Genomic DNA, 72089 nt, shown 5'->3' on the forward strand with positions numbered 1-72089 from the left:
CATACAAACGTGGAATACTCCCTTTAATTTTTGGTTCTGGGATTTTCAGACATTACAGAGACATTGCCCATGTGTTTCAATAGTTCTGCCAGAACTAGGCTCTGTTTTTTGGCTGCACCACTGTGGCGGCCGGCTTCACGTACCAGCAACGGGAGCACTCCATTCAACCGTCGTATAGTTCCGTATCTTTATGCTTACTTTCTTCATTAATATCAACACAGACAAAATACTTATCATTTCTTAATCAAATAGCACATGCGTTTGCACGGCGTTGCTTCCATTTTTAACGATAGCATCAGCGCAGGCCTACCACTAGTCTTAAATTCCAGCGATCAGCACCAACACGTGTATCGTGCAGGGATCTGTCAACGTTTGCAATTTCAGGCAGGCATTGCATTAGCTATCTGCACCCATTTCCGAAGGTTTGTGATGAACTAACAAGTGCCTTTGTCCCCACCTTGTTCTCACTTCCAGTCTGCTGCTATTTTGCCGCCAGCTTAGGCCAGTGACGCCGCTAATACAAAACAAGCATTGTTGAACACCCAAATCTCCGGAATCACGAGAACGCCACTTTACTGCCAGGCGTCACTCGCAGGAGCGGGAGGATCCACAATATAACAAAGGAAACTAGAATACCTGCACAGGTGTGACCGTCGCAGCCATCCCAGTGAGGAGCGAGCGAACAGATCCGAAATAAACAAGTGAAGTCGCTCACTACGTCTGATCCATGTCATGCATGCTTTCAGTAGTAAAGTACCACGAGTGCGACTGGCATGGTTACTAACGCTTATTGTAATTGTAAACCGGAACTCTACCAGTCATAAATCCGATGGACTCACCCTAGAGGCTGTAAATCGAGCGTGCAGTCACCAAGCCATCACGTCTGCATTTAGGCGCCGAGGGAACCGCAGCCGTCAACCTCTGCTGGAACGCCGCAAGAGCCGACAGACGTTGGCACGGGACACCGGAAAAGAGGATGCCATCACCACCGGCGCAGCGGAGGGCGGTCGGATCCTGGTCGAATTAGCCCATTCCGTTCATGGCTTGGTTATAGGCAGCGAACGGGCCAGGTTGTTTCCACGAGTCCCTCCTCCCTCCTTCCTTACGTTTACAGGTGACGGACAAAGGCCCACCAGACCGCGGGTGGCAGTACTGGAGAGCGGTACCGAATGGGCGTTTCTCCACTGCATCGTACACCGGTGCCCCGAAATGTGGCTGGCTCAAATAACGTTGGTCAGAATCGTTTACTTAAAAAGTATGTTAGGTTTGGCTCCAGATAACAACCACGTTAACAGGCAAATGAAGAACTACCCACTAAGCCAAGCCATTTGGATGCGTTCGTTGCCTATTTCTGAGCACATCGATGTGTAGTTTGGATGTGTTTTAGACATACACACGCACACACACACACACACACACACACACACACACACATACACATACACACACACACACACACACACACACATACACACACACACACACACACACACACACACACACACACACACACACACACACACACACACACACACACACACACACACACACACACACACACACACACACACACACACACACACACACACACACACACACCTTCGTTCCGAAGGTCATGCATGTGGTAAGATTAATGTGCTCGGAGGTGCAGCATACTATTACCAATTAACATGAATTGGGCTGGGGAGGAGGGAGTTTTCCCCGATCAGGCAAGTACTACTTGTGTTTCTTGTCGCGTGCATCATCAGTGTTTTTCTTGCTGCATCTTCCATGTGTACAATTGGGTAAATACATCGTTGGTATGTGCAAGAGCGGTCTTGCGCGCCGACACCATCAAGGGTAGTCCCTTGATACGGTAACCCAGGCAAAGTAATACAAAACTATTCGAAGCCTATTATTTTGGAGGATTACTGCGACGTAATAAGATTACAAAGCGCGCGTATTAGTCCTTCCCAGTTAGCTCAGTTGGAAGAGCACTGAATGTACAATCAGAAGACCTCGGTTCACATGCCAGTAATTCCAAGGAGGAAATTCGGGCTGTGACGCCTACATGGATTGAAATTCAAAGACGATCCATTTCTTCACAGGGCTAAACAACATCTGACCGGACAGTTAACTGGCTGAGACCTTGCGTGCATACTTATACAAAAGACAAGGCCGATAGTCCCAAAAACTAATCCACCTGTCTTCAGTTTCGACTCATCATCAGAGATGGTTAAATTAGACTCGGTACTAAAACACCTAAAAGATGTCATCATCCATAACTTCTTGCCTTCCATGGGAAGTTGCCGATTGGCTCTCAATCCATGTTGAGCAGGGCACGATGACGTAATCAAACCATGAGGCATTGAGGGGCATATTTACCAAACAGAGAATTGTGCTGTCCAGAACGGTCTTTTGTGCTTAAAATGCATGCCGGTAGTTATAAGTGGGCTGGTTTTATCATATCTGATGCTTGCTCCAATATCGCCAAATGTGAAACATTTCCTCCAATGCGTTGAGTGCAAGTTTTGAACGCGGATCACGTTTTATGCCGCATATAAGAATTTGGGCATTGAGACTGGCCATGACGGAAAAAACATTGGGAATGAAATAAGTTAAGATCAGTGCCGCAACCGGCTGTGTGAATGCAAATAAACAGTTCAAAATCACTGACAAATATGCATGAAGACCACGAGGAAGGACCAAACACGCGCACACAACGACATCCCAGTTCTGCAAACACACACCAATTAACGCGCCACCTCGCGGCCAGGTGAAGTGCTACAAGTCTGTCAGCCAGTCCGTTACGGTGGCAATGCCGCATGGCCAGTCTGGCAGCGACTTTGACATACAAACGTTTTATGGCGTAATGCAGGGATGACGTATTGAGGATCATAGTTACAAAATAGCAACATTTTGTTGTCTACAGTAGTTTCTGCACTTGAAAGTATACAAACTGCCACAAATGAGCGTATTTCATCATATTTGGTGCTTGCCTCAATGTCTTCAAATGTGGAGCATTCCCTTTAAATGGAGTGCTCCGCATTTGAAGACATAAAGCAAGCATAAGATATGGCGCAAAAAGCTCACTTAAAACAAGTGGTAAACTTTTAAGTGAAAAACTGTTCTAGATAAAAACTTCCCTTCTTGGTAAATCTGCTCCTCAATGCGCCATTGCTTGATTGAGGGATGGAGCGTTTTCATGACAGCACTTACTCGCAGCGCTTAAATCTCCCGATAGGTGGCCGCAGCGGTGCTGAATGTGGCCGCACCAAACATTGTTACGCGCCTGTGTTTTGGCCATTTATCGTGGTGTCCGTGGCTAATGTGATTATTAGTACGCACATACTAAATCATAGCGCTAGTCTTAAGCTATTCGATTACAAGTCCTATTTCCGTTATAACTAGAGGAATGCATTCTTTTCGTATTAAGTAGCAGAAAACGTAATTCGTGTTAGAATTTTGCATAGATTGCGCAACATTAGTTGAGAGCTTAATGGACAGTTGTCATATCTGGAATTCGTGCCCACGAACGCCAGATATGAATAACTCGACAAGTGTATTTTTATTGGAATTGAACGCCGCATAGCCAGTGAAATCATAGGATTTGAATGGCGTTACACCTGGGTAACCTTGGAAAGGTCCGCACGAAATAGTCTAAACATCTTCGCCGTCGTGTAGCTCAGAAACTGTGTAGCTCAGAGAGTTTTGGGTCTTAAGAAGGACAGGAATTTGAGCTGCACCGAATGATCTCCAAGATGGTTATTTCAGTTTTAAAACCTCCTACGAAGGCAGAACGCTCCCTTGAATCATCGCCCTGGTTCGCCGTTTTTAATATGATGCGGACTGCCAGGCACGGACTGTGGAATTGTTGGTCGCCATCTGCTGCCGCGCAGGCCGTCGATTGTCATGCAGAGCTCCCCCCCCCCCCTAAAAAAACGTCGCGTCTCCGAAACCAGAAGAAGTAAGGACACATCTTCTTGTGCCTAAACATGCGTAACAGATGCCCTGAAGACTAGAGCGCGATTGCAGGACATGCTTGGGAGATGTCCTTAAAACAACGTTTGGAGAGGCAAGGGGTGGGGTTGGGGGTATTGAACCCCATCCAATCAGGGTTTCAGATTTGCAATAAGAGTTTCGTATTCGTAGAAACCAAATATGAGCATTGTTGGACAGGTTAATCAATCACTTTGAAAGAGGAATGCCGACGTGAATTCATCACCTTCGAAGGCCACTCTGGTCCATGCGTCGAGTCCGCTGATCCACCAAACTATGTTTTACCTAGGTCTCAACCGGTTCCTGTGCATTGGAGGCACCATTTCAAATACAGGTCGCCGTTAATGTAATGCACCGCGCACCAATCACCATCACGAGAGTAAGCGGAACCGGGGCGGCAGTGGAAGCCCTGGCCGCAAACTCGTCTGATCCAATATTGCGCAAGGCAAGGACATAATCAAGTTAAGCGCAGCCTGTGCCTCGCTTCATAAACTCGGGATGGAGTGTGTTCTCAGACGTAATTTTGGCGGAATAATGGATCACAAGTGTATCTCCCTGCTGACTAGATCAAAACCAACTGAATATAATGTCAGCCACTACATCACCCTAATTGGCAACAAGGCTATGTGCATAACGCCCCGGCTGGAAAGTCATAATAGTTGTGTGGTCCGTGCAGAGCGAATGTCACTCAGAAACAAAGTCAATTATGCGGATCATACACTGAGTACTCAGGCAGTCACTGGACTTCCCAAGTTCGTTTTAGTCTGTTGTGTTTTGATTTGTGAATGCTATAGTTTTGGTGCACCAAAGAGCCGTAAATGCGTTCATTTGGAGAAAGCATATGCTTCATACTACACTCCATGCGTATGTACAGCCAACTCCCGAGGATTTTCCTCTTCCACTCCATGAACTGCCTCCGCTCCACACTTTCACCTAATGTTTTCCGCGATATCATAACGTTGTTGATGTATGCATATTGTTATTTCACGTAACATTCCACCGCTCGGACAGAGTTATTTCACTACAGATCACACTGCAGTTAAAAACAGTTTCCCATCTTTTGGGGGTATTCCAAAACATTTCCGTGGAAACCTCGGGACAGCTACGTCTAATAATAACAATGTGTCATGCCCCTGCAACAACATCAATGTATAATGAAGAGGTTCGTTTTAACGATTTTAGAGTCCAGATTACGCTGCCAACGTTTTGTGGCAGCGATAAACGTTTTTGAAGTCCTAGAGTGTAGGTCCAGTCGACGACAGCTTACGACAACAGAGTAGGCTGACGGCCATCTTAAGCTGCTGTGGACTCGAGGCATCACTTTAAGGCTGTTTTGATCCGTGCATTACCGGCCTGCAGAAGTAAAAGTGGCACCTCTACCGGCATGAATGACGTCAGCACAAACGAGCGTCTGTGATTGGCACAGTAGGCAGCAAAGCCCACTGAACGAGAACGCATTGGTTGAAACTCGAACCAGAGCGTCACTTTGATCACACTCTCACACTCAAGTCTTTTCCAAGGAACGAAAGTGCGTGTTCAAAAATGTCATCGTGCATTTACACGCTGCATCGCCATACGGAAAACTCAAAGTCATAGCGTGACGTTGCGTAGAATCTGCGTGATAAGGAACTTAAATTTGTATATCTTTTCGCTAAACAGTGCTTTCAGCTTTCGCAGTATTTATTGTACAAGTATTTTCACCAATTAGGGGATTAAAAACATCACAAACAGTCTCGCTCAAACAAAGATCCAAGCAAAGGAAAACAATATTTTCATGGTGATGAGCAAGTAGGTCAACGAGACTTACCCCGCAGGGGCGCTACTTGAAATCTAAATTATGAGCTATTCAAAAACATTTGCCGAAATCTGCTATTTCCGATCAAATCAGACACGTCTGATCCAACAAAAAGTGAAAAGTACAGAAACGTCCTTTGCAGACAAGCATAAAAGACAGTGAACTCATTTGGTGCCAAATCTGAAATGTTCAAAAATAGCACAAACTGAAGCAGCGTGTAGCGTGTATAACGTGTAGTCAGAACTATCAAAACTACAGTGTCCTTTCATTGCAGTCCTTTTTTTTTGCTCCGACACCGTCATGCACCTATTTGTCATTTCAAGTTTGCGGTGCTGCATGATGTAGTTTGATCGGACCAAATGCGCAAATGTAAAAGAATCTAGTATACATGATAATGATGGCAGTATATATACGTGGTAACGAAGCCAAAATACTTCCGGAGTACAGTTTAATGGCTTTTTCAATCGGCCTGAAAAAAGCGATGAGATTTGCCCTCTGATTATATTATCTGCAGCCTGTCTCAGGATTAGGTGCCTGTGAAATGCGGCGGAACCGAGTTATGTACCAGTCTAAAAAACACCGACGTGAAAGGGATAAAAAATGGCGCACTCCCCTAGAAGACGAATGCATCCGAATCTTAGCATATCATTCACTGAAACGTCTTTCCACAAATGAGCCTGAAGTGGGAATGAATATGCCTTTCCCCGGCAGGCCTGGAGTATGACCTTGATACCGAATGTATGAGAATGAGTCATTGTACACCCCCCCCCCCCGCTTATATCAGAACCAGGCCGTTGGATCGGACAAATTAAGACAGTAGATGCTGGCCGTGCGCAAAATCACCCAGATAGGGCTTAGCTGAAATATGTTGTTTGACTGATGACCTTACAGGTTGTCAAAAATGCAGCTCAAAATCAATTGAAATGCACTTTGGTGAAAAATGTCTGGTAACGATTTTGCTATTCTGTTGCAATTAAGCGGCAAAACCCCTACCAGTGTCAAAGGACGTTTTGTTCGGAATGAAAAACTTTGTCTCCTACGAAAACGATGAATGCCAATTACAACCACCTATCGCAGCTTCGAAGAGGCCAATTTTGTTACACTGAATTCGGTTATGTAGTGCTGCTTGGGGAGGTCGACTATCATTACGTGTGGCACAAAAACAACATCAAATTTTCAACAACAAAAATCGAACACAGAGAATGCACGTCACCGAAGGACTTTTGAAGTCATGACGCAATATGTCTCACGTACCGGTATCACGACTGCTCGGCCAGCACATTTCATGCATTTAGCAGGATTATTTTGGTACGCGATGTGGGTGCGTGCCATCAGGGACCTGGAAGGTCTCGTGGTTGACTGTAGCGTGGTCTTACCTGAGGCTCCAGCCTGGCGTAAGAGTAATATGCTCAACTGTGTAGCTGTGCTTCACCTCTCGACGCGCTCGAATACTTAAGAGACCGCTTCCTTGCGCGAATGACTTTGAACAAGTTTCGAAATCCCTAATTATTTTGTACCCCGTAAACACAAAGAATTTGCTCTCGTCTTCTGCGATGATATCACCGATACAAAAGGACGATGGCGTTCACCGCTCCCTGTCTGCCCCGCCCACTTTCCAACCATTTCTTCTTATCAAAACAACCCTTTGATATTGCGTCTCGCCAAAACTACCCACATCATTTAGTCTTGCTGTTTGTAGCGACGGTCAGCATTCCTTTCATCGCTTGCATGTTGCCCCGGTTTTGTGTACCGGCTTTTTTAATCAGCTTATAGCACAACAAATTATTCCAGAATGTCATGTTGTCAACGGGAAGCTGCCGAACAAAAGTCGCCTTTTTTGGCATGCAAAGCAGTGGCACATGTTGCCGCATCGCCTGTCTGCCACGTGTTTTGCTCCAGCATTAGAACGTTGCGCCAGAGCGTAGTGCCCAGTCCACGGATAAGGTTGTACTCCCCAGAACTTTGACAGTCTCCACCCACCACCGGCTTATACTTTAACGGCTTATCAGCCCTTGAAAATCGTTTACTTCTTGGTCTACCATGAAATCGTAGAATACCGCGTTTGGCTACGAACATCTTAATAGCTCAAAGCCACGTGAAGTCATTTGTACCAAATTTTTAATTCCCCGATAATGACCTACGTGTCAAAATAAAGCCAAGTAAGGTCGGAATTCAAATCGATGTTCGATGCGCTCTCAAGCAATCCCATGCAACCGCCGGTCAGAGGCCAATGGCCTTATTTGACCCTTAAATGGTCAAGTTTACCAAAACCTTCGGAATTGTTTTGCAGATTTCAGTTTGAAATAAGCATCAGGAACGATACGAAGAGGCGTCTTCCGGGCAGAAAAGGTTTGATCGGGGTCATTTGAAGTCAGGGACCCTGACCTTAATGAAAGCCAAAATAAGATGTCTGGCGGCGTCTCTGAGGCAGCGAATTCGACATGGGCGTCGCAACTATCTATGAGTCAAATCTTTAGTAATACAACGGTTTAGTTTTGATATTGATCGTACCTTCCCGCACAACGGGCTGAAGCGAAACGAGACGTGGGCGTCAGTGATGAGAGTGAACACATGGAAAAAACGTTGCCATTCTTCAGTCAAAGTTGCAGATGGAACCACCATACCCAGTCAGTCCTAGCAAGATCATGGTAAAACGGAAGCACGTCAAGACGATGCAGAACACGGTCAAGAACGGTGACAGGCGGCAGCCGATACCTGGCGATGGATACAGAAATGGACGCACGTACAAACCGACGCAAACTGAAAATACAAAGCCGGGTGCCACTGCGCTAGACTAGACTGGAATCGTTTCTAACCTAGAACAGATCCTGATGAATATGTTCTGGAGATGATGTGCAACAGAAACGAAAAATCCGATAAAATTCAGAGAGTACTTACGGCAATCACAGTGCGGCTCCTTAAGGTCACGGTTAATATCGGCGCTTATCACAACCTTAGCACTGGATGGTCAGGGAGCAGATGCTAGCGTTGGTAACGTCACAGTCAACATCGGCGTTTATCACAACATCATCACTGGATGGTCGGGGAGCAGATGCTAGTGTTGGTAACGTCACAGTCAACGTCGGCACATAACACAGCCTCCTCCGAATCAAAGACCTTCGCCTCAAGGTCAGCCACCGCGCACCTTTGAGGCGGGCACACGGAGCTAAACATGGTTCGCCGCTTACCGTAGGGCGGTGTCGAAACAAAACAAGCGGCCAAAGCCAAAATAAGTGTTTAAAGCGATTGCAGGCTGCTGCCAAGAGAGGGCGCTGTAATTGTTGTGATGCGCGCCGGACTGCTCCCGTCCCGAGTGAGAACAGCGACACCTCTTACCCTCGGCCGTCCAGCCGTTCAGTTGTTCACCCATGAAGGGATCACTCACTATTTTAGGTTGCAAGTATTTTTTGCAATGAGCACAGCTTGTGCATATTTGGGAACAAAGGCACATGCGCCCTTCTGCGCGCCATTTTACACCCGTCTGTGCAGCCTCGATAACCTCAATGGACGATAATGGCACAAAGCTGGCATGCATTACCACTGCACGCTGCAAAGCACTGATGCATTTCGCCTGAGTCGTTTCGCAACGCGCGACGTCAGATTTCGGGGAGACAGCGGCGGCGGCATCCCATCGCGTTGTTTGAAATGTACGCCAAACATGCATGGTATACATGTATGGTGGTATATGAATGGTTTGAAATGTACACCATACACGCGTACATGCACACGCACCATGCATGTACACAATAGTGTAATGTTTTGCTCCTTTGTTTTGTTTTGTCAAATCACCTTTTCCATGTTATCTTTGAATCCCTCACTTCATCATCATCGAAGAGTTGCCTTTACTTTATGAGATGTGTACTTAATAAATGGTCAGAAGTCTGGGGATCACTTCGAGTTAAGGCATGCACGCTGCGAAAGGATGTGCGGCTTACTTCTACCTACCTTTGAGTTAAGGTTGGCGAAACTCAGGCCGCACCATGTTCGGGTCTGCCTTCAGGTGTTTCAAAATTATGAACACATCACCCTTTAGCAGATGGCCCGTGTCAGCCTTGCAGAATCCATGCAGAGGGATATTTGTTCTTGACAACGCCACCTGACGCCGCTTTCAAGAAGAAATATTTAAGAAGGAACCTAGCCGCCGCCCACCTTTCAAACAACGCGATGGGCTGCCGCCGCCACTGCCTCCCCCCCCCCCCCAGAATCTGACGTTACGCGTTGCGAAGCGCCTCACGCGAATTTGGCGTGTAATGAAAAGGCACTTAAGATTTAAGGGTTTTTTCGCAAAACAAGATAATGGATGACTGCAGCGTTTCTCCCAGGCACGAGGCAACAATTCATCAATATGTGACTCCAGCTCAAAGACCTTTCAGTTTCATTACAGCTTAGAGATTTCAAGCAGGTAAACATAGCTATTTGAGACCAATTGCTATAATATGCTGTTTAGAAACATTCATAATTGAACTGAGTTTGACCACTATATAATTATAATAATTGCAGCTATTGGAGCAGAACGCAAAAGAGTGGACGGGACTTCCAATGGGATCCGGGCGCAGGTTATGAAAACACGGCTCGAATGACTGCGCCGCGGTAGGGACACTGGGCTGGTGCTGCACTTCAGTTCTGACCAAGCTTCTAGTTTATTGCGGGACATTTTAGCTATCGAATCGTCAGAATGTAACACCTGCGTTTTACGTACTTCCGAATTATGTGTGAAGAGAGCAACATGAATTCCAGTGTCATGCTCGAAGAGGGACAGTTTTTGTTTTTGCTTTGCCACATGCTGTTTACTTGCTACCTTGTCTGCATGGTTGTTTGCTCTGGATCAGAGGCGGCATTTTTGAGCCCACAGACCTGCAACGCGCGGGCTTAAAAGGCTTGGAGAGGTGTTCGCAAATATTGTAAGCTACATGGCGGATACTGGCGGGCATACTACATCTAGGATTATCCCACTTGCATTTTCTATGCTCGATCGTTTTTGTTTGGCTCATATGGGACCAGCAGGCTACCTTAAATTTATGGTAGGTTTCATATCCCGGACATACATGATTTCTGTGATTTTTCGCTCAAAATGACCATAATTATTGTGTGTTTGATGAATCGAATTACTTGTTGCTCGTCGTCCGACGAAGGATTGTCATCCAAAATAGGGTGATATCATTTTGGCCAAGTTACTATTATTTACTCTCATATGATCCTGTACTTACGGTGTTTTGCACATGATCATCGTTCCCTTGCGTGAGAAAACAACGCGCTCCGATAAAATAACCGCCTAACATCATAACTCACAGCACCTATCGCTCCACACCAGCAGCCTGTCTGTCGAGGGACCCCCAGCTCCCAGCGGGGACGTCCGGAGTCGGACCACCAGGCGCTCGCGGTGGCACCAGCCCCACCGGCGGCCCGCAGTGCCGTGCAACCGGACGCGCCACCAGCCATTCCGACCCGGCACGTCACTGGGTCGGGCGGGCGCGACGGCTGCCGGACGGCGCGGCGTCACGGAACGTCGTGGGCGACGCGCCGCCGCCGACGCGGCCGGTATTTAACGGCGGCGGGCGGCGGACGGCGGCCAGCGGCGACGCCGACCCCGCGCAGCGCACCGTCGACATGGGAGCCCAGGTGAGCGAGCCGTCCGCGGCGGAGTCAGCGCCCGACGGAAACGGAGCGCGTCACATCGGCGGCGCCGTCTGTGACGTCACGGGCCATATGGTCCGGCGAGGAATTCAGTTGGCGGAGTCGTGGACGCGTAGTTCAATCGCACAACGCACACACGCTTGGACTCCATCTGTGCTCGAGGTATGACATCTGTACCAAACACCGCGTTGTATCACTCCTTCTGAAACATTGTGATGGTACCGGCCAGTTGCTCGTGGTGCGGATCACGCAGCCGGGTTTTAAGTCCCACGGCACTGATAATCGGCCGGCGGTGAAGTGCAAGATCCCGGGACATGGTACCCGCCACACCAATCCCCTGCCGATGAACACCATGAGCGTGGGAAGGTAATGGAGCCGTGTGGCCATCGATCGTGTCAATAATACAGGTACCGCCACTGGTGGGCACTGTCTTGGGTAGCCCGCCACTTATGTCTACCAAATCGCCGTCCGTGAAGAGGTGATCAGAAGTACTGCAGGATCCATTCTCTTCTACACCAGGACCATACTAAGCACTCACATCATTCCTGCGTGCCCTCGCCCCCTGTGTAACTGCTCTTCTACGCACATGCAAGCCGCCCTCCTCCGCACTGCTGATCTTGCGCGAAATGTCATGCTTCTTACTTTTTGAGCTAATAAGCAACAGTAAGCTTCTGACTGGTCCTTGGGTATCTCAGCAGGTTTTTGTTTCAGCTTTCGAGCATGCCATTTTCAGCTCACCCAGACATGTTGCTCAAACTGTCATCTTCGTCATTGGGGCTTTACAGCGCACTGAGCTGCTGAGGCTGGCTAGCGTCGCCTGCCGGTCACCCTGACAGGAACGGCAGGCACCGCTGGGAATCCGACCCCATACATCCAGTGTCCCATCCCGGCACGACATATAGTCAAGAACGTTGTGGAATGAGGGCTGCTTGACCTTTTTGTGACGACCTATTTTTTTTTTGATGGATTTTGATCCATTCTTTCCTGATCCATCCATCCATCCATCCATTTCCTGATCCATAGCTTATGAATGCTGTTTGCTCCATGAGTGGTCTCCATGTATGCAATTCTTGATACAATGTACATTGATGATGTGATTCGCAATTATATCAGAGTGTACCTGAATTTGGATACGAATTTGAGTTTGAATATATTCCTGTAGAAAAATCGTTCATGTCATGAAGATGTGATGGAACTGAAATGAGTGGGCGTTTGGACGGTATATACACATTTATACTCAAACGTTGGGACAACTGTAGGAGTGATCAGAAGGGTTATCAACGGATATATCGCAGGGAGTCACCTCAGATAGTGAGGTCATTGTAATAAATAAATAGGTCATATAGGCATAGGTCATATGTAAAGTAAAGCATATCACCCTAGAAAAGGTTCTGTAGAATATAACGCATCACCTTAAAGAACGGTGTTGTAAAATATATCGTTAATTAGAATGGGGGATACCTGTCAAAATCTCGCTGCTTGACTCCGTTGCAAAAAGGCCAAACGAGCAACTGGCTGTGAATTAAGTGTGTGCCAGTGTGCAGGCCTATTTATAACTGGCAATGAAAATCACTTATTTTCATGGCACGTAGATGCTACATAAGCCCTAGTGATAAATTATTCGGGATTCAGTGTCAAAAGGCTGTGATTAAACATGTATTACTACTGCTCATCATCCACGATCACTGGCAGCGTTTCTTTTGATGCAACCACCCAGTTGGGGGCGCCGCGCAGAACATGGTCAACCGGCGATAATTTGGTGCGGAATGACATGTACTAAACATCACCAAATATTTCTTCGAAAGATTACGAGCCCAACCTGGGCCAGGCGATATACTTTTTCATGTTCCTCTCAGAGCTGACATCTGGTGGTACAAACTACAGCTGAGATGATGATCTTGATATCACATGATATGAATTGAATTGAAATGATAATATGAATATTGGCATGAGACATGCAGTGTATGTTTTGTGATAAACTCGGTGAGATAAAGATATTGATATAAAATTATGTGAATTGAAATGAAATAATAATATAAATATTGAAATGAGACATGCAGTGTATGTTTTCTGATAAACTCGGTGAAACAGACAAATGGGTGAACAACTTATTTTGTAACGGACAGCTATTGAAAACATAGTCCAACAAGCGCAGCATTTCAGCGACCACGAAACATAGCATATAACCATACCAAACAGCTTCGGGTGTCGAGTCTGATGTGCACATTTCGCTATCCTACAGCTCCTATTTCTGCACAAGTATAGTCCCACGCATCACGGGCCATCGCAAGCTTCATAAAGCTGTGGAGTGACCCACTCCCATGCCGGAAGGATAAGGCCGGTGTGTCAAAATCGGTGCAACTGAAACGTTAAGTTTGGAAAAGAAGGGACTCATTGTTGTACGCGGTCGTCTTTCCTGTAAACACCCGTTTTCATCCGCGCTGTTGATCAGGCAACAAAGCAAAACCCGCTTTCTTAAAGGCGTTGGCGTGAGACTTATGTGCTTCAGGCGTGCGCATGTAGACCCATGTGGCCCCCTACGCTTATCGCGGGATGTCACGCTTCGGTCACCACTCGGACCGCCCTTCCTACGGCCTGAGTGAGGACCGGGAATCATTACTTATAAGCGATGTTCTTCGGTGTTTCTGGGTTCTTGTGCACTCAGATATGTTATCAGTGGCCATTCTGTCGCCAGCTCTGCGTCCCTGTCGAATAACAGCTCAGAATGATTGACAGCGAGTCTCACAGCTGGCAGAGCGAACGGGCCGACATCATCCTGCGACTCAGGGCGGTATTTCTCGACACACTTTACGACTTCCGTTCTGATTCCTGCATCCTTGTTACTCTTTATCATCAAAAGTACATCCTCTGGATGAAGCCAGTACGCATTCTTCTCCATGACGGGCTGCATTACCTCCTGCATTTAGCGCGGTGGAGCCATCGGGAGTTTCAGAGAACACAGGACGTTCATTGGCACCCCGAAACATGTGTCATTTTCTGTGGAACCATGTGAGTACCAGTGGTGCACCTGGTACTTAGCACATTCCTGAAGCTGGGTGTTCGGATTTACCATCAACATAAATCCCAGCAGCACACATGCGCCATTCGTTGGCCACCTGCACTGCACCTAACATGCTGCCATATGTGTTCAGACGAATTCAGAAATGTGTGCATCGGCGAAGGCTATGGCACAGCGAGGGATGGGTCATCAGATGTCATTTATGTCTTCTGCCACTGATAAGGCTGTTCTGGACGACAGGCAGCTTACGCACTGCTCCTGCAGCCGCTTTGCCGAGCGATCCCGCCAACGACTCCAGTGCAGTTGTCAAATCATGTTCCTTGAACAGCTATTAACTATAAGCTCGTTGGCATGCTGCTGTCAGATGGACCAATGTGCAGGTCTATTGTTGATCAGTTCAAGCAGCCGGCAGATGGCGTCATAGTGTCACGTCTCCGCCATACTCGCAGGATATCGTCTGCAGTTCACTGAGCTGGGTGATAGCCTTTATTAGACTGTGGCAGGAGTGTGAGATGTATTCCCCACCGTGCTCGGATGCCATAAATATGTGCTTTTCTTGGCACACATTCCTTGCGCTGACAGAAGTGAGATCCTTCCAACCGCCAAAGTACAGTATAATATAAAGAGAAAATTAAGATGACCTTACAATAACTGTATATGTGATATTCGTTAAGCTGTATTTTGCCGAATTTTCAGTCACGACTATTGCTCACTGAGGAAAAATTAAAATGAGGTAGAACAACTTGAATAAACACTATTCAAATATTAATCATCAGAATCCAAAAATTATTCACCTTCCCCTCTGTATCAGCTTAAAATTACAGTGCGGCCGAACTTGGCGTCGGGTTCGCCGCATTTGTCGGCATCTTCTACTCGTATCGCCTGCGGGCATAAAAATGGAACGGCTATACATGATGAACTGGCTGCTAACAACTGACTCTGCTATCGATTACCACGTAACTGACCATGGTCTTTTTCTTTCCCGTGACATAACGAGCTGCCTAGTTTGGCACCGCCGGGCGCGACAGTGCCCGGTGGCGCCAAACATTCACCCTTTCGCTATTTGCTGTCCTGCCATTTGCTCACACAGCGCGCAAATGGTGCTGCGCGATCCTCGCCCAGTCTTGGAACGTGGTCTTAAGAGTAAAGGCGTCCTGATGTCAATCTTAACAAATCCAGGACATTTGGGACAATTTTTAGGTTATTAGAAGTTTAAAAACTACCTCTATTTCAGCTTCAAGCCGAATTTTGGTTTTGCCGCTAGATGACAGCGTCATCGCTTTGTTGAAGGAAATGTTCCACATTTGAACATATTGAGGCAAACACCAGATACCGCGAAAAAATCTCACTTACAATTTTTTACATATTTTTAAGTGGGAAAGACTGCTCTAGACGACTTTTTAAGGAAACATGCTGCTCAGTACGTCATTGTCTGCGTCATGGAACATTTGTATGACATTTAAATTCTGCCAAAAACGTCGTGCGAAATTACCACCCTAGCACTCACTTGCAGTACTTCAATCTCCCGGAGGATGGCCGTGGTGCCGTGATGAAGTTATCTTAAAACAAATGTGTCGGATGACACACCCTACCGTTCAGCGTACAGATGAGCTTGACTTGTACAAAGTAAAATACTCCCTAGGGCCTTTTTAAAGTGCTAGACCCTCCGCAAGGTGCCAACACGATCCAAGAAACATCATATTTTGAGGCAGCTCTTGTCAGTTTTTTTACCGCCAAACCGTCGTTCACACGCGTTCAGGTGGGGTATCAGTTTCACCTCCTCGAAAGTTTTCTGAAACAACTTTTGAACGGTACAGTGCAGCAGCGCCAAACCTTGCATAGTAATAGACCATTGAATGGAGATTCGTTTAATCTGATGCGACAAAGGAGTGCCACGCGAATTCATATCGGTTTGAGATTGTACCTGCGACAACGAAACAATTGAATTTAGGATCAGGATTAGTTTCATTGACATCGGATCAGGTGTGAACATCATATCAAACGTAAACCGATGCTAGATGGTGTCGATCAGCACGCGGAAACCGGTATTCTTCGCTCCCCTTACAAGTTTCGAATGACGCGGAGACGACCAACGCCAACGTCAGTCCTATAAGACAGGCTTGTTCCAGACGCACCACGTCCCATGTAGACGGAAGTGTGACATAAACCATATTCTCTTCACGCTGACTCAATGCATGCGAGGTTTTGGATGTCTGCCATCTACGGTTCTCGAGTTATTGGAGGCCAGACGACAGCTGACACGACCAACTGATTTTCGACGCAATTAACGACACATCAATAGCTAATGTGGCACAGACTGGCATGTCAAGGCGACCCTTTGCAGTCATATATTAATAGAACCACACAGAAGACAGAAACAGGGAAGATGGACGATCCTCAAGACGGGTTTTTATTAAGTTCGGTGGGGTCAATGGTATGGTGCGTTGCTACGGCGGCAGGGTAGTCATAAGCCCAAAATACTGTATGATAGGTCTTACCAGGAGAAGAGAGGCTAAAGGAGAAGCTGATCATTAATTGCTTGCTACAGAGCTTATGTTCGCCGTCATAAATTATCGCGATTAAACGGCGTCTGTGGGAATAAATCATAGGCGTTTCCGGGTATAAAAAGGAGGGAAGTAAGGACACGTGACTTGAGCGTAGTCTGGTAAACCGGCCGACGTCTGCTGACGATCTGTTGCTGGCGGCCTTGGTCTTCGTGCACTGCAATCTCCCCTTGGACCACGGTAATTGTAGTTGCGTTGCAATAAAAGGTACCGAAACACATTCATGCACAGTTCACTCGGGACTGGATCGTGCATTGTGCACTTAACATGGCTGTTGAAAATATTGGCTTGATGATTACTGGAATCGTTTTCTGTTTCCGATGGCGTAATGTCGTACGCACAAATGCATTCACATCTATTTAAGAACTAAGAGTTTGCCTTATCTTATTAACCACTAGTATGGTTTTGGTACGAGCATTAATTAGGCAACATGCATCGCATACATAATTCCATTTGATCACGGCTTCTCGGAAGTGCAAGTTTGATAACCCAGGGGTCCTTGGATGGTAAGCAGCGCCAGAACCGACATTCCTAACACTGACTGAAACGGTCCGGCACTTCCGAGGTGGTAAAGATTTATCTGCCGGTCAAAGGACTTCACATGTCTGGCGAATGTCAGCGACGTGAGACAACCAGGGACTGTCAGCGCGGTATGAAGTTTACAGAGAAGTTGTCCGTCTTTCAATGGGATGGCGTGCCCGGGTTTTCATCAGCTATTGAAGCACTTAGTGAAGCATTGTTGAGAGCATGCGCAAGATACCACTTCAACCGTAAGCCACTAGTTTGCCTCTGCCCCATTCTAGTTAGCTGCGTAGAAGCCGGATCGAGAGACAGCGGCTGGAAGTTCTCAGTACTCGCAAATGAGCAGCTAAGACAGGCTGTGCCATGTTTTTAGATGAATCGTACCGCGAGGCGCGCATAGACATTCATAGTCATATAAGCATCAACGACACCACATCAGGTAGAATATCAAATGATTGTTTTGGCCTCGTGGTTTGCCTTTTCTTCCTGACATAAAGCCAAGAAGAGTTGGAATATTCAGGTAAATCATCAAATTAAGTGCGTGTACGTTGCTCGCACAATGGTCAGATCGTGAAGTTCTACTTTCTTTCATTTACGGCACAGGATCAGCGGTAACAATCAAACTAACTAATATGTGATTTGACCTAGCCTTTAACGTCACTGATCAAAACCTCGTCCATCCCATTTATTCCCTTCGCAAAAGGCTTCAAATATCAAGTGGACTTTGAATTCGCAAATGTATGTGTAAATGCAGGTAATGAAGTACAATGACGAAGCGAACACAGGAATCACTCATACAAGCACCCCTAATCCAGTACTCTGTCATGAGCTTGCAGGGCAAGATAACCTTGGTAAGGCATCCCTAGCACATCTGATATTAAGGAAAAGATTACATCAAGGGGATGAACTTGATCCGCTCCTAGTTGTAGTGTATGCCTGATACCCGTGAAAACGAAGTCACAGCTGGAAGCGTACTTGACAAAGCAGTACAAGCCAAGGGTTATAGACATTTTTGCCAAAATTAGCCGGATGCGCTGACAATAATCTTTTGAAGTTGAAACTTTGAATCATGTTCCATCGGCTAAAGCTGATTTCTAGTGATTTTGACCGCACTTTAAAAGCTTGTATGGTCTGAGGATGGAAGAAGGGGAATACCATTCATCAGTGTCAGTGATAACCAATAACATAATTCAAAAAAGCTTTCTTTTTCGGAATTACTGAAAACGACGATGTTTCTTTGCTGCTGGAACGTAAATCAATATTACAGACTAACACTCAGATCAACACCACACACATTTTGTGCAACGACAATTATTTCCAAGACACTACGCTCCTGTCGTTACCCGTTTACGTAACATTGGATTGCTGTATGTACCAAGACACTACGCTCCTGTCGTTGCCCGTTTACATAACATTGGATTGCTGTATATACCAAGACACTACGCTCCTGTCGTTACCCGTTTACGTAACATTGGATTGCTGTATATTCCAAGACACTACGCTCCTGTCGTTGCCCGTTTACGTAACATTGGATTGCTGTATATACCAAGAGACTACGCTCCTGTCGTTGCCCGTTTACATAACATTGGATTGCTGTATATACCAAGACACTACGCTCCTGTCGTTACCCGTTTACGTAACATTGGATTGCTGTATATTCCAAGCGGCTCGTCGATCCACGTATTCCTGTGGCTCTGCCCATCCTCACTCAGTCCTTACGTGCACTTATGGGGAAAAGGACAGATTAGCCAAATGTTTTGTCTTCGTCGAACTGAAAAAAATACAGTTAAGTGAATGCGATCAAAACAGTGCCCTAAATTCGGGGACATATGTTAGGATCCTGGGTTACTATAGATTGACTGGCCCGGCTACGCCTCCTCCGTACCTAATACGACTGGCTTGCAGCCCAGCATCAGTGCGTGTACGCTGATTCTTCAAATTACGAAGACGTGTCTCTTGTTTCCTGTAGTGGATGTTCTGACGTCTTGGACAAATCCGAATCAGCCCGAGAAATCTAACGCTCCGTGAAGCCATCAGACCGGACATTTCATCATCGCTGTTGATGCCAACTTATCGTGGGCCAAGTTAGTATCATGTCGGTATGTTTTTCCTGCCGCATCTAGCTATCCTCAAGGCCCGACTTCGAGCAGCTTGGGCTAGTGGAAAAATAATCACAAGCGGAACTGAAAACTCTGCCCAATTATTTCGAAGCCTCTGGACACCACGTTTTAGCCTTAAGGGTAGGGTTGCACAAACGCGCCTTGCTCAAGTTTTGGAGTGCTTTCTAATGTTAAGCTCGTACACGTGCGCGAAGTTTTACTCGGGTGCGTGCACGGGGAAGCGAAAAACAGAATACTGGTGCGTTGTAATTTGGTAGGAACTTCAACCGGTCTTCCACAACTTCACAACATAGCCGTTGGTGGACGTTGATGACACGTCCGTGTCTGTTAGCAATTCCATACCCCACCGAGGTCAACCTTCCATCCTAGAGCAAACTGCGATACAAGTATGGCAATGGTATCAGCTGGGTGGTGCTGGCCCTGCCCCGACCCCCGCTCCGGCGACCCGTATCGCCTGCTGGCGTGATAATCCTCACATGGCGTGCCGGCTCTGTGTGCCCAGCCAATGGCCGGCTCAGTCCGCGCCGCGGGCGGCGGCAGGCTCGCCCAGAGCGGTTATGTGACGTTCGGTTTTGGGTAGGAGAGGGGCTGGCTCTGTACACGCAGCTAGCTCCAGCGAGACTCGGACGCACCTCGGGGCCGAGCAATGGGCGTGCCGCACTGCGTGGTGCCCTTCCTACGTATGACAGGCTGGGCATGCATTGTGCATGACAGCACAAAATCAGTCGCGACAGCGGAGGGTGGTCACTGGTCATACCCAACACATCTGAATTGCATGTCCTTGTCCATGATGCATATTGATTAATGAGCGCTGGTGTATTGAATTGTCAACAGATTTTTGCTGATTAGAAGATAACGTTTGTTCCTGTTCCTCCTCTTGCTCCGCTACTCCCACAGTCGCGATGGCGTTCCCACCCCTGTAATTCTAGGTATTCCACAAGGGCTTTAAATCCGTCTGGCCTTTCGGAAAAATAGTAGACATGCGTTCCACACAATCATAGCGATGACCGACTGCAAGAGATGCGTCGCCATACTGGGAAGGCACGGTTGTTAAGCACATGCGTCAGCAACATCGCAGCGACAGGCTGTAAGTAGTTAGGGCTGGTGGGGGGGGGGGAGATGTTGCAACAATATGAGGGCTAGGGAACATCCCTCTCCGCCCCTTCCTCGATGTGAGCCGAAACTGAGCCGTGTTTGGTGCATTTGAGACTGATTTGAAGAGCGTTCTCCTGCGAGCAATTTCCGCGAGCAGAGACGTGATTTGTTATATGGGTCAGGCTTGCCAAAAATGTCTGTACCGGAGCAATTACGATTGTGAGGATAACAGGCAGTTGTCAGTCCTGGTAAATCCGGGACCTGAAATGTAGCTGTTTCTGCGCTTTACGCAGTTACGTAGAGCTAAACCGCCGTCACGTTGAAAGCATCACCAGTGATTGCTCTTGCCCAATTTAAGCCGGCAGTATCCCGCTGCTTTCCGTGTATTTGAATACATTTTATATAAGTTGAAAACACTGTGCAGGCCCTATATTTTCAATCTGATTGCAAGTGTGTACCATGCCGCTAGCCGCAATATTTCTGGAGCTCACCTGAGGCACAGCGGCATGCAGAGAGCGTGTCTTGAGACGGTTGTGAATCCGCTCCACATTTTATAGCACACAATCCCGGGGAATTGCCTGTTTACAGGGTCTCTTGATGTGTCTCGGTCAGGATATCGCAGCCGGTGTAGCGTTTGTTGGTGTCATGGATTCGGCGTGAATGTGTTCGTTTTGTTCTTTCCTTTTTCTTGGATATCAGGCTTCTATAAGTTGTTGACATGCATAGCACAAATGATCGTTCTATTCCCTTTTTTCTCGAGTCTAACCGTGATCTAACTAACTTGGTGATCCTATAACGCATGTAACTTTTTTGGTCAAATCCATTACCATTTTGCTACAAGGTATCCAGAACGGTTCGATCAGACCGATGAACGGCATTCGCTCGTGATCCCGGAGCGATATCTCGACAGCGACGGGTCCGAGCGATGAACGGCATTCGCTCGTGATCCCGGAGCGATATCTCGACAGCGACGGGTCCGAGCGATGAACGGCATTCGCTCGCGATCCCGGAGCGATATCTCGACAGCGACGGGTCCGAGCGATGAACGGCATTCGCTCGCGATCCCGGAGCGAAATCTCGACAGCGACGGGTCCGAGCGACGAACGGCATTCGCTCGCGATCCCGGAGCGATATCTCGACAGCGACGGGTCCGAGCGAATGAACGGCATTCGCTCGCGATCCCGGAGCGAAATCTCGACAGCGACGGGTCCGAGTCGACGAACGGACATTCCGCTCAGCGATCCCGGAGCGATATCTCGACCGCGACGGGTCCGAGTGATGAAATGTCATTTGCTCGAGATGCGCGGAGCGATATCTCGCAAGCCGACGGGTCCGAGTGATGAAATGCATTTGCTCGAGATCCGCGGAGCGATATCTCGATAGCGACGGGTCGGAGCGAGGACTCGGCAGTATCACACGCCGTTTGGAAAATCGATGCAAGCAACTGCTTGTGGTGACGCAAGCATGCGGTGGACCACACTCACTTGTCGTGCGCTCACAATAGCTGGGAAGTGGATTTTGGTGTCTGTCTCAGTTGTTTTTCACGTGTTGTGTCTAGATTTCGGAAACCCAGTTGCAGGTAGGGGAACAAATTTTCAGCTGTATTTTTGCAGCGCTTGATGCATCGTCTGCAATTCGTACGCTTAACATAGGCTCTGATGCGATGCGCGGTTGCGCCGCGAATCACCGGGACAAGTCGGGAATGTCGTCCAAAAAGCTGCACCGAACATGACACGCTAGCGTCCCATAGACTTACTAAAGGGGGCACCGTGTAGTACCAACACCCAAAGGGCGGGATTTGATGATTACCTCCTAGACCGCATTTTGGTATGGTATATTTCGTATTCCATCATTTCATTTGACGTTCATTACGAAGCAAGACAGTAAGCGATGATGATGGAGGAAACCCAAATAAGCTGATGTTTTGCTACGCACTTTCAATTACTGTTCACTGCGCATCAGCGAAATTGCATCAGGTTTAATCGTTCAAGCGAGCATGTTGTGCAATCGCAAGCACTGAATTTCACAGACTATGCTCACAAAACATACAAATCGATTTGTGCCGTTCGCAAGTCTATCCACGTGACAGAGAAACATGTTGCCTGACGAGCACAGCTATCAATCTGCACAATTTGGATAGCTCGTGTCTGGTTGCGCAGGTTGTGCTCCAGCTGTCGCAGGAATGTTAGCAGTACCGTCTGTTTAGCTGTGTTAACGGCCAGTGCAGGGACACTACCACGCGAGTTTTAGAGGAAACTATAATACGGACGGTCATGTAATTAATTTGCGTGATACGTTATGAATCTCGAATACCATTTGGTTGCCAGGCTGGGCCAAATGTTATCTCATCTTTGAGACCATTTTGGTGTCGGAACCAGTGTCTACGTGGAAGGCTCCGGTTAGCGTTACGCTCATCCGACGGCCGCTCAACATACAATCCATACGAATCAACGTATGAAAAGGAAATCGATGCATTATAGAGATGACCTACCTACAACTACATTTTTCGGTGGGATGTGTGGAGGCTCAATGGAGAGCGTGGTGGCTCGGTGGGCTGCGTGGTTGCCGGGTGGGATGCGTGGTGGCTGGGTGAGATGCGTGGTGGCTGGGTGGGATGCGTGGTGGCTGGATGGGATGCGTGGTGGCTGGGTGGTGTGCGTGGTGGCTCGGTGGGATGCGTGGTGGCTCGGCGAGATGCGTGGTGGCTGGTGGGGATGCGTGGTGGCTCGGTGGGCTGCGTGGTGGCTGTGGGATGCGTGGTGCTTGATGGATGCGTGGTGACTGGGTGGTATGCGTGGTGGCTCGGGGGATGCGTGGTGGCTCGGTGAGATGCGTGGTGGCTCGATTGGATGCGTGGTGGCTCGGTGGGAGGTGTGGTGGCTCGGTGGAATGCGTAGTGGCTCGATTGGATGCGTGATGGCTCGGTAGGATGCGTGGTGGCTCGGTGGGATGCGTGGTGGCTCGATTGGATGCGTGGTGGCTTGGTGGGATGTGTGGTGGCTCGGTGGGATGCGTGGTGGCTCGGGGGATGCGTGGTGGCTCAGTGGGATGTGTGGTGGCTCGGTGGGATGCGTGGTGGCTCGATTGGATGCGTGGTGGCTCGGTGGGATGTGTGGTGGCTCGATGGGATGCGTGGTGCGCGGCTCTGAGCAAGTGCCGCTGTGCGACCCTGTACAAGCGGCTCTCTGTGTTGCTATGGACGGGGAATGTCCTCCCTCCGGAGACTATTTCCTTATCGCTAAAGGGAAGTGAGACGCATTGCAAAATCTCGTGATGATGACAACTAAGGGTGATTGTTTCCAAGAAGTTTATCGGAGAAATATGCTCCAGATAAATTATGTACTCGACATATTGCGTTCTGTCTTAAGTTCGGAGGAAATAATTGGTGCAGCGTAGCTAGAGACTCATTTTGTCCTTGACGACAGCGTAGCGTGATCCCCACCTCACCGTACATACCTGCCATGGCGTTCATAGAGGGCCATCGACGGCGTCGACGATACTGATTCGTCGACGTGGAAACGGTGCGATTTCGCACTCGCCGCCCTAGCTGATTGATCAGCTGCACGTCATGGACGGAAACGCACGGCCGCAATGGGAACCGGGCTCATGTACACAATGCAATGGCACGTCTCACCTCCACCCAGCGTATGAGGTATGAGTATGAGTGTGAGTATGAGGTATGGGTGGGTATGAGTATGAGGACAATGGGCTCGGTAGGACTGTGAATTCTGAAGTATTTCAGAAAGGTATTTTCAAAGTGCCTCACTCAATGACAACACAGGAAACTGACATGCATTAATTTTTCTACAAATGGAAATCAGCTGTGGCGTTCTGTGCTCGCTGAGACGTGCTGTAGAACTCTTACCAATTGTGATAAATCCATGGATTAAATGTACGTGTGTGTGCGTGTGTGTAAGTGACCAGCGTGCCATCCACACATCTATAGATTGGACTGGGCTGAAAACGCCTAAATATGGATAGAGTTGAGTTTTGGAATTGACAAGGCATAACAGATGGAAATGAATAAGAAATCATATCAGGACACTAAAAAATACATGTGTTCACACATGTTACGCTGACATTTTACTTTTGATAGGATTGAAATGTGACAGATTTCTATGCACCACTCTGGGAACAAATTTGGTTAGCATATTAGATGGAGCAGGCTTTGGAACTTCTGTTAACGCGCATTCGGCTTTAGGACTAATGGATTGGATTGGACATCCTGGCAGTTTACTCCGTGACGGTCGCGATCTGTAAATTCGCATCCCATTCATGTATTTCAAGACTGATCCTTTGATAAAGCTGATCGTTCGCGCCGCTGGAGGGGCGATGGCTCCGTCTTCTCTGCATCGGATCTTTGAGTGAGGATGTGCCGAAATGTTCACTTGTATCGACAGTTCTGATGCAGAGAAGCCTTGGGCAATAAATTGTCCGCCTAAGTTGAGTCTACGTCAGTGACAAGTTTATTTATGTCAAAGCCTTAGACCATTATATACCGGTAAAGTACCGATGGCAAATACCATGTACCAGTGTTCAACTGGTGAGTCAGATGGCTTTGCCTGTTTTACGTGTCGTGTGTGCCCAACAGCTCAGCGTGGGTGCAAAGTTCAGGTGTTTGTGTCGTGGGACACTGTCAAGGACACCGGAAACCAGACGCCGTCCGCTGTCAACCATTCCACGGCGAGGCAGGCTGTCTGACCGCAGCCGGGCCTGGCTTAAATTCGTGGCTTTGTGGCCACGTCCCCACGGAATTCGTATTCAGATTCTTGAGACGGTGGATCTTAAGGTATCACCCACCGTAATGCTGAGAGGCGGATTCCTTGCGAGCTAAGAAATGACGCGTGACGCTGGCGATGACGTGTTGAGAATTGCCACCGGTGCCTGTCATCAGTCAAAGGGACAAACACCGGCGCCAGCCGCCGAGGCCTTGCCGCGCCTCCGGCCGGGCATCTCCATCAGTAGCTGTACGGCCGGGCGGCTGCAGGGCAGAGCGGCTGGCGTGGCACGTCTCCTCTGTGTGCTGTTGCCGACGTAAATGATGCTTTCACGGCTGCATATTTCTGGAGATCCCAACGCCACGCCGCGCTGGCCTCTGTTCCACCATGGACACTACATGATCAGTATGCATTGCCTCTGCATATGGTGCCCATTTCTGGCAATGTTCTGTGCGGCAGTGCCGCCTCGTGCTGATCTCTTTGCAGTAATGTCCTCTGAGCTTCATAGCACTGAATTTGCAACTGCATGTGTTTTCATATACGGTAGCAGATGTTGCCATGTGTAACAGGACTATTTGCTGCCACATTTGTTGTTATAAAAGTACTACTTGCTTCGATAGGTGTTGTCATTATGAGCACAAATATGCGAAGAGACACGGTTTAAGATCATATCAAAATTATGTCGTCATTAGATTTATTAAAACAAGAGCTCTAGTAAAGTGTATTTACTGGTGCCTGGTGGTCCGTCACATGCCGAGAGGGCCAGCTGCAGGAAATATCTGCGCTACTGTTAGCGTTCGCTGGCATGTCCATCTCCATGTGCGTGCATGTGTGGTGTGTGTAACAGCGGCGTTGACCTCATGTGTCCACAGGAGGGAAAGGCGGGGGAGGGCGTTAGACACTTGCATACTTGCGGCCGCCGCAAGCATCTGAATTTATATGATCAGTACTGGCCTGTTCTTTTCATTGTTGAAGTGTAGCATTTTGCGACAAGTAGCCTTGGAAGAAGTACAGATGGAGGGAGAGTGGACGAGATTTCTGAAGATGGCGCTGATAGCGATAACTGTAAGGATAATGATGGCTTTTAAATGATGACATACTAGGACTGATAATTGACATCGAATATATAAGTTTAGCTCGGATGTGTGCCGTATGGAAGGTCATTACTAATGACTCAGTTCCGTCGAGATATATCGGCAAATGGATAACTCTTGCCATGTGATAACAAACATATGAAGCTAACTGCAAGCCGGAGATAAACTGAAGCGTGATTTCCAGCTGCGTGTAGGTTATTTCTGCACGCGCTTCGCTCCCGTGGTTAGGACGCGAGGTTTGCGCTCGCCTCCCCGCGCGAATAAGCGACGCTGGTGACGTCCGCTCGCCTCCCCGCGCGAATAAGCGACGCTGGTGACGTCCGCTCGCCTCCCGCGCGAATAAGCGACGCTGGTGACGTCCGCTCGCCTCCCCGCGCGAATAAGCGACGCTGGTGACGTCCGCTCGCCTCCCCGCGCGAATAAGCGACGCTGGTGACGTCCGCGTCGCCGTCAACCAACAGCGTAACGGCGACTCGCGTCTTAACAACTTAAAGTGGAGCCCAGGTGACACGGGCAGTTGAAAAATTATCTTCACGGGAGGGAATGTCAAGACTTTCTCCAAACACTAGCGAATTTGGACTGGATTTCTGCGAAAGCGCCATGCATCTAGGGTGAATATCGTGGCTTACATAAACCATGACCACAGCGGCTATGCCCTGAGGTAGCATTTGTGAACTGGTTTGCGCGCTTGGATCAGTCATACTGCCCGCGTAACGCTGTTCGGCGCACTCGTGACATCGAATGGACGAGGTTTAGTCGTGGTTTAGCCTGCCTTGTCGCGCGTGATGCAGGCGTCGCTGGGCTTGGTATAGCACCGCTGTCAACCACATAATATCGGTTTACAGGCAGGTGGGCAGGCGGACACTTGGAAACCTTTTTGCGCATGGCGTCTGCATTGCATTATTTACTCCGTCGCCGACTGCCTTTCAGTCTCAAATGTTCCCACGTCAAAAATATTTCCAAAAGAATGCGACAGCTCGCAAACTCGTGTTTAAAGCAAACTGTCAATACGTCTCTTTCGTATTCAGCATCAGCTTCTTGCAAAGAGTGTTATTCTGGGCGGGTCGCACGGAGGTGCGGCTGGGCTAAAACACGACCTTTACACATATTTGCTCGGAATACAAATATGGAGTGGAGGGCATTTGTCGCGGCCAGGCAGTGTGCTGTCGCCGTCAGGGCGCGGACTGGAGTGGTCCAGCCGACTGCAATCGAGCGTGGTCGGGACAGAACGGTCCCAGCAAGAGTCACCACCCGCAGCTCGGCTGGCGCTGTCACGCGCTGGGAGCAACAGCGAATATCGCGCAGACACTTTTGGTTCCGTCAGAGTCCTTCAGCCAGGGGACCATTTCTTTCGACAAGTGTGTACCTTACTGTTGTTTCTTCGACGGTTCGCTAAGTGCCGACAAATCTATCGCAATTGTCAACATCACGATTCTTAGGAGGTCGCCAAAGCAAATGAAATTGCGTTTTTAATTCCGCACGTGTCCGTAGCAGGAGTGTGGTTATCTATGCCACGTTATTATCGTTTTTAGAGTGTTTGTTGCTTGGTACACACCTTTCGCTAGGCATCGGCACTGCGTACCACCATCCACATTCTCTCAAAGGCAGCGGGCGAACGCATTAAAGGCTGTCATAATATGAATTAAGCATATTTGCATTGAATTTCTTCGAACATTGCAGAGGGGAGAGAGCGAAAGAGAGAGAGAGAGAGAGAGAGGAATAGAGAGAGAGAGAAGAGAGAGATAGAAAAAAAGAAAGAGAGAGAGAGAGAGAGATCGCAAATGAATTCTTGCTATTTTTGTGCAGGCGTCTAATCGACTTACAGATTTTTTTAAAGCTGCATTTAATTCCTCCAAACACTTAAGCTCAGTACAGTTTACCTTAAGTAACGCCAATGCGTGAAGTTTTCCACTAAACACATGTTCCGCCTCAACCAAGAGCACAAAATCGCTTATGTGCATTTTTCGATGCTGTTAATGATTTTTAAAAATGTTTTCTTTAAATGTGGCTAGTCGTTCAGGTCCGATTAACCTTCGCTATGTTAAGGTGCATTTGAGCCATGTTCCTTCTTTTGAGTCTGCCAATAGCAGAGGCTACCAAATGACGTAATATAAGACAACCGTTTTGCGATTAATATTCTGAGTCCTTTACACCAAAACCCCGTAGATTTTGATAACCAACGGTGGCGAATTGGCTCGCGCGTTGAGTTCAAGCAGAATTCTGGGCGTACAATAGGATCAGTATGGCTGTTTAAAGCTTTACCTGAACATGGCCCTCGCACTGTTAACAATCCTGTGCACCTTTTGAGCATGACATGCATTACGCGCCAGACCCTTGTTACCTGACCTTTGAAAGCGCACCGATCGTAAAACTCGCTGGCCTCAATGCGGGCGGTAACCTGAGCGTGACAGTCGGGCACGGTGTGAGCACTGGGCCCGCAGCTATCAAACGAGCGTGACAGTCGGGCACGGTGTGAGCACTGGGCCCGCAGCTATCAAACGTGCAAACTGCTGCGCCCTCCGACCAATGTTCCAGCGATGCAACGTTTCGTTGTGGCCACTCAAAAGTTAATATTTCACTAATTTGTGTGAAAGCGGAAGCACTGCACCGACGTAATTCTGCGACCAAATGCCGAAAGAAGTGGGGCCTGCCTACGACTAATTGGCAATGTCGAAACACCTTCTTGGCAATGAAAGCAGACAACAGAATTAACTGACTCAACGCTGTTATGCTACCGACGTAAGTTGATCGCGCGCCTTGAAATCGATGCAAAGCTTGGCTGTCTGTCCAACACGCCTTGACGTCTATTGCACAAAATAACCTGGTTACCCCGTGCGCCACTACCCTCGACCATCAATCTACTAGGGAAAGCCCCAGAAACCCAAAGCCCCAGGCATTTTTCATAAATAACTTCTTAACGGTTCTGAACACGGCGCCGAAGTGTTGGGTTCATGAGCTTGCGTAATTTTTGCCTGCACTGAGACATTTTGAAGTTCCTAACCTAAGCAGTGCATGCAATACTACATCTTCCTCGAGGTCTTGTTGGCAACATTTTGCTGAGGAGTGAAAATTAAAGCTTATTCATCGCAAGTTTTCTAGCAAGCATTTTTAACTGTATTACTCTTAAGTGCATTACTATCGATGTGGCTGCTATTTGAGGGTTAGGTAATTCAAGGTCAGGCTAGACCAAGCGCTGGCTTTTGTGACCGGATTTTGTGTTTTGAAGTACGCACGATTTGAACCTTAATGATTCATATCTTTCTGCTTCAAATGGTATTGATAACGCTGCTTTCTGTACTTACCGCAATGCTGTATTCCCCTTTGATGTGGTTTGCCCTGCTTTGATACAGCCAGATGGGGCAATGAAACAATGGTTTTCACCCCTTCGAACCAACATGACATACCATAGGTCAGATATGTTGTTCAAGTGACATTAACCCGACCACGACCCTGTAGCTGGGTGACGTCTTATTCATCCCCGTTCTGAATTAGACCTGAAACACGCCCGTTACTTTTCCTAAATACCGTAGCCTTTACCATAAGTCATGAGACAGCACGATCGTTGTAAAGCATCATTGTCACCTGCTGCATTGTTCGTCGATGAAGTATCTGTCGTATGGGCAATTATGAAATTTTACTTAGATATCGGGTGATAGGATGTGATAATTTGATCTGCATTTAGGTACATTGACGAATGACAGCTGACGAGCAGCACTCGCACCCCTCAGACGCATACTAACATTGTGCCTTACGAACCGATGCACCTATGTGGCTTTGGAATCGTCCTCAACAGAACAACCTACTGCGTCTTTTTACCTCTGGGCCATGGGCAGCAGACAACTGGAACAGCTAACTCTTCTTCAATTTTTCTGCATCATGGTTGCCGGGCACGTCCAATTCGGCGCGTGCTGTTAAGGCTGGTCAAAGGCCCTTTTCGTATTTTGAGAGCGACACGTCGGACAATTGGTCGGAGCCGAAACCAATCAGCTGTGGGCCGTGGAGTGGGTCGTCACCGGCGAAGGATGGCACAGATGAGACGCTGTTGGCCGTAGAGCAATTGCCACGTGTGGACCCTGCAAACGGATACCTCGTGGCACTCCCAGAGGAACTGGATCTTCGTGCAAACCACCTTGATCTATTCTCGTCGAACTGATCTGACGCGATGAAAGCACTCACGTGCCGATTTTGTGTAGGTGCAGCGCAGCGCGTGCATTACTCATACTTTTTTGCTCTCCATTGGGCTCATTAGTCTGGTTGTGGTGCCTCCAGATTGGTTTATTGAGGACGTATGTGTAAGCGCGTGATGGCATGGACTCCTCGGGGCAGCGAGGTCATATCACAGCTGTGGATATTGACGTACCTTGTCTCTCACTTAACGCAAGCTCAGCGCTCATTCTCGCTTGTCCCCAGCGAGGGCACCTCCATTCGTGCTACGTGTTAGCAAGTCACACAAGGCGCAGAAACGCCCGACGCTGCGGCCCCAGCTCGGACACGTCAAGAGCGCCCCTCCGTTTCCACGCTCGTGAGGGTGACGAGTGATGTCGCTTAGTCCGTGCGAAGGAGGCGTGACATTCATCAAGATGTTATTGCAGCCAGCTTGGTGGCCGCTCGGAGGTGGGACATCCGCATCACCCACTTTGGCTGGTGATGAACGGCTGCTGGCGCCTTTGATGGTGGCATAATTCTTGACGCGGCAGCACCTGGCTGCGCGAGATATGGCCCTGTCCCATCCACCCGAGACGGCTGATGACGGTGTGTTCTTGTGGAAGAAAGACGGACAGAGAGAATAGTAGAGATAAAGATAAATAATAGAAAAATAAGAGATAAAGATAAAGACGAGGGAGATAGGAAATAAGGAGCAAGTGTGGAGAAAGGTGAGTGGCTGGGTGGGAAAGAGACTGTATGGAACAGTTTAAAATGTCGGCGCATTTAAACTTCCTGTGTGAAGACATCAAGGCTGGCGATGATCCATGGCTCTGCGTGCGTGCCAACCTTCGACAGGAAGTCAATCTGCATCAATGTGAAACTAACTCCCTTACACGTTCGCAGTCAGTGAAAAATGGGCTTTCATCTGAAGCCCCAATACATTGTAGGACGTATAGCGGGATGTCAGGCATACGCTGCATGCCCCCCCCCCCCCCTCCCCCAACATATCTACATGTCATGATTCCTTTCCCGAGTCTATGCATGCAGAGTTGAAAAACGCCAAGAAAAAAGCTAGTCCGGCACCGTGGGCTGTGATGCAGGAAAGTGGTATGCGCCTTGGCTACCTTTACCCAGCTGGCGCACTAATAAGCAAAACGTGTCACCTTAGGTATCCATAACTGACGCGCAATGAGGCTGAAAACCGCCCAAGGCACCTGTTGACTCCTTGGATCCTGTTTCTACAACGAGCGCGCTTGATACGCGCCACTGATCACGTCCTGCAATCCAAGATCTAGTCGTAGATGAGTCTTGTTCGCTTTCAGAAATTACAAACACGTCGAGTTGTTATTAGAGCTGAGGAATCGCGTTCACAGGATTCAAATAAATTCGACTAGCAAGCTCCATACCATCACGAAAGAGGGTAGGAAACTTTTTTAAAGACGGCTCTTCTATTGTGACACACACAAACACACACACACACACACACACACACACACACACACACACACACACACACACACACACACACACACACAACACACACACACACACACACACACACACACACACACACACACACACACACACACACACACACACACACACACACACACACACACACACACACATCTATATATATATATATATATATATATATATATATATATATATATATATATACATATATATATATATATATATGTGTATATATATATATATATATATATATATATATATATATATATATATATATATATATATATGTATATATATATATGATCTGATGACCGGATCTAACCCGACTTGTTCTCTTTTCTGAAAGGACTGCAAGGCAAAACTTTAAAACATGGTAGACACCATATGCACCGCAATGCATCATTTGCACTGTATCCATCCACATCCACTTTTTTTGCTTATGGCGGTGCTGTAGTTCGAACGCGTCTTTTCCAGTCAGAGAATGCTCAGCTGGAGCAGCAAGGCCTGGTCTGGACTGGATCGATCCGTCCTGGCCGTCATGTTATGTTATGGCCGTCATGTTATGTTATGGCCGTCATGTTATGTTATGGCCGTCATGTCATGTTATGGCCGTCATGTTATGTACAGGCTAATAGCTTTACAACCACTGATTACAACTTCACCGGATTGTTTGCAAAAAGTGCGGTGTTTTAAAAGCTGGGTTATAAAATCTGAAGCACTAGCTTGCATGCTGCTCGATTAGGCATCTTTTTCTTTCAGCATGCCATTTAAAACTCAACATCACCTTCCTCAGTAATTTAACAAAGGGAATACGAAAGTCGCTTTTCACCAAAACAAGTCACAAAAACTGCACAACGCTGGTCGAACCCGGTCCGAGGTTTCGACGACAGTTGCAGCGCCACGATATCAACGCATTTCGACGAAGGAGGTAAGGGCAATCCTAATCAGAAAGTCGCGGGTCGGTGTTCACAGCCCATCATGCGTTCTCGAGGGCAGGTCGGACATTCTTTCGTGTTTAGGTATTCATATAAGATATTGCAGCCAAGGAAGATAAAGCTGTGAAGCCAACTGCACTGTGTATGTAAATGTGCTCTCTATAGATCACTGCGCCATATTAACACTGTTGGGGCCACACGCGCAGCCTAATAAAGTAATGGCAGCCAACTTTGGTCTGACGGAGGACGTTCGTCACAGTTACTACAGTTGCAGTTACCAGGAGCTGTCAATCCCTTTAAATTCATCAGCCTTGTCGAGTGAAATTGCCAGGCCTGGATAGGTCATGAGCCGCATAAGCCATCGAATTTTTGAATAGTGCTTTCCGTGAAAATAAGCGGCTGAGCTAGCACGTCAGAGAACCTTTGCCGGTTTAAGACGATCGAAAACCGGCCGCTCCCCTTCCAACTCTCAAGGCACCGGTCAGACCTCTGGCCTTGGTTCTCAAAGGTATCAGCTTAGGCTTCGACCTCCTGTATACCTTTTTTAAGGGAACGCGACGCACGTTGTCGCGCACCCTGTAGGGAGCTCCAGCGACTGCAGATGTTAAAGTACCGCTCAGGAATCATGGCGCAACGGGGGTTCGAGCCGGACCCATTGCGGAAGTCGAATTTAACCATTTGGCCATTCCGCCACCTGACCTCTATCTGATGGTAAGGGGTAGAGCTCACGTACGGCATTGTCATGTTTGCCTCATTAATTTCAAAACACACTTATGATAACAAAAGTTACGAACAGTACCACAAGCCGCCCGAGGTCAAGTCGACAAGTTGAGATCAATGAATCTCCTGCAACATGTCTCTTTTCAAACCATGACTGTTTGCGTGCCCACGTCGGAGGGCACTCAAGAGAGGCCTGCGATTCCCCCCCTCCCCCCCCCCCCCCACATATCTCCACCCGATGCCGACGTCCAGCTCTTTCCGAAAGTAGCAAGGCATATGATAGTAGGGCTCTCTCGCACATACATTCGGCACCATGAAGTCCGCGTGATACCCGAGTAGTTCATTCAGGTATTCATGAATCGTTTTCTGCGTACTGAGTGAGAATAATTTTCCATGTGCGGGCTGTATTCCCTAACCGAATTATTTTTTTTCAGATGAGAGTTGCAGCCCTGGTTGCCGTTTTCCTCTGTTTTGCTAGCCAAAACTGCGAGGGTTATTCCTTGCCAGCTCCAGGTAAGCACGAAGATCGCGTTGTTTTGCACGTAGGGCCGGCCACCGCTTCAGTGCTATAGTTTTTCGATAAGAGATGTTCGCTACCTACAATGAATGCTGAATATGTTAAGGAAGTATCAATGAATGCTGAAGATCATTTGGAAAAAGTGCGCCTGCGCTATGTCACGTCAAAATAACGTCATTAAATTATCCTATTAGACAATCTTTCGTTCGCCAATCTGTTCAACGTCCACACATACTTCCTTTCATTAGCTGGCTTATGATATATTTAGGTGTGTGCGTTTATCGATGGCATGGTAGGTAATTTAAAGGTTCATGCCATCCTAGGTCAGCTCATGATGGTGTTACAACTTGAGCTCTGGTAGCAAAATATATTTCCAATAGTCGTTCATGTATTTGCCTGCCGCGCTATGACCTCCTTTCGCCAATTAGTCCCAGCCTGTGTCACAAGCCCATTAGACGTCAAAGGTATCTTCAGTTCACCCTGGTTCACGCGAAATAGACGTCTCACCGTATGCCAAAGGTTTATGGAAATCTTCTAAATTAATTGAATTTGATGTTTGCCCCACGCCATGTCAATTTAATGCATAATTTTGTGACTACATTCTTGTCATGAAAAATTATACATTGGCCAATAAAACATGTAGTGTATTTGGCACCAAGAATAAGGTCCCATTTCATGGAAGAAAAAGGCTCGATCTGGTAAGATTTTCCATGCACGCATGCATCACAACATTACATTTGTACGTTTGTACGGCCCACCCTCCTCAATTTGGCTCAAAATTTATCTATAGATTCCTCAGGTTAGACGTTTGCCGCTGGCGGTGGTAAGTACCATACCAGAGCCCTGAAGCTGGGCCGTGACCGGCGCGCGCTGTGTGGCGGTGGCGGCGGTGGCGGCGGCAGAAGTGATGGAGGGGGGGGGGGGGGGGGGGCTGGCGGCGCTCCGCTGCGGGCGTGCTTTTTCTGTGGCGGCTGCGTATTTCTGTACCCGCTCGCCAGGTGGTTAACAAGGATGCTGGGCGCCCGAGAGTTCCATGTGTTGTCGCTCAGGTGGAAGCGTCAAGTTATTTTAGTTTATTACCTGATTTGATGGCTGGATAGCAACAATTTTCCGACCGAACGGATATCTGACCAATTTTTCAGCATTGTCATATGATGAGACCAACCAGCACCACGGCAGTAGGTCGGCAACGAGGCTTCTGCACGTCCAGCTGCATTGCTGGTCACCATCATTTTAATGTTTTAAACAGCCTATGAGCTGCCCCCACCGAGGTCTCGAAGGCCGCTGCTGCAGTTTCGTCGGCTGGGGGCGCGGAAGCCTTTGGTGCCCTTCACGAGCTTAGCGTAATTATACTTTTCATCCAGACGGGTCGCAGTTCGCTCGATTTCTTCCTGCTTCGCATGAATAAAGTCGATCATTGAATGAGATCGAAGGAAGCAAATACTAAACACAGCGCTGTTAACCGCAAATACTCTGCATACCCCAGCGAGGACTCGGGTATCCACGATCAAGCCTGGCTGGCTTAATCGGTAATAATCGGGTCATGTAAACTTTTTATCGCTTGGATGGTATGTTTAAGATCCAAGAACCCCTATTTCCCAGACGACGGACAGTCCGAAGCATGCTCAGTGCTGCACACGAGACAAGTATGTAAGGAATACTCGTCTTTCTCATGTTCGGCGACCGTCTTGGTATTTAAGGTGAAACAATTTATCCCTAGTTCGTTATTTTAGTGACCAAAAAATATATTTACCCGGAATGGACATCGAGCAGAATTCCAACACCGCTTGTGGTGTAATGATATGACCATGGTCTGGGCACTGGAGACTCACACGAGCTGTGAGATGTTTCATGGTTCATGAGATCCCATCACATCGGCACGGCAGTTAGCGAAAAAATATAATTCGCACACCATGACAGTCTTCCTTATTTATGCTGGCACATATTTCTGACGTTAAATATGCGTTGACTTGTAACTGCGCTGTGCTTGTTTCTTTGAAGTAACGAACCCTCTGCGTTTCACTTTCTTGGACTTAATGCGTCTGATCGGCTGCCTGGAACGTGTACGCAGCTTCAGAGTTGTGTTGTTTGGCACTACTGTGACACAGAAGCTTGTGCTGCTTACTTCCCTGTAGCTTTCGTGTACACAACGGATGAATGAACTGTAGCCTGATCATCCTCGCAGTGATACCCCTGGACAGCGTTTGGCACTACAAAGGCGCATTCCTCTGAAAAAGCGCCATGGAGTATGGCCTCGTTATGATCCAGTCGCGACTTTATCGTTATGATCCAGTCGCGACATCTCTTTACGGAAGCTTTTATATGCATGTGCTTTGAAGTGATGCCGCGACAAAGTTGTTACCGCACTGGTCATTTTTCTGTGAACTCTTCCACGGGCAGATGAAGAGACACAACAATGGTTCGGTCGGCACTGATCCACGTCATCTGCTTCGTACAAGTGTTCCATTTGTGACAGCTGTATATTCAGCCCATCTTTGCTGGAACACTCCGTACACCTACGACACTCGCACTCGTCGCAATCCCTTTGGGAAACGGATTTTTACATGGTCTATGGTGACGCACTGGTTCAAACCTGAACCGATGCGCTTCTCGGTAACTCGCCCATACCACCGGCTGTGGCCATTACAAACGTTCATTTGTACAAACGTCACCCAGTACAGCGGACAACGACCCTCGGCAGGTTCTGCTGTCGTCATAACGACAGCGGTTGTAAAACTGCAGGAAAGGAAGCCACTCCCCCCCCCCCCCCGTTCGATGCCGGGCTGAGGCCCAAAACCCTCTGCTTTCTGAGCAGCACGTGCGCGATGATGTGCATGCTATTTCATGCAGACTACCTCAAGGTCATCCAGGCACCCGTGTCGTCACATTAACGCCGTTCAAATCCTGCCATTCCACTGGCCATACGGCGTTCAAGGTCAAGAAAATAACAATTGTCAAGTCGTTCATATCTGACGTTCATGAGCACGATTTTCAGATATAACGGTCGTCAGTTGGCTCTCAACCAATGCTGTGCCAGCTATGTAAGATTGTATCACAGAGCTTTGGGTCACAGTACGAGCTATTTTTAAAACAAATGTTGCGATAGACTTGCTTAGCACAAGCGCCATGACCGAGTTTGTGAATACAAGTGAGCACTTCAAGCTTAGGGATAAATGTGCGATAGCATCCCGAGAGCAGGTCAAAACACGTGAGTGAGGCCAAAAATTCCTGGACCCAAAATTACAAGTGCGTTCTGTCGTACAAACGTTCCGTGACGCAATGAAACAATGACATGTCGAGGAGCACATTTACTCAAAAGAGAAACTGTGCTGTGTAGAGCAGTGTTTCCCGCTAATAAGTATATCAGTAGTTGCAATTAAGATTATTTCATCATATCTAGTGCTTGCTTGAACATATTCAAATGTGAAACGTTTCCTTTAGAAGGGTTCTTACAAGACCTCGCTGCGTTTTAGAAAGGGTCACACCCAGGCGGTATTTGGGCAGTGGTGAGCCTGTAACACGTCTGTTTACGTCACTACTCACGAATACGTGCGCACAGTCTGGATCATCTGATGGTCATGAACTTGAGCCAAAAGCGATGGGATCTCTCGGTCGCTGCCCTCGAGGGGTGCGACACCCCAAACCCGTGAGCCTGAGCCGTCAGCGTAGGGCACGTTTCAGATTCACAGCCCAGTCATGCCTCTTAGGATACGGATGCCCATAATTAAAGCGTCTGCGATTGGGTACAGTTGCTCGCGGCTCTCTTTTATGAACATTGTAAGGAATTACGAATGCACGATTTTTTTGCTATATTATTTTTTGGGAAAAAACTTAAAATGAAAAATATTGAGATAGCTATCATTATTGTTCGAATAGACTTTTTACCAGTTGTTACCATTTCTTTTCGAATCAGCTTTCAGGTGTAAAATATCATTGATAATTCCGGAGGTATCACGCTCCCAAAAATGCGGTTTTTGGCATGCAATCATCATTTGACATCACTGCCAACGGTAAACGGATGACTGAATCGGGTTTAAATTGCCAGAGTTGTGTTCACGGCATGCAATAATTGTGTAGAGCCATTTTGAGCAAAATCGGAGAGGAATGGCTGAGTTGGCATGGAACCACCCACCGCTTATTTCGGTATTTGCGATTTCGTAAATACCAGCCTAGAGCAATGAAGCGCACGCCAGAAGTCTTGGACAAAGCCTCTCATATCTTTCGCCGTGACCGAACATGAGATGGTGTTGATGTATATGGTTTGTTAGCGTGCGTACATTTCGTCCGCAGTACACTATACGTTCTGATTTCCCTATTTCATTTCCCATTAGCACGACCATTTCAAAAGATCTGAACGGAAGCTCACTTCTCACCCACTCGCCTCGCCATGGATAGGAAAGCAGGCAGGCGCTCTAAACGGTGGAGCTGCGGGGCTTGCTTCAGACGGATTGAGGTATGGGAGCGGACGAATATCGAATATGGCTACATGACTACGGACGTGGACTACGGGTGCGTTGGGCTACGGGAGAAGTCAAATGAAAAATGAAAACGTCAGTTAGAGAATAGCATTCGTCTTGGCTCTAAAATCTTTCTGATGGCCTCTATATTTTTTTAGCACATCAGGTCAGCAGTGACGACTTTCCAATGAATGGTTGACTCAAAATCTTCCAATGAATCATGAACTTGAAGTAAGAGTGCATTATAATGGGATTAAAGCACTTGCGTGTACATACATACGTGAATTCAAATTGCCACTGGATTCAGCTAAATAACCTCTGCGGTAGTTGAGGAGTCAATCTGGTGAAGTCGCGGAAAGCTAGCGTGAGATGAAGCGTGGCCAAATTGTGTGCGTTCTGACCTATAAGTTTATACTTATGAAAAAACTATGATGCTTGACAATAACATCCACACAATGTAGAAAAGACTTATTTCATGAACGCTTTCTGCGGGCATGTCGGCCAAATGGTCCTCTTCAAGCAAACCTCGTTTAGTGATGCATCGCCCATTGAGCAGGAAAAGAGCACATCCCGCCGCTCAGCGCGCCGTCCCTGTCCGTACGCTGCCTCCGCTGCTGAGCGCGCCGTCCCTGTCCGTACGCTGCCTCCGCTGCTCAGCGCGCCGTTCCTGTCCGTACGCTGTACCCGCTGCTCAGCGCGCCGTTCCTGTCCGTACGCTGTCCCTGCTGCTCAGCGCGTCGTCCCTGCCCGTACACTGTTCCCGCCTTGAGTGTCAACGTTTACCATCGCTGTCAAGAAAATAAGCCGGCTGAACGCAAGCTCTTATCCTTGCGACAGTGTTTATACTACCTGAAAACATCTTTGCTCAACAGCTATATTGTAGCACAAACGGTCAAACCCAAACACCGCTGATATATATCAGAGGGGTCCTGGGACAGATTCTTACGGCACCAAAACATGAACAGGCTGTCCCTGTCAACACGAACTATGTCGCACCGACGCCCAAGCCGTCAGAGAACGTGACAACTGTATTTGACTTGATAAACTGTGCGGATGCTGGACGGTGAGTTTGGCACACATTGAATGAAGGTTAATTTGGAATAAGAAAATTTATGCGCGTTTGACGTGACAAAACGGTAGCAAACACACCATTACTGACTGATTCGGACCATTCATTGGCAAAAGGGCAATTTGTGACTTGATTGGGCCACTCAAGTAAGTTAGAAAGTGGTAGGCTTTGGTGGCTGCATTTTCTGAACGACTTGCTTTAGACTACGAAGGTCCTGAACTGCTGCAAACTCCATTACAAACTCAGTTTATAAGTAGCATCCCTTAGAATATCGGTAGAGATAGAGGCATGGAAATGTATAGAAATGACCTCTGCAAAGAACGTTTGCCAGTACGATCTTCGATTCCATGTCACTGGATTGGGCTATCGTGTTCGACAGGAAATGTATACATACATACATACATACATGCATACATAATGCAAACATGCATACATAATATATGCATACATGCATACATAATACATACATGCATACAAACATATGTGCATACATACACACACACACATACACACATACATGCATACGTATATTCGTACATACATACATACCTACATACACAGACACATGTGTATATAAATATACATATCGGTTGGAGGCTCAATATTTGGTTACCGAAAAATGATGCAGTCCATTCGGTTTTTGGTGGGTCAACGAAGAAATTTTAGGTAATTTCTTGCAGGCGAATTTGAAATATTTTCGATGCCATTGTATTACAGTTTGTCGAGCTTTTGTCAATCAATGAGTGTCAAGAGGCAAATTTTCCGATGCACCCGGGTGGGTTTATGATTTCAGTACATTTTTTAAATGCCTGGCGGACGGCTCATAGTTCGTAATGAAATAACGCAGCCCGGATTGCTCCATTTCCACAAATTATCAAGGGAGTTTAGCACACGGCATGTGTATAGACAGCAATCTAGGCGTTGTAGGCGGCAGCTCAGATGGACAAGGTGTTAAATGAGAGATACATGGGGTTGAAGGCAGTAGAACGTCACAAAAATCTTAGATTCGAAGCACATTGTACTGAGCATTATTACCACAGAGCATAATTTAGGAACAGTCAGTGAAAGCTGGAACTTGCATTCCACACCCTGAATTGGTGTGGGAATTAAATATTCAATTGCTCAGCATGTGGCTACGTGAAATAATATGCTATCCTTATTTTCTCCAAAATAAAAGAGCACTGTGGCACACATGCCTGTGTTTGTTGGCCTAGGTGAACAGCAGATTAGACGTCATGAGGAACGGCCGGAATCCGCCTGAACAGGACGATTTTAGTTCGAGTTTTGATAAACCATGTGTATATACATCCTATGAATTATGACAAGACTTCGTGGCGCTGTGGCAAAGATTTGACCTATTGCGAGCAAAAGGAATGGGATACCGCCAGTCCCCACCCGTGAGATCTCGTCAACTAATGGTCCATTTCTAGAAAGCTTAACGACGTTTGATTTCTCGCAGCAAGGTCTACGTTGCCAAAAAAATATCAAGAACTCTGTAAAGTAGCAACAAGGAGCAAAGACCTTCAAAAGACCACTATATCTATGATTTGGCACAGCCGCCGTGCATATCAGCCGATTTCGGCGCACATAAAACAGCTGGTTGGCTATTGATGTCTAAACTGGCATATTATAGCAGCATTTTAAATTGGAAACTTATGAGCGTGATCAGGAGATGCAACACGGGTAACAGCCGTCAGCACGAGTTTTTATTTGAGTATGTGGTAAGCAACTGAAATGATGTTTTGCTATGGCATGGTACCGGCTAGAATGATCCATAGTTTGGCATAGGGGGGGGGGGGGCAGGGTACCTATTAGGGTGTTTAGAAATTGAGAAGCTGGAAACGATTGCTGGCCACAATGATATTTAGCGCCGTAGATGAAATATGATGCCTATATACCACGTGCTGGCATGTCCATGGGCGTAACTGGCACCCAACATTTTATTTTAGGCTGTTCTGTTCTGTATTATTTAAGCCTCTTGCTTCCATCCCTGAAGGTGGCTATGCCCCAAAATGTTTTTTCCTTCCTCCAATTTCGCATATTCAAATGTCTTCCTGCGTTATCCAATCGTACCACCGTAGTTCTAGCGTAAGCATGAAACAGTGTTCTTCTCCACCCACTGTCGCGAAACCTGAACACGGCTTTACTACCGTAAAACGAGTTTGTGTGTACACATGGGCTTAAGTGCAAAGCTTTGCATTTAGATTCGGTATCCCTGATATAGCTGCATTGGCGACGCACAGTGTATTTCATACTGTCACACAACTCCACCATTTTTGAAACTTGGAACCGCCTCTTCCATGCTCTTTTGCTACGTTGCAAAAACCATGGTCAGTCCGCAACTTTCCTATTTCTTGTAAGCATCAGTATCTCTTGTGAACTCAAGGCAATGCGATAACTCCTGGAAGATCACGATCTTGACGTCATTTCCAAATTGTACTGGGAGATCCCTCAAATACCGGGCCCTGAATACCTTTAAATACCGGGCCCTGAATACTTTCAAATACCGGGCCCTGAATACCTTCAAATACCGGGCCCTGAATACTTTCAAATACCAGGCCCTGAATACCTTCAAATACCGGGCCCTGAATATCTTCAAATACCGGGCCCTGAACCTGCCCACGCATGCCACGCACCGCAACTTTGGCTGCAATGCGTACAATAGATATGTTGGAAAATCGGGTAATTTTAACGACCTGCTCTGAAGCATTTTGAAGAAACCTGCTCAAAACCCGAACCACGTTTTTTGCTGACCCTTCAGGCCGAGAGGGCAGAATCCGCCCCCTCGCTCGGCATGGGCAGTGGGCTTAAGCCTGTTTCATGCTGCAGCATGTTAGCCCCTATCCGCCTGAGCGTGTTGAAATAGTGACGTCGTATAGCAGGAGCGCGGGAGTTTGTCCAGGATTGGGGGAGGATTGGGAGAGGATTGGGAAATAATTTAAGCTCCCAAAGTCTCACAAGGCGATAGGTCTCGCGCCTAAGCGCCATGGTTGAACCTGAAGTGAACGAACGTCCTTACATGGTATACGAGAGCTCCACTTCAATGCGCCTTGCATTAACACTTTGCCGTCTAGTCATCCTGTAACCAGCCCCAAGCCGTGGAGTTCCATGTCGACGCTTAAGGGCCATTGGATGGCGCCTCGCCGCCACCTGATAGCGGGCATGGAGTGTGAGACATGCGCAAATCATTGCAGAGCCGAGGCATGGGGTCTGTTTGTGGGCGTTGCGTGGCAAGAAGTGACTGATGCACATTGGATGTCACCTCCTTCCACTTTGTGACTCGTGATGGAAACTTCGGGTCAAGTTACACACCATCACAGGCGCTGAGACAGTTCCCCACCGTAGCCTTTTTAGGCATCAGAACATCTTCTACCATCCCCTTTTTGTTTCCGCGGAGCGTTTATGATTATTCACTGGAAAAAATCCCAACCGTCATGAGGTGCTTTTCCAGCGAAACTGTGCAAACGTCAATTTAGAATATGGCCTGCGTTAGTAACCACAGCTCTGGTTAATCATGTAAGCATTATGCTATTATTTTGATGTGAAATATAAAATGTAAAATATTATGCAATTATCATGTTACATTATTTAAATAATAGCAAAGAGCCGTCATGCAGTATTTTTGCGACTCAGAACATGAAATGTCGTGATAATATTTTGACACCTTCGGTGTTGCGGTGGCCCTAGGCTTGATCTGCGGAAACCAGTTAAGGACAGCCTGTGATATTTCAGATGTTCGCATTGCCAAGCAGTTTTCTGCAGCAGAACGCCTTGTTTTGGCCAAAATAGTCTGTTATTTCATTGGATATACATGCATAACGGCTAGGGCCTACAGGCAGTGAACACATTACCTATGTGGTGTGACATGTAGATCATCATGACCTGAGGTGCTGCTACACTTGCTAGAAATGGCTTCATCTCTGAAAAATTCCAGATGTTTTGCTTGGTCAGTCTGCTCAAAAAGGAAAAAAATCAATCTTAATTGAAGCTTTCTTTAACAAATGTATTCAGCTCCAGTCTTAATACGATCATTGAATATTCACTTTCGAGATTTCAATATACCTTTCGTAATAACTGCTTCCCGTCAATACTGGCCATCGTCATCTGGTATGAACACTTTCAGTCATAGTTAAGCCATGCACTAACGTAACAGCTTGGAATATAAACACACAGCTTGGAATGTGCGTAAAACAACATGTCCCAAGCTGAACCGCTTTTGCCCCATGTAAGGAAATTGGTTAGCATCGGCACAGGGACTTCCAGAAATGCAGGCAAAAGTCGTAACGTTTTGTGTTCCTACTGGCTCCTTTTCTAAAACTTTTTCAAGGTTTGGAGTAAAAAATTACGGCCTTGTTGAGGTAAGCCGAGAGGCGTCTGACCTATCAAAATAGATGGGTAGATGGCCGACCACGGATTTGCCACACATTTCGAGGCCTCTGGACACTGTAAGCACTGTGCCAGAACCCCCAACGCTGCCATATATCATTGAGTGACCTCCGTGAACATCATAATGACACGATGAACATCGTAATGATACGATGAACATCACAATGATTACGATGCTGAATGATTACAAACAAAAGGATATGTTTTAGCAGTTGCCATTGCAGGGAAAGCATCAATATCCGCACACAACATCCACCTATAACACCACCATCATACCGTGAAAACAGCAGACGCTAATGTAGTCAGACGGGGATCTTGAAAGACATATGCAGCATCGCTATACATTACACAAATTGCTTTATGTCGGTTGCGTTCCATCATGGTTGATAGTAAGCAGCATGACGCCTCTACGAGCGGAATAAGCAATGGAGCCCGGTAATGATAATCAAAATGGTCATCGGTTTGTTTTTGCGCCAGTTGCGGTGAGCAGATCTCCTATATTATTGTATGGCACTAATCGTCGTTCACGTTGGGCTCACCCATGGCGAGCGAGCCAGTGCCGCCCCGAACACTGAATAGAGACGTCTAGCCGTTGACATGTCCAAACCAAAGTAAATGGCGCTGCCCGCAGTTGGCAGGTCTGATCAATGTAAATGGTGTTATTCTTGCCATTTGGCCTGCGGCTTCACAGTATGCATCAGCCGCAACTGACAAGCTGATTGTCCAACACAAACAGTGGCCCAGAAGTTCGCCAACAGCCCCCCCCCCCCCGCCGCACCGCACGGCGCTAGCGGCGCTAAACGATAGTTCCGTCTCCAACACGCCACAGTATGCTTTGTCTCAATCAGGTATGGAACTCGAGGAAGCGACTAGTGTCGTGCAGAAACGATTTCGCACCGGGCTCAACTTTCTCCCTCAGTCAAAATCAGCCAGTTCGTCAACACGACCCCCGTCTGGTCCCATCACACTGCTGTATGATGGCTTGAATGGGGGGGGGGGGGGGTGTTCGGGCGGCGCACTTTTCAAACCTCCTCCCCACGCGCCTCGTCCGGTCGCCCTGCGGCAGCCTTTCCGCCCAGGCCCCCCGCTTGCGTGCTCTGTGCGACTCACACCCCAACAGGCGACGCAATGCATCGGGCCGTCCCCGCCTGCAGCTCTGGGTAGACCAGCCGCGGCGCTGGCCCATTTCGCCTGGGGGGGGGGGGGGAGGGAGGGGAGGACCATGCCACCCTGGGGCGTCGGCTGCGGCCGTCCGCATGAAGGATGCGATGCGTGCGACTTGGCGGAAGGATGATGTGGTTACAAAATTTTAGGGGCAGAACACTTGATTGAGAATAATACAATTTCGGACACTTCAGCTGTTGTTTAAGCTTTGAGCTGTTTGAGCTCAGTGGCTTTATCAGTTCAGCGAGTGACAATCTACTTCTCAAAATGTTATGCGCGAAAACGGCGGCATCGTATGCTGACTTTGTTGCATGATTTCCTTTTGTGCAGCAATCCATAAGTAAACAGTTTACGTTTGCAAGAAGATTGTCACTGGTGCCTTAAACCGAGTTCAGGTCATGTGATAACCTCCGGATATATTAACTGTTGATGTAACGATAATTTGCCACATTTGTAATATTTTACCTGTCCGTTGTGCTGACATATATTGGTGCACCTGTCGCGACCATTCTATTATTTAACGAATAACGTGGCATTTGTGTGTGGTTTACCAATGGACACCGATGGCCCGAAGAATTCTCATGGGAGCTTATGCCACAGTAACAGACGGATGGTAACCACCCAGGCACGGCTCGAGTCTATGTGACACCAAGTCTGTTGAGACTTTGCATTGATGCCGATGCCTGGCTCATGGTGACATGAGCGAAAAGCGAACAAGAAGAGGCTGCAACTCCAAGTGAGTTTGTCATCTCCGTGCTTAGTTTCCGACCCTAAAGCCCAATACGTTCGTCAGTTTGCCCGGTTATGCTTTCACGGGTGCGGCGCCAAAACGCACAAGCCTGCTGTCAGGAAGCCTCCGCCGCTGGGTGCGCCAACCCGGCGGGCAGAAGTGACAGCAGTTCAGTGAGGACCGGAACCAGGTGGCAGGCATCCCCCCCCCTCCCCGGAACCACGGGATCCGCAAGAGATGTGTGGCTGCGGTTACGGGTGACTCCGCCGGGTACACAGAACTTTCCTGAGAAGGGGGAGGGGGAGGGTTGGGCAGTGACCACAAATGTGATTCACAATCTGTCTCGGGTGTGAGCGGCGAGCGGTACCCCCTCCCCCTCCCCCAACTGCTTGCTCCTCTGAGCGGATACCATGGCGGCCAGACAATCAACCTAGGCTGATGTCATCCTATTATGTAAGCCAACGCGCACTTGCTACACATACCAGCGTGTTCCTTTCTCCGCTGAACAGTCGGTGTCTGGCAGAAGACGCTCAACATACGTACCTAGACATTGGGGTAGTTGGGAATGACGGACATGCCTGTTTCATCTCAGTGCAGCCAGTGACGGAGTCGGGACCTGCACGCGAGGACTTATTTGCCTCCTCATTCGTTTTATAGACGTTTCGATAACGGGGTGGCATAGAATCACCTGATTTGGCACAGTGCTTGACAACCACACCGTCTATTCCAGTATCTTCTGAGTTAAGCGCATTAGTTGGATGAGGTTGCCAGTGCAGACGCTTGGTCCTCCGTTCTCCACCCCGCCCAGTGCTGGCACACGGCCAGTGCTATGCTGCGTTTCAATGGTGTTCATAGATCAGTATTCGTATACAGCCTGGCGGCAACGAACTAGTTTTCCCTACTGATGTCATTAAATTCGTACACGCAGCACGTGCGTGCGGTTCGGTATCCGTTTGTCCAGGCTCATCAGCGGTTCGTGATATAAATTTGAACTTTGGTAAGTCTTCTTTGATAGAAAACCTGGCAAGACTATCAAGGTTGGTGGTCTCTGTTCGAAACTATTACGTTCAAAAAACACAAGGCATTACATTGGATACTGACCACTAGAGCATTAGAGATAAATAACGTTGAAAAGCGGTGTCGAACAAAAGCGAACTTTTAAAAACAAAATGAAAAAGCAATATCAAGTACTGGACGGAGACGGAGCGAGCGCTGGGAATGGGCCCAGCTGCCCAAGCGGGTAACCAACTATAACCAGTACCAACAACTAAGAGATATTTGATTTTAGCTAGGAATCACTAATTAAGGCAAAGTCAGTCTAAAAACGACAGGCGGAAGCGACATAAGCATACGGTCTAGTGAGTTGCTAGGACGTAAGACCCGGGATGGGCTCCTATTTCGGTCGTAACATAGTCAGCCAAAATTTCGACAACCTATAGAGAGATAGATAAAACTTATGAGAATAAACAAAATTGCAAATTTTGCTGAGCCATGTGCACAAATTTCCGTGATCTAGAGCACTTAAGCACAAACATTACCAGCAGCGTGTTCTCCACGCCGTCGCCGCACACGACTTCCCATGCTGGCTGTGACGACCTCTAACATCAGCCTGTTCGGCAAGCGAAACCACTGGCCGACCTCGCTTGATCCCAGAGCACGCCTCTGGCCGACCTCGCTCGATCCTAGAGCACACCTCTGGCCGAACTCGCTCGATCCCAGAGCGCGCCTCTGGCCGACCTCGTTCGATCCCAGAGCGCGCCTCTGGCCGACCTCGCTTGATCCCGGAGCACGCCTCTGGCCGACCTCGCTTGATCCCGGTTCATCTCTGGTCGACTTCGCTTGATCCCAGAGCACACCTCTGGCCGAACTCGCTCGATCCCAGAGCGCGCCTCTGGCCGACCTCGCTCGATCCCAGAGCGCGCCTCTGCGTCTCCGGCATGTCACGAGCGCCTGCCGTCGCCGCGCTGCCCGGTGTGCGGCCGCTGGCATCCGTGCGGTTCCGTTAGCCGGCAGAGTTGACGCAGCTGGTGCCGGTGGAGCGTCGCCAGCCAGCGCGGAGCGCGCGGCTCGCTAGCGGTAACGGGCCGGGCCAGCGGGCTGCACTGGCCATCTGTGGACAGCTCTCCAACTTCCCAACCGTCAGCTAGCTGGGTCGGCTGGCCGCCATCCGTAGTTAGCCAATTCATCAGCGGCTCGCCGACTAGAAGAAACGTATCTGGACGCGGCCAAGCCGTGTTATTGCGGACAGATACAGCGACAAACCAGTAGTAATTTGCTTCGTTCACGTTGTGAAACTTTTCATCCATGATCTTATGTCAAATCCCATCCTGAGTCCATAACTCGTTTATTTAGGGGTGCTCACGTGGTGGTTCTCATGTACCCAGGCAGTTTAATTTCGCAAAAATGTACGCGCAGACATACGTACACGTACAGACAGGCACGGCCATGGGGGCCGTGTTCTCAGGTGGCCGGGAAACCGAGGCACGGCTGGCTGCCGTTGATAGCCGGCTCCCAGTGGCTGCACATGGTAAACAACTGTCGCTGGCTGGCAGCCAGCCTGCCTCTCGAGGGATGTGGTGGCGCACCAGCGCCGAGCGTAACCGCGCGATCGCGGCGCGGGTAGACCTCTGCGCGTGCCGCAAAATCGCGCGCAAAGCCAGGATGGCCCGCTAAAATGCAGAACGTGGTTCACGTTCATGCAGGCGAGCTGGTGCAACAGATAAGCAATACTGGCGCACCTCAGCATTTCTAGAACATGTGACGCGCGCTCATATGTGCGGCTGCCGGTCTAAATGTTCCATCGTCCGTCTGTCTCCTTCAGCGGCGAAATGGATAGTCCCTTCACCCGACCAAGGCGATGTTTGGCTACAGCTCTCCGGCAAACAGACGGTATAGCATGTTGGGAAATACTTGGACGAAAAGCTTCAGGATGTAAGGTGTCGTGTTTTGATGTTGTGTAAGGAAGTCATTACTGGGTTACAACACCAAACTATACTGAGGGTGAGATTATTCCAGGACAAGTGTTCGTCGAGAAATACACGGGGGTTATGCAAATTGGCACGGTGCGAGTAAACGACGATCGATAAGACGTGAAGAAAGCCGAGGACACACGACCTTCCCGATACTCTGAGAAAACCGAGACGACCGAGACTTGTTCAGATCTGACCGGTCGCCGGGCTCGGAGTCAGGAACGACGCCCAGGCATCGGGGACAGTAGACCAATTATCGCACTGGTGATGGTGCCCGAAGTGTGCGTCGACGACGGTAAGCCTTTTTGATTGCCGTTGGTAGACACCGCAAATACTTGGATGAGTCTTAGATGAGCTCACCGGACTTAAAGCCCTGGACAGTTTCGTGGATCCACCGGACATTATATGCTTCTACCGCGAGCGCATTGTCCGATGCATATAATTAATCATGCCATCGCAACATGACCACGCTATTTGCCCATGTCGCTTCTGCTTCCCTGAGGGATTCTGTCACACTTCTTTCCGCGGGGAAATACCCGTCAGAGTTTTTTCCTTCCGTCTTCGTACCCAGACGTCACTCCGTACCAACACCGTACTCAGGGCTACCGCACGTCCGTGCCGAGGCCCCTGCCACCTGTCTGGCTTCAGGCGGAGGTCTGCCTGCGACCGCGTGTCAGCACCATGACCCCGTCACTCTCTGTTCGCAGGTGGAAAACCGTCCGCGTCTCTTACGACGCGTTCTCAATCACGAAGGACCATCTCTGGGCTCAAGCGATCGGAGCTGGCCGACTGGGGGCCATCCTGGGGTGTCGGCGAGGACATCAACTGGAAGCGCGCGCCCAACGGCCTAGGCCGTTCTGGGTTTCATGGCGACGTCTTCAGCCACGGTTTCGGCGCCTTCTCGCCCGTGAAGCGCGTGTCCCTTGCTCTGAAGAAGCGCAGGCCTGAGATGGGTGCGAATGGATTTTATGGCGACACTTTCAACGGCGGGCTGGGCTACTTTGACACGATGAAGCGACGTCCTGAGATGGACGCCAGCGGTTTCTATGGTGACACATTCAACGGCGGAATGGGCTACTTTGACACGATGAAGAGGCGCCCTGAGATGGACGCCAGCGGCTTTCACGGTGACGTTTTCTCCAATGGCTTTGGCTACTTCGACACCATGAAGCGAAAGATGGCAAGCAAGCGCCGTCCCGAGATGGACAGCAGCGGATTCCACGGCGACACCTTCTCCAACGGTTTCGGCTACTTCGACACGATGAAGCGCCGGGCGGCGCTAGCGGACCGCACTGGTATTGTCAGCAAATCGGAGTCCCTCCTGCAGAAGGCCAAGAGCCCTCGCCGTCATGTTCTCCTGCGCGATGAAGTACAGGAGGTGGGGGCGACGGGAGGCGGCATCGGGGGCCGCTTACCCGTGAGCCGACAGCGGCAGGACGACAGCATGTTCACGGATGAAATGGAGGACCAGACGTCTATGAACGGAGGCGCGCGGAATTAAACACGGTGGTGAGGCCAACAAGTCAGCGCGCTTGTGGTCTTTGGGCTCCAGCGTTTAGCTTCAGTCTGACATTGTACTGGAATCCGATAGAGAATGTAACTGGTGTCGTCACAGCTCTCTATGAACCTGGTAATGATAATACAAACTTGTCCTTGGATTTGAATATCTCGGAAGGTCATGTTATTATCTAGCCCTTTTCACGCTTGCGGCGTTAGACAGGCGTCTAAGTCGGTACCAAAGCTGGAATGCACAAGACTAGGATAAACAGGAGTAAAAGTCATGGAATGACATCGGGTCTATGAAAATGACGGACAAATTTTGCTCGGAAATCGTGTTTGTTTCGCCGCCACATCACCGCCCTTCATTTCACGTTTGCCGTGCCTTATGATTTGGTCCTATGGACTGAAGTTGCAAACATAAAATGAGGAATGCCGCATGATGAAATAAAAGCACTTCACCACCACCATTTAACAGACGTTTCGATGGACCTGACGGCAAACCATTGTTTTGCCCCCGTTTATCCCAGTTTTTGTGTATTTTAGATTTGGGACCGGACTAAGACCCGTCTTATTATAGTTGCATGAAAAGGGCTTCTGTATTCTATTCTTGATCAGGCACATACTCGCCAAATGGTGCAGATGATGTGGCTGTAAAAGTTAGTGCACTACGCGAACACCGTGGTTTATGAATACAATGCTTATGTCAGGAAATATTTCACAGAATCGTGTGAAGAACCCACCGAGTATTCGGTTGTCGTTTGATCAGTCATGTTAGGTTAAAAAAACAAAAGTAACTTCAAAATAGAGGTTTTGCGCCTGAAGATTCCATTATGACTAGGTTTAAGTACAGAGCGTTACAGTCGAATGCATAACGCATAAGTGGTTATGTCCCAGATGTTCGGGTTTTGCTGTTAACAATAGTCAAATAAGGACGTTACACTTGCTCTTCAAGCAAACAAAAGCCTTTCACAACTTTGCGGGTGCAATGTCTTCCAAAGCCCTCCACTTAACAGAGAGCGTCCCAAACTCACCACCATTGACTTTCAAAGGCGATTGGATGTGGTGACAAGCAGCTCGCTGCGTTCTCGCACACCACGTGATGACATCATACAACAATACCACACTTTAGCATTTTTGTCAATGACCTTGGTTCGATTATTACCCAGACTTACAATGTCTCGGTATCCCGATGTAGCTAGAAGGCACATTTTTTTGCGCGATTCCCAAATCGGTCCAATCGTAGACTAAACTTTTCCAAGTGTCCATATTCTATGATAGAGCACCTATCTGCATGTTGATTTTTTACCCAAAAATAGCACCCAGTCACTATATAAGAAGGCATTGGCTTAACATGCGTTAGGGTGTGTGGTTTGCTTGAACCCTCTAAGGTGTTTCCATAGTTATTCACGAGGGGTGCTGCGTAGCAGCCAAACTTTGTTAAGCTGTAGAACAGCCGGTCTTTCAGTGAACAATCAGGTATACATCCTAAGGCCGCCGATACGTAACAGGGTAAATTCAGCTCATGGTTATACGCAAAGCACCTTGCAGGAGTTGTATCCCGCTAGTGCGAGAACAGAGTGTTAACACGCGCCTGGGTGGCCGGTTGAGTGCTGTTCGTTCAATACCACCCCTGAGATCTCGGAAACTAAGATAGCTAGACACCGAGTGCACATGGCAGGTAGGCTGACCGGTATGTGAACTTATATCAAAATTTCAGGTCCCTAGGCTCACCTCTTTTAGGTTTCCTCGTCATCTTGCGGTCAAATAAGGTCAAAGGAGGTGAAATTCCAGATTGGTGTCCAAAGTGCGCTCAAACTTTCTCACGCAACCCTCTTGAACCGCGATAGCTGTTGTAAGCAAAAAGGCCATTGGTGGTCGTTGAGGGTCGGTAAACTTGTTTGACGTATGAAAAGTCAATGTGGCTAAAGATACACGAAATTGCTGTTATTTTTCATTCAAATTAGCGCCAGGCATTACGCCAGGTGATACGTTCATTAAAACCAAACATTAGCCTAGGTTATTTGAGATCAGTGGCCTAATTTAACTTTTAAAAGGCCCATGAAACATGTCTGTCGCAGCCCCTGTCATGGGTGATTTTAAAATAGGCGCCAAAAAGCTACTCCATACAACAAGCTCTTAAGTAAAAAAGCAAGTTAGTTTTGACATTCGTCTGACCTTCGCATCTGCTCTTAGGTAAATAGAATGTGTTGTAACTCCACCAAATTCAGTTGATGTACGTCCTAAGAAAATGCCTCAGAGTGTATGGCTTCGTCTAACACTCCGTTGTCACAGCAGATTGAATAAGTCCTTAGAAATGTCTTCACTGATCGTCAAGGCCTGACTTTAACCCGTCATAGGTCAGCAACCTTACAAAGTGCACCTAATTTTGATATAAAAAGCTTCACTTTGCAATTGCTTACGGCTTCTCAAAACTTAGCGCGGCTACACCGGGCCATTGGGAAATCAGTCTGGAGAAACATTCGGGGGTTGAATCGCCCACATCCCTCCACTCTCACCCGAGCGCGTGTTTACCATGCGGATACCGCATAACTTTGCTGTAGTTTCTTAGACAATCAGATAATTACAATCAGAACTGCATAAAATTTCACTGACCTTTGGTGAAGCGTAAAGTCAAAGTTCCGTTGGCCTCAGGTCAGGTACAAAGGTCGGGTCAAGGTCAAAACAGGCAAGCAACCAATTTTTACTAGAAGTTTTGCTTCATTTGATAGTTCCTTATACTGATTTAGAAATTAATGTTCACAAGGACGCCAGCAGACGTCTTGATTTGAGCTATGAATATTTAAATGCTTGATCTTTTTTACAGGTCAGACAACGTTGTTAGCCTTATGTGAACCCAAGCAACCTCTTGCTTAAAAGGGTATCTAGACAAAACTGGCTGCGTGAGGGCTGAAGGCACTTTGATGGAACTTGTTTCTCATCCATGGAATGTACTTCGATGGAACTTCCTGAAGGATGGACCTGGTTCCCATCCCATGTAGACCCTGTTACTTAAAAAATACCGCAATCATAAATCATTATAGTTTATACTTGACGTGGCATTACTCATGCTGCAAAGACGTATACACGTCATGAGTGCTACACGACAAAATGTATACTTCAGAGACATATTCTCGTCATCACTCCTCTTGCGAATCCTTATACAGTCTTTACTGCGCGACATCATTTGCCCCGCGACAACACACAAGACCTAGTGCACAAACAGATACCGGTCATTGCTTCTACGGCAGGGCTCTATGTGGCCTTGGTGATAAACAACACAACTTACACGTAAAAAAACGTATGCTCTTACCAAACACCAAAATACCAATTACCAAATAATTATCAGTGATAATAGTAGCGTAAACTACGTGGTCAACGCTTTGTCACATTACCCCGCTTTTCTTTTTTGGCAGCCCAGAGTGCAGCCCTCGTCCGCGAAAACTTCAGTGGTCGCGACTGCCGACGCCATGGCTCGGCTTTTGGCCCCTGACGTTACCAATGCCAGTCACAGCTAAGCCTTGTAGCATAATAAAACGGAATTGTCCATCCCAACATTCCGCATTAGTAGACACAGGACGATAGTGGAATCATGCTGCGCAGCGCCCATGACGGAGCAGCACGGAACAGCACAGGACAGGCGACGGAGGACGATACGGAGGACTGCACAGGGGACAGCACAAAAGACAGGACAGAGAAGAGGATCGAGGATATGCCAAAGAGCAATGTGGACCCAGCAGCCGCCCCCTCCCCTCCCACCCAAAAAATACATTAACGGCAAACAAGGCAAACCGCAAGACAGCACAGAAGGCAGCACAGAGTCTGGACGGACGACAGGAAAGAGGGCCGGGAACAGAAAGAGGACCATGGTCCGCGCATTGCTGGATATAGGCAGGGCGTAGCAAAGAGGACGGTACGGAGGACATAGGACGAATCTCTGGCCTCTGCCATGTCCGAGGGTGGGGCAGATAGCAAAACGGAACAAGGCAGGGCAGGACAGGAGAGTACAAAACACAGGGCGGGACGCCGGACTGGACAGAACCGATGACAGGACAGGACCGAGGACATTGCAGAGCAGAGGAGCGGGACAGAGAACAACGCACAGCGGGGTAGGGCAAAGGGCAGTAAAGACTGGGGGACAGGGAATGATGGAGACTAGGGCGAGACGGAGGACATATTGCTCAGGATAGGGGTAGAATGTAGGGTGCAGGGAACAGAGGGCACGACCTGCAAAAGAGAAAAGACAAGACAAAGCAAAGCCAGTCCGGCCTTGTCCCGTCATAAGGCCGCTCCTGTACCACTTTGTCCTGACCAGTTCTGTTGCCTCCAGCTGTCCTGTTCATTGTTCTGTCCTAAAAGTTGCGCTGTCCCGTCCTGACTCTTCTTGTTCTCTGCTTGGCGTTGCCGTGGCCGCCCCTGCTCCGCCCTCTCCTGTCCTGCTCCTGGATCCGCTCCGTCCCGTCCCGTCACGTCCCGTCCCGTTCCGTTCCGTTCCGTCCCGTCCCGTCCCGTCCCGTCCCGTCCCGTCCCGTCCCGTCCCGTTCCGTTCCGTTCCGTTCCGTTCCGTTTCGCTTCGTCCCACCCCGTCCCGTCCCCCGTCTCGTCTCGTCATATCTCGTCTCGTCTCATCTCGCCTCGTCTTGTGCCGTGCCGTGCCGTGCTGTGCCGTACCGTTCCGTTCCGTCCCGTGCTGCCTCTTCCTGCTTCAACCCATGCCGTCCCGGCCAAGCCGTTCCGCTCTTGTCAATTCATGTCCGTTTTTGTCCGTCCTGTTCGGTTCGGTTCGATTCGATTCGATTCGATTCCATTCGATTCGATTCGGTTTGGTTTGGTTCGGTTTGGTTCGGTTCGTTCGGTTCGGTTTGGTCGGTACGGTACGGTACGGTACGGTACGGTACGGTACGATACGGTACGGTTCGGTTCGGTTCGGTTCGGTTCGGTTCGGTTCGGTTCGGTTCGGTTCGGTTCGGTTCGGTTCGGTTCGGTTCGGTACGGTACGGTTCAGCTCAGATCAGTTCAGTTCAGTTCAGTTCAGTTCAGCTCAGTTCGGTTTAGGTTCGTCCATCCCGGTCCGGACCATTCACAGCGTTCCCTTCCGTCCCATTCCGTAAATACTGTGTATTCTTCACCAAACACTGGGATGGAACTTTCATGCTTAACGAGGGGTTCGGTCCACTGCTGCGCATTACAATAGAACCACCTCTGCACGGCGAGGCCTTAACATGGGGCGTCTATAGAGAGGTCACTTCTGGCCTGATTTCGCGCGTGTCATTCCGCCCATACATGGGCTCCCCCCAGGATTTTGGTGAGGCTACACCTACAAACAGAAGTATTAACGTATTGCTGTGCCTCAACCTACAGTAGAAGTAATGTCTTGTGAATCTAAATAATGTGTGAGCTTTGCAGCAAAGTAGTGGTGGGTAAAAGCTTTTTAATGGAAACAAATTATTGCGTAATACAAATTTCGCGTATTAGTGTTGACAGTAGAAGTCATCTCACATATATGCAAAGACTCTATGATGTTTTGCAGTGAAAGTCATGACAGGTGAGAGTTTTTGAGAACTGGGTTTCGCCGCGTAGCACGTGATTGGCAGCACTACAGTCACCATGAAAAAACACATGAAGGTCACCAGGCATCATGGACGCCAATGTGACCTTTAAATAGTCAACCCGAAAAAGTGTGCACATGTTCGCGGGTGTTTAACTTTCAAACTAGACCGGTTTAGATCCTAGGAAGGACAGGTCTGCAAACTGCACCAAATGATCTTCAAGATGGCTGTTTCAGTTCAAAACTCATACAAATATGGAACACTTCCTTTATACTCCGTGGTGATCTAATGTCAGAAGCCATTAGGCAGTGGCCGCCCTCGCTAGAAACAGTAGTGGCTTAAGAGATACTTCCTCCGATAACATTTCCTTTACCAAGCATACCACCACCCATGAAACTATTCCCGTACCAGTGCGGGTAACCATTCCTTATAAGTTGCATTCATCCGTTAGCCACGTTAGCATTCATCCGTTAGCCACCAGCCCCTGGTGTTCGTCCTTCCGACATCCCACCAGCCCCTGGTGTTCGTCCTTCCGACATCCCACATTCCATCCCACATGGAACCTCTGAGAAAGGTGCTACGTCATGAAATGATTCTGGCATTTGATGAGACATAAAAGTTTTGGGACAGTTTACACACGTACTGTATTGACAGTTCGAACAGTAGTTTGAGCGGAGTTGATTTTGACCAAAAAAGACGTTAACAACACAACAGTAACAACAGTAACACCGTGTTCCATTTTTTGAAGGATTTTGCTACATTTCCTACACGTTTTACCCGTACCCCACACTTGTGATTTTCGTTACTCTCGCCCTGATATGCTCCCCCCTAACGTCTCCCTCCCCTTAGGTTTTCTGAGGATTCTCACCGACATGACTTAAAATTGCGCATACATTTTCAGCAGTCTCTGGGGCACTTCAAGCGCGTGCGTTGACATCAAAAGAATCCACCGATCGCAAGCGGCGGGGCAACACGACTGCATCAATGGAGCCCAACATTATACAAACTACATAGCAATATCTCAAAATTAAAGAAAGAACATTTCTGTGTAAGTTTCATGCTGCCAGGCGACATAGTTTTGTTAATATCGGCATAAAAGTTTGAAAAAAGTCTGATTTTCATGGCGACTTGACATTTGACCTTGCCAAATGGGGCAAGCTACCGGCCTAGCAACGTAAAGGTCACATCGTATCATATCATATCATATCATATCATATAAGTACGCTTGGAGGCACGCTACTGCCGCCAAAAATGTCAGTAATTTTGGCAGCAAAGCTGAAATTTATATGCACGATATCAAAACGATGTGGATGACATTGGGCTAAGGACTGCCCCCCCCCCCCCCCCCCCCCTGTCGCTACAGCGATCCAATCCCTGCACAAAACCGTAGGCTAAGTGCCAAAAAGTTCGTGCCGTCTCGACCTTGCAAGCAGTCGAACATAATCCTACGTCACAAATATAGGTGTGTGACACACCTGAACGGTCATGAATGCATCAGCCTGCGTCTTGCTTCGGACAGCGGCCATCACGTATTCATGATGCTTCGGTTGAGGTCTTGTAGTATGTTGTGGCATCTGTGGCAACGCTCTGAATAGCTTCGACGATACGCCATGCTCTATTGTTGTTGTTGCCCTTGGGACTCTAGACAATGTCATTGGAGACAGTTGTTTCATCCCCTCTAAGGCATTGAAAACGAGTTGCAATGGAACTCACATCCGTTATATGGTGCCATAAGCGGATCGTCTGCTGCCGTCTTAAGTTCCGCGACGCTGACAAACACTACTAACGTTTGGCCACAGCCAAATTCTTAATATCTTCACCTTCGCGTTATCTTGCAATTGTATTCAAATTTGTTTTGAATGCGGTGTTTGTAAAGTTCGATCCATTTGCGCGTATCTTCCTGTCATATGTCCTTATAGTGGTGTGCACGCTCTCCGTAAATAAGCATCCCCGATGTGTCTGAAATCGATCTCAAAGGCTGCATTTTGCTTCTTCGACATACTCGTAGAATACGTACGGGTGAGTGCGAAACGAGATTTTATTAAGCACATCTTTGATATGCGTTACTCCCAAGGAATTACAACATGTCAGACACGCTATGTCTGGTTGAGCTCTGGACATGCTGTGGCTCGAAGACTAATTGAACCAGAATGGACTTTAAACTGGAACCTTCGCACACGCTGTACCCAGGCCAAACCATTCGCTTATAATATGCCGCCAGTTGCATGTTTCCGCAGGTTGTCATCTGTAAAGCGAAGTTTTAAGGTGGCATATTTTGTTTGCCTCACCGCTTTATGACTTATGTGCGGAACTGATTTAAATTTGCATCGATAACGAGCGGTAAACAATAGACAGCACTTGGTGTTGTCAAAATCTCTTTTGGCCAACAAGAAAAGAAACTTATGGCAGACTCGGTCCACACGACTGAGGATAAGACGAATGATCAGAGGAGCCCTTACCATTCTTCTCATGTGATGTGAGGTCTGTTTTTTTTTACGAATTCCCAAGCAAATCATAGAGATAACCAGGGGATTTAAATTCACCTCTATAGCGTATCCCACATCAAGCTGCACTACAAAGTGTGGAGGAAGGAAACGGACGTGTCTTGGCCATTGCGTTCAAGGCTGAGATAAATAGCGGGTGGTATTCACTTTTTTAAAGAAATTTAACGGTGTGTTAGTCCTTTAGGAGAAATTTCTCAGATGAACTTAATCACCTGTAAAATTTATGACTCATCTGGACACATTAAATGCAATAATGTATTGCTCATCTGGACCAATGCATGGTGGTAATAAAAACTAATGGCAAGACAATGTATAACGGCTAGCGCTAGGGATGATGCACCGCGAAAGTGGTGTGCCTAAGATAAGGGTTGCAGGGTCCAAGCTTAACCCCTTCGCTTAGCACTCGAAGATGTTAACGCCCTCCCGATTGATGTAGGTACTGGAAGTCCTTTCATTGGAACAAGATCTCAAAAACACGGCGCCACTAAGAAAGAACGGCTCTAAACTTTTATTATCACCATCATCATTATCAACATAGATTTTGCTCAGCCTTCAAATGATGACTTTTGCGTCTATGAGCATTGCATTTCATCGCCATATTAAGACGTATTCAAAGATAAGTAGCTAGGTGGCAGCGCTATCGTTAACTATAACTACGGTTCCTCGGCTACGCCTACGCCGCCGTCCCATCGCCATTTTAAGACGCATTCAAAAATAAGTAGACAGGTGGCAGTGCCATATCTAACTATAACTACGGTTTCTCGGCTACACCTACGCCGCCGTCCCACCGCCATATTCAGACGCATTCAAAGATAAGTAGACAGGTGGCAGCGCTATAGCTAACCATAGCCATGGCTCCTCGGCTTCGCCTGCGCCGCCGTCCGGCAGTCATCCGCGCCAATGAGCCCTGTCATAATGGCTGGAGCGCTATGCCACACCGAAGCAGTGCGGTAAGTGAACCCCGCGGGCGAGCTCCCCGCACACGCGATACGTCTGCAGAAGGTCGGCGCGTGCGCCACTTGTGACCCGAGCCGACACGTCCGTCCGCTACACGCGCTGCCACACTGGACGTTGACGGGCACGGGGTGGTGCAGCAAGCGATAGGTCATGTCAGCGTCGCCTTCTGAAGCCCGACCATCAGTCGCCGACCAACTGCGCCGTAAGCGGACTGAAGCGTGGTGGCGGTGTCGTGAGTTTAGAAAAGTATGCGAGACGAGAGCAGTAGTCTGTGATCTTTAGCGTACGGTGGTGCAGGGATACACTACAACCACCATGTGTACATGGTCAAGCAACGCCGAACGGGAGGAAATAGCAAAGGAGCTTATTCGCTTGGGTGGGCTACCGATAGCACATTTTTGACAAGCAGTTAAGATTGCATGGTAATGGTGTTCAACCAATGACACACATGGGTCACACGTCCGGCTGAAATCCGCGACCATGCCTAAGAATTTGAAATTCAGGGATAAATGAACGACGGTGCCACTGTGAGTCTCGATAAGTTTAAACGCGATTACTGCAGCTTAGTTTTAGTAGGTCACACATCGCTTTTGTCCAAGTTGACACACCATATTTAAAGTCGGGTGGTTCAGCGAAACTGCTGCAATGTTTTAATTGCGTATCGTTTCTATATCGATCTTCCTATCCGTCACATCTACTGGAAAGCCCTTGGCGAATGGAACAAGAACGGTAAGCCCTAATAACTGGCCCCGCATCACTGAAAGCGTCTGTTCAGTTTGAAAACTAATGACTTTCCGCGCCATACCAAGCTAGTTTACTCGACAAACAATGTAACGGACGGCTGTTGTTCGTAAGGTACTAATGCGTCCCGAAATGGGTTTGATCCGCGAACATGACATAAACATAATTTTAGAAACCTCACTCAGTCCTCATTTAGGGTTGTCTATTGTGCCCATCATGCAGAGCTCAGCAGCCTCACGTGGAGAAACACCGATAAATGGACCATCCCATCATTGCGAATGCAATGTCATGCAAAAAGGGCAGTAGATTGTACTTCAATGTTACCGTCTTCAGACTGAATTCCTGTTTCCAATATGTGAAAAGACCGGGGAAGGCTCATGTCGGGAGGTATTTTAGGACTCCAGCCTTCATTTTCGGCGTCCGTTCGACGCTTTTTTTCTCCTTCAGCTCCAGTTTTGGGAGCTCGAAAAATCAGCGAAACCTACGTTACGGTAAACCGGGTAAGCAAACTCCCTTCTCGCGCGCGCAATAATCTTTGTTCTGAGTTTCTCCTCCTGCGTTGCTCCCTAGTCAGATGTAAATAGCGAGTGCCAGTGGATTTAGCATTAGCTTCAACCATGACGACGAGCTTCGGGTGCTTGGCATGGTATCATCTATACTGCTATCACATGGTCAATTATTTCCCAGCATGCACTTGCTTTTTTCAGTCCATGATTGCGTCATGCAGACAAATCGGCGTCCATTAAAAGGAGTGTTTCACAGTTATATGGGGTTTTGAACTGAACTTGTCATTTTGAAGAACTGATGCTGCTCACGATCCCGTCCTTCTTAAGACCTAAGCCACTCCAGCTTCTGAGCTAAACGCCAGCGAAAATGGGGAAAGGTACATCGGGGAGAGTATTTCAGTCACCTGGCATTCATGACGTCATAATAACGCTATTCAATTTCTGCATTCCATAAACCGCGCGGCGATCAAGGCCAAAAATATAATTGTCGAGGCGTTCAAAACTGGCGTCTGTGAGTACGATTTCCAGATATAACGGCCGTCAATTGGCTCTCAATCAATGTGCGAGGTACGATGACGTAATCAAACCATGACGCATTGAGGAGCATGTTCACTAAAAAGAGAAAGGTGTTTTTCAGGGCAGTCTTTTCCATTTTAAAGTACACCAATAGTTATAAGTGAGAGTGTTTCATCGAGTCCGATGCTTGCTTCAATATATTTAAATGTGACACATTCCCTTTAAACGTTAACAAAGCTGCTGTTCCCGCATACCACAGCCAGTCACCGTTTCTGTGAAGCCCGTCCAAATGTGACCCTTTTCTAAGACACACTGTCTGTCCCCGACATTCAGCCTCCGATACTGGACTGACTCTTGTGCAGCCGGTCAGCTACGTTCTAGGCTGTTTGGTTCCGTGTTCCAGCCTCATGTCAACTTGACTGTTTCAGGGACAGTCAGTCTGCTCTGCGCCTGGACGGTGGCACCGTCAATGTCCGGATAATTCCCATAATCTAACCGGTAGTGCGCACAGACATGACTACAATTTCTCCTCTATTCACAGGGTGGCGCTCAGGCGTGCCGCCAGCCTTTTGGGTGGAAACTGGTGCTGCAATGTTGAGGATGAAGTGAAGCGTCCGCTAAAAATGCTAACGCTAATGCAACCTGCGCCGATCGCCAAGTGTGCTGGCTGCTTTAAATGGGCACTGTCAATAATGGCGTCTACATTTAACCACGCTATTTATCTATCTATCTATCTGTCTATCTATCTATCTATCTATCTATCTATCTATCTGTCTATCTATATATATATATATATATATATATATATATATATATATATATAGCAACATGACCTACACCGTCAGCAAAAGCCCATGTGGCTCGAAGTGAATCGAATGCTCGAGGAACGGTTATCCTGGGGATCAACAAAAAACGTTGAGTTTGATGGGAAAATCATAGCATTCGTTCGGAAGCTGTATCAAACAAGTCCGGTCTGATTGTGTGTTCAACGACGCGTTGCGTGCACGGCATGCTAAGGTATAGCACACAGATATGCTATAAAACGTAATGGCTTTGATGGTGTACAGACGTTCCAGCGCATTGTTTTTTTGCGAGAATGAAGTAAACTGTGTTGTAAATATCCATCATGCATAATTGACCATGAAAATTTTTAACCAAGCGATTTGTTCCCGCTACGCATGCGCAACCCAAATTAAGATTAACCTGTACTCATTTCCATGCATTGGTTCTTTGCCTTTTGCTTGAATATGCCAGCTTCTACTTTTGATGTCAAAATGTTCGTAGGCCGTGAAGCGTCTCAAATGGGTGTGCGTAGGGGGAAGCAAAATCAATTTCGGGGTCGATCCTTTTCATGCGTTGCTGTAGGATTAATTCTTAACTTACTGAGAAAGTGGAGGTGCGGCGACACCCACGGAGCCCAAGCCAATTCGTGACACCAACAGCGTTAGTAAATGACATGATCAACATCTGAGAACATTATGCGTGGGTAATAAAAAGCGACTACTGCCCGTGTAATACTTCTTTTGAGCCCAGCTGGAGGGGCCTACTGATTCATAGAATTGCTTTCTCAAAAATAGCTGAAGGGCGCAAAAGTCCTTATGACAGTCAAAAGCTCGGGGAACTTGTGAGCGCTTGTCAGCGCTCCGACTTGGTTCCGAAAACAGGTCTTGTTTATTCTAACATACTTTCAGGACGTAATACGTGCATCGAAGGAAACGGAGAACCACGTTCTTTACCAGCATTCGCGGGTGACCGCTCTGTATGGCGGGCGATCCAAAACATGCGTGACTATTATGGCTTCATCGTCAATAAAACGCACACAAGGTGAGTATGCAAGATGAAAATAGGCTCACACAGGTAAGGATACACCCGAAGTTCATGCAAAAATTAATACATTGCACAACTGAACAGTTTTCCTCATTGAATGGAAGGAACTCCTACAGTTCCCGTTGGAATTATGAATTTCGGCCCCCTCTTCTTGTAACTATAAAACTGAGCCAGTGAAAGTTGGCCGTAGGACGGAACAAACGTGAGACTTTTAAATGGCGAAAATTTCAAGCCTCATCCAATGCTTTAAACACATAATACAAATGTCACGATGTGCCAAATAATGGTATGTGATGTTATGCCAGTCAAATATAGACATGAGCAATAAGCTCACAACGCAAGTTTTTACATCATCCCGAGACACCTGCTGCGTAAATACACGTTGCCATGATTTGGAGATACTTTCATGAATAGGCATGAATAAACTCTCACTCTGCTTTTACATGGAGTTTCAGAGACTAAGATGCACTCGGGTGGGGTCAAGTTGCCTCCCCCCCCCCCCCCACCCAGCGGTTTTTCCCAGAATGAGTTCTGAACGGCGCGACGTAGCCGCCAAGCCTAGCATAGTTGTGGATAATTGAATAAGTATTTTGATGTAAAAATTAGGTGCACCTTGTCATGTCGCTGACCTATGACAGGTCAAAGTCAGCCCATGGCTGTCAGCAAAGGGCCCTTTTAGGGAATCTTTCTGTGTTATGCAACAACGGAGTGTTAGACGCAGCCATGCCCATCTGAGAAAACTTCTTAGGCTAGAAACCAATTGAATTTCAAATTACAGCGACTTTTATTAGTCCAAGTCCGGTACGTAGGTCAGAACTTGATCAAAACTGCTCTTTTACTCGAATGCTTGGTTTTCTGAGGTAGTTTCTGGCGCTGATTTTGAATTCACTGGCGACAGGGATCGCAACAGACATGCTCCATTGACTTTTTACCTTTCAGAGTAGGTCACTGACCCACTTTAAATTTTGTTTTTAGGAATATACCTAAGGCAGAGCGTGATCCGTGGCACTTGTTTGGATGACAAAATAGGAAACATGTTGGGAGTATTTCGTCATCTTAAACTTATAAAAACCAAACAAGCTCACTGATCTCATTGGCCTTCCGCTTAGACCAGGTATCTAGCTTCACGGTCATTGCGTGAGGAGCTCCGGGGGCACTTGAGACAGCAATCTGGAGTTTGACCTTGTCTGAACTTATTACAACTCAAGGTCATAAGCTATGAACCTCAAATTTTGAAAAACTGAGTTCACTTACAGGTCAATCTACCCTATAAATTTTGTGTCCTAGCTGTCTTATCTTTGATAAATCTCAGGGCGGTCATACTGACCCCCCCCCCCCCCCCCCACCCGAGCGAAGGGTATACGACCGGCCACCCGGACGCGTGATAGTTCCACTCATTATAGGGCCTTATTTATCTTGTGTCCGTCAACAAGATACAACACCCATGTGTCCACAAACGAACCCATCAAGTAAAGGCGCGGTGTAGGTTTCACCTTCGGGGTTCTACATGTTTGGACGTTTCGTTTAAATAAAAAAAATGTTGGTAATTGTGATGCACCACCACCAGCGCCAGAGTGATTGCATCGTTTGAGAATTTTCCTAACTAGATGCTATCTGGCACTCGCATTCTTCATGTGATGTGCTTATGACATGTCTAGCATCCGGCATCTTAGATCTCATCGTCTTAAGCTGGATGCTAGATTTCTTCACTGCGATAATTTCTTCGTAAAAAATTCAATTAACTCCATCCCAGTATTTTCTCCACTCTGTAACACACCGCATAAAACCAAAAATGCAATCAGCTTACTCCTTCGATCACGTATCCTAATGATTTTTTTAACATGGCAGCCCCTGTCCTATTCCAGGGCAATTTAGCAAACCCAATCATAAAGGCATAACCCAAAACTAGTATGGGTAACTTCAGGCGTGCATTGATAGGTTATAGGTAAGTATATGACCATGCACTACCCACCTTCTCGGAACACTTCTGACGTTTTTGTGTCGCGGCAAAAGCAGTCGGTGGCCTCGGTCGCTTGTACGCCATCAAATGCATTGGTGTGTTGCCACCGACGCCGAGGATCGGCTCACCTCTCACTGTGAGCCTGGACACAGCTAGCGCACCGCTATCCTTGGACCAGGTGCTTGATGCCAGCTCGCCGCTGATGTTCATCAGTTTGCTGTGGCCTCGGGTGGCCACGAGCGCCGGTTGCGCCCGTCGGTGTCCACGCCTTCGGATCCGGTCGCTCGCGCGTGCCGCCCGCGGCTCAGGCCGACCTGTCGCGCAGCCTAAAGGTGCAGTTGCGTCGCCGGCTGCGCCCGCGACGTGGGTGACGCCTTTCATGACGAGTGCGGTGCGCGACTTCGTGTCCCCTGGCACACTAATGTCGGGTACATCCGTAGCCTCCTCTTGTCCTATTAGGTTTTCTCTGGTACAAAACCTGCCGACGATGGCTTGTTTGCTGTACGGCGCCTGTTTGTTAAGGAGAGTGTGCCACATCTATGCGGGTTTTTCGATTGAGAAAGCCATCTTGAAGATCACTCGATGCAGATCGCGGTCGTGTCCTTCTTAAGGCTGAAGCACCTCTAGTATCTGAGCTATATGCCTGCGAAGGTGTGCAAACGTTTTCGGAGAAACTATTTCAAGGCCACTCAAGCATCAATGACTGCCTTAATAATGCCATTCCAATCGTGCGATTTCATTGACCATGCGGCGGTCGAGGCCAGGGAAAATATCAGTGTCGTTCATACCTGGCGTTCGTGAGCATGCTTTCCAGATGTAACAACCGTCAACTGGCTGTTAATCAATGTTGTGAAAGGTACGTTGAGGAAATCAAACAATGACGCATTGAGGAACGTAACTGCTATATAGAAAAATTACTTGCGTAGAGAATCCTTTTTCACTATAAAGTTTACCGGTAGTTATAAGTGAGATTATTTTGTGACATCTGCTTGTGATGGACCAGTGGCCGATGCGTCTCCGCGAGGGCACCGCGGAACGGTGCCCGCACGAGGACGGGGCCGCCTGTGATGCGGCCCTGTCCTCGGCACCATCCGACCTCTGATGCGGCCCTGTCCTCGGCACCATCCGACCTCTGATGCGGCCCCGTCCTCGGCACCATCCGACCTCTGATGCGGCCCCGTCCTATGCACCATCCGACCTCTGATGCGGCCCTGTCCTCGGCACCATCCGACCTCTGATGCGGCCCCGTCCTCGGCACCATCCGACCTCTGATGCGGCCCCGTCCTCGGCACCATCCGACCTCTGATGCGGCCCCCGTCCTCGGCACCATCCGACCTCTGATGCGGCCCTGTCCTCGGCACCATCCGACCTCTGATGCGGCCCCGTCCTCGGCACCATACGACCTCTGATGCGGCCCTGTCCTCGGCACCATCCGACCTCTGATGCGGCCCTGTCCTCGGCACCATCCGACCTCTGATGTGGCCCCCGTCCTCGGCACCATCCCGCCCGTGATGCAGCCCCGTCCTCGGCACCATCCCGCCCGTGATGCAGCCCCGTCCTCGGCACCATCCGACCTCTGATGCGGCCCCATCCTCGGCACCATCCGACCTCTGATGCGGCCCCGTCCTCGGCACCATCCGACCCTCTGATGCGGCCCCGTCCTCGGCACCATCCGACCTCTGATGCGGCCCCGTCCTCGGCACCATCCGACCTCTGATGCGGCCCCGTCCTCGGCACCATCCGACCCTCTGATTGCGGCCCTGTCCTCGGCACCATCCGACCTCTGATGCGGCCCCGTCCTATGCACCATCCGACCTCTGATGCGGCCCCGTCCTTGGCACCATCCGACCTCTGATGCGGCCCCATCCTCGGCACCATCCGACCTCTGATGCGGCCCTGTCCTCGGCACCATGCGACCTCTGATGCGGCCCCATCCTCGGCACCATCCGACCTCTGATGCGGCCCCATCCTCGGCACCATCCGACCTCTGACACGGCCCCATCCTCGGCACCATCCCGCCCGTGATGCAGCCCCGTCCTCGGCATCATCCCGCCTGTGATGTGGTACGTTTTGGAGTGCAGTGTTCCGCGAAAGGTCGTCTGTAGCGCCAAAGGCTGGCGGGTTAGTCGAATTTCGAGCGCCTCTTAATGTGGTCGCCGCTGAAATTGGTTCTGTTCGTGACTGGTGGTGACGTGCCTGCGCGTGGCGAGGCAGTGCTGTTTTTAGTGCCGTGGCGACGTTTTCTGCGACTGATTGCATTAGCGGGTACCACACTAACGAGGCGTTGGTTTTTGTTGACGCCATGTCAGATGCAATTGGTATAGTTTGTAGTACGGCGGAGCTTTCTGCTCCGTTGCTAGTCGCGCTGTCAATCTTTTTAGTGCGTTTGGCAGCAATGATTGGGAAACTGGTAGCAATTAACCACGTCTTGACGACGGCTTTCTAACGTGGGGATTTTGCTATTTCATTTGAATTTAGGTGAATACTCACGTGGGTGATGGATGGTTGCTTTCTCTGCTAAAGCGGCGTAATTTTTCTGCACGTTTATTCAACGTGCCTTGTGCCGGGCAGACTGGCCCTCAGGGCAGCCATGGCTGGCAGAGGCCGCGCAATCACTGTCCAATTCTTAGCCATTTGGAACGCGAGGGAATACCGCAACTGGGCAGAACTGTTCCCGACAATTGTAAGCCCACTGAATGTTTGGGCAAGCCGATTCAACTTGCGCATTAACTATCTGACTTGCCTTTCAAGTCACTGCCAGAGCCCTTACGTAACTGGCTTCGGCTCGATCAGCCCTGTTCAGCATCAGTCGCTCGGCTCGTCTCCGTCCGGCTGGGTACAGCCTCGCGCTGCCGCCCTGGGGCAAGGAAACACCCCCCCCCCCCCCCCCCACAGCCCCCCCCCCCGCCCCCACGCCCACGCCAATACACCCAGACGCACACCTACACACACGCGCAAACACGCAGGCACGCAAGCACAAGGATGTCAGCGGCCGAGACCCACGTTCGCGTGCGCCGAGAGTGTCGACGCCGACGGTGCCGGTCAAGCGACGAGTCCTAGGCGGATACGTCTGGCTGACGTGCCGCTGGCGCGCCGCGTGATCGAGCACGCCCGCCGCAGGTGACGTCCGCTCCGCAGCAGCCGACATCGCGCGCGCAGGGCCGGCCGGGAGCGGTCTCCGTCCAGCCCGGCCCGCGGGAACACTCGGTCGTCGAGCGTACGGCATCACTCCAGACCGGCCATGACCGGTTGGGGAACAGGGTAGATGTCCAGCGAGGCGGCGAAGAGCCGAGAGAGGCTGCCGTATCCGTCGTCAGGCGCAGAACATAGATACTCGGGTCAGCGCTGCCTACCGATTGGGTGGGGATGGGAGGTTCTGCGGCGGCCACAGCCCTGAAGCGCAGGCCGCCTGGTGGCTTCACCTGTATCGGGCAGCCCCGGTTTGGCCGCATGCCGAACTCCTTCTCTTTCCATGTAATCCATTGCCTACGGTCGTGACATTTATCGCAAAGCCAAACCACTCTAACGTTGCATGATGATTATGGAAAGCGAGCGGGCGCCCCTCGTAACTGGTTTGCGGCAAGCACCCACATTAATGGCACTCCAAAGAACTTCACCAAACATCAACGTCGATGTTGATCACGACTGTACTCCACGGCTATCAGCATGTGACCATTAGTGTGTCGCTGGATGGGCTTGCTTTCAGTACATTAGCCCACGGTCCAGCATTGAATCTTTCGGCGGTGAGCCGGCCGATGCTCGTCGGGCGAGCAATATTCATCGCTGTCATTAAAGCCGGCGTTTTGTACTGCCAAACAACCGGCAAAACAGTACTTTGCTGTGGAACGCTTGATTTTCTAACTCGGCTTGCGTGGATAAAATCGGCAGCAGCGCGTGATTTATGGGTACGTGAAAAATTACGGGGACTTGACAAATGTCTGCAATTACAAGCACGACTTCAAACAAGAAAAATTAATCCAAATAAAAGGTTCAAGATGTGTTGAAGAATAAGAAGAGTTGTATCGACTTCTATCTTTATCTTTTATCGACTCCGTCATACCACAACTGTTGAGGATAGAATTAAGATGCTTATACCTACAGCCATCTATTACCTTCAGAGACACATGTAGCAGTGCAGTTTTTGAGAGCACTTGTTTTTTTTCTTGTTTAGTTTTTTATGGCAAATGACTTCTGCATGAACACCTCTCAATTTCTGGAACCTGCCCCACGCTGGGGTAAATAATAACACTTGGCGGAGGAAATTGTATTAATTTTTCCCATGGGGTAGGATGCGTAGCAAGCAGCCTGAATGTGTTCCGATATGTAAACAAAAGACGCCCGACTCTGCTAATTCGTAATTCGGCTGGGCCATTCCACGAAAGATCGACAAATAAAAATAGCAAATTAAAGCCCTCTATCTAAAGTTTTGCAAAAAGAATCGTTTTGAGCTATCTCATGCCTAAAATTTGGCTGCGTCATTTTCATAAAGATCAGAGCAATGGCCAAAGAGTTCTAGCCTTACGTTTGTTTAGGAGATCCATGAACGAGGGTGTCATTGAGCCCCCATGTCTCCATCAAAAGGATTTCTATTATACTCTTCCACTGACCTCACGTTGAACCCGGGATGCCATCGCGCAGTGGCACACGGAAACTTGCGTGGCAGCACGCGCTCTGGCCATTTGCAGCAAGAGCCGTTTTCACTAAAAATCACGGTGCACAACTTTTTAAAACATTTTCAAACTTTTGGCTGTACGTTTTCTAACCCGACACCTATAATCAGCGATTTTGGTTAGAAATGTTCCGCAGAGATGTAGAGCATTTTCGTAAAGACGCGTAGTTTGATGAAATTGGGGTTAGCTGGCTATAAGTAAGATTCCTGCCTTTATGGACAGGTACGATGCCAGATCTCTCCCCACTGAAACCTTCAAAACTCGTCTCTTTTGAATTCGGTGGCATTTCTGACGCAGGCGGGACAAAACAAACACCTATATCCTTGTAGCGTCCCTGTTATACGGCATGCAGTACTTATAGAGCTTACTTACAGCCCTTACGGAGCTTGCTTTCAGTACTTACATAGGCTGTAGGGTTTACATACTAGAAAGAGTGTTCCACCTTCGGGGCATGCTGCAAAAACACTCAAGTGAAACATCAGGACTAGTTATGATATGACATATATATAGTATGAAACACATATATAGTTAAACATATATATACATATATATATATATATAATATATATATATTATATATATATATATATATAGTTATGAAACATCATACTGATAATGATGCTGAGTAGTGCCACTGCACCACCGCCAAGACAAAATAGATCAATTTGGATAACTTGGTACTCCAAATCACGCCAACGCACCGACGGCACTGAACTTTTTCCTTGCATTTGCGACCACCGTCGGCATGGCAACCACCGTGGTCTACTGCTGAGGATAAAAGAACATCTATGATTTTCCCGGCGGGCAGGGGCCTGTTACCGAGCATCGCATCGGTTGATGTACGTACCATTGTGTCACGCGGATCATGTGATACTTCCATTCCCAAAGCCAGCGTGCGCCCCGATAAGAGCCACTGTGATGGAGACTGCCGGGGGTAAATCAGAGGCTTAATATAGCGTTTGGTTGAATTCGCGTGATAATAGGTCCATGTTCCCATATCTATTTGCATAACCAGTGTTTCAAACTTTCCTTACATTTGTGACAACAAAAATTTTGGAACTTAGGTGTGTTGCAGACGCTGGAAAAGCAATGTAATGTAAATGCGCTACTTTCATAGTGATGAGCAGGAAGCCAAACTAGATTCCTCCCGCAGGGCCGGCTATTTCAAATAAAACTGTTGCGCTATTCGGAGGGCTTTCGAGAAAAGGGTATTACCGATCGAATCGTTCGCGTTTGGTTTCCCAATTTGAGGTAAAATCGCGGACCTATGGGGGGTTTACGGGTGCTTGTAAACTTGCGGGACGTCAAAAGTGCACATAATGTGAAGGCACTTTTATCAGTTTAGGCGCACGGCGATTCAGGGAATGAGAAGAAATTTTGAAATGAATGGCAATTGACGTCCCCATTACTCGACCTCGTTTCCACCCATTTTTCTTTGCAGTTTTTACCTATTCATTGTGACACTACTGTCGAACAACGGGCTGTTGCATTACTATGTTGCCATGGACGTTGCGTTGCCGCTGACTCCCGCTCCTGGGGTTTGCCGAGGGAACATTCTTTATTCACGCGCTGTGTCTATTATGACGCCACTCAAGCTTCTTCCTCCCACTTATAGAATGACAGGATAAAATGACGTCATAGCGTTGGTACATATTCCCTCAGATTTCATAGGATCCACATTTAGTTTATTCAGTCTTCTTTGTTGGCAAAGCGGTGGTGGGGAGCGTGTGAACTGTTGATGTCCTCTCGGCTTGTGAGGAATGTCATTGGAAACTCGCTGAAGTGAAGACAAAGGTGAGATAGCGCATTCGTTGCTGTTAGATGACATATACCAGTGCATGTGGTTTTAAAACTTTAGCCTCTCAGAATATAGAATCCAAGATGTTGTTAGGTATTTCACACACTGCAAACATTTTACTATCACTGTACCAGGTATGTAGTTCCCCTTCACTTGGAGGGAGTTGGGGGTTGTGCTCCAGTCCATCGACTCCGGGGGCCTCAGTGTGTCAAACCCGAGCATAACCACTATTTAAAACGGGTTATGGGGAAAGCTCTAGCCTTTTCCCCCAAATTTCTTGGGGGCTGGGGGCTGCAAAATTAAAGCTCTGTTTTTTACCTACGTAGTTATTTGCCCACGCCTCACAGCATGTTTTGCTTGCCAAGTCATGGAAAATGATCTCAACAGCTCATTGAAATAACTTTTTTTTGTTGGAAGCAGAACAGCGGACGGTATTTAGAAAGGCTTTTTGAGGGA

The 72089-nt window shown here is 48.3% G+C and overlaps 1 protein-coding gene across 1 annotated transcript; it reads left to right on the forward strand.

Annotated features, from left to right (window-relative positions):
- The first annotated feature begins 11332 nt into the window (after positions 1-11332).
- On the forward strand, positions 11333-51299 carry LOC119092035 (uncharacterized). Its single transcript, XM_037214992.1, has 3 exons — positions 11333-11392; positions 34251-34329; positions 49816-51299. The coding sequence occupies exons 1-3, from the start codon at positions 11381-11383 to the stop codon at positions 50607-50609; spliced, it is 885 nt and encodes a 294-aa protein (XP_037070887.1). The 5' UTR covers positions 11333-11380; the 3' UTR covers positions 50610-51299.
- The last annotated feature ends 20790 nt before the right edge of the window (positions 51300-72089 follow it).

This window comes from Pollicipes pollicipes, unplaced genomic scaffold, assembly GCF_011947565.3.
Source record: "Pollicipes pollicipes isolate AB1234 unplaced genomic scaffold, Ppol_2.1 Scaffold_3447;HRSCAF=4054_pilon_pilon_pilon, whole genome shotgun sequence".
NCBI lineage: Eukaryota > Metazoa > Arthropoda > Thecostraca > Pollicipedomorpha > Pollicipedidae > Pollicipes > Pollicipes pollicipes.

Coding starts and splice junctions, on each gene's coding strand:
- LOC119092035 (XM_037214992.1), top strand. Junction 34,330..49,815: donor TTATTCCTTGCCAGCTCCAG/GTAAGCACGAAG, acceptor CTCTGTTCGCAG/GTGGAAAACCGTCCGCGTCT.